We start from the raw sequence: 72,089 nt of genomic DNA, 5'->3' as shown, positions 1-72,089 counted from the left end.
CGCGGAGAAAAGGGACTGGCCTCATGGGATGTCTGGCTGTCTCTCCTCCCTAAAACAGTCCTTCCTGATATGCATATTGAGTATATGTTCGCTCTGTCCCTCTCATGCTATTTTGCCTCACTCTGTCTGACTTTGCGAATGCCTCAATCTGACAAGAGCTGTTCTGGGGCAGCCGGTAGACACTTGTCTGGACTCCCCCTGTCTCTCTTTTTAAGCCTCTCCTCTCTATCCTTATCTATGACACATGGACACCCATACCCTCCCATTGTTATTCTCAAACTATAAAACTCTGCATCATCACAAATCCAGTATTCTTTTTGCGCATATTTTTGCAAAGCTGCAGCAGGCTGAGGGGGTACACTGTGCGAACCGTCTAATCACTGCGCTGCCAGATACTGCAGCACTGCAGCACACGTAGGGGGACGTTTAGAGATAAGGCTAATGGACAGCACATGAGTAGTGCTGCAGCAAAAATAGACTTCCTCAGTTTCTCTCTAATGACTATAAATGCAAAGACGACAGTGTGTAAAGGTTTCTTACTTGATGCCCTCAAGTCAAGGACATGGCAAACCTCTCCAGTGCATCCCGCTTTTTTTCTTTTTCGGTATTATTAAGTTATATCTATCACCTTGGTAACCGGTGCAGCTCAGAGGTGATGTCAAAGAGTAGAGGTGTGTGTTTCTGCTTGTACAGTGTATTACAAAAGGGCAAAGAAGATACATGTCGGGGGAGGGGTGCTTGTGTCTCAATCAATGTGTGTGTGCTGTGTGTGTCTGCGGTTAAGAAACGTGGTGTCTACATGTCCTCACAAGCAGTAGTAGCACTTTGACAATAATCCTGCCTTGTCTAGCACATGAAGCAGCACATCCTTCTGCAAACATCACAAATTCCCACCTTCTCCTTCCTGATGAATCTGGCCAGTTATATTTCATGTGACGGATGCAGCGCTGCACTGTAATAACCAGCCGTACAGAATGCTTTGCAAAGGCTTGTGCTGAAATGAATGCATGGTTGTTTGTGGACGGCTTGCCCTGCCGAGGCACCCCTCTATTTAACTTACAAAGGCGTTATTTAGCACGGTTTAAACAGCAGTTGTGAGTGAAGCCCTTTTAGCATGGTGTTGTGGAGTCGCCTCGAGGGGTGATGTCATCGCGGCGTCCATGTGGCCGGCACATGATCCGTGAGTAGAACACACAACGCTGTCTTCTCATTTAGGAAGACCATCAAACCTTGGAAACTCCCAAGCTCAGAGTCAGTGTTAACTTCCTAATAAGGCAATAATGGATCCAAAGTGGTTAGTAAATAATGTAATTTACTTTTTACAAGAAAAATGCACATGAATCATCTTATCTGTAAATATACCCATGTTGGCCAGCTGGCTAATTTTCAACTGCGGTCCTTTGGCAAGATGTTTTAAAATCAACAGCCCTTTTCACAGGAGGCACAGGAGGCACTAATAACATTTACGATGCCTCTGTTCTATTCAAGTGTCCCTTATTGGATTGACACGAATGAGCAAACATCCCATTGTTTCAGTTTTTACCCAATGAAGATCCTAACCTGCTCCGTGCGTCAACGAACGGGCTAAGTTATGCTGTTTGAAAAAACACTCGCCCTGGTTCTATTTTTGCAAATTTTTGCGTACTTGCTCCACCTCCAACCCCCAACCTCCAAAACCGACTCCGGCAGTGACTGACAGTTGATCAATAACACTCTCTATTACATAGAGAACAACATTGCTCGTTAGGACTATTTTTTTGCGCTCGCTGTATGTTAGGAAGAGATGTGGGCCAGCATGAACAATGCCAGGACCCAAAAACTGAAGCAGCTAAATGGAATTCAGTCATCTTAATTTAATTATTTACCACCTATGTTTTTCTTTCTGATATGCCAAAATGTCCTTAATTAAAAAGGCATATTGAACAGCAAGTGTAGAAATACAAGAATAGCACACAATAGGGCAACAAAACAGTAAATCGTTTGCATTATAGATCATTTACATCATTAAAAAAAAATGATGGTGTTGCTAAGTTGTGTAAAATTGTTTTGTCTGGATCAAAAACTTTTTACCATTTAAAACTCCAGACGGAATGGATTAGAGGAAGAACCCTTTGTGGGAGACAGTTATGATTATCCTGTAATTACAACACAAACAACGTGCAACAGCATACTTTCTTTCTCAATAATGTGAATGTGGATTTAATAAGCCAACAAGTCTGTAGTTACATATTGTAATTCATGTTCTGCACTTGTAAATGTTTTACTGGAGGAGAGTATACACCAGCCTGTAAAGAAAATGTCATCATTATTAATGGGTTATTATTGGTCTATTAAATCTTATTAAATGAATTACTGACATTTCTAAAGCCACTGGTTACAACTGACATATGTTTTTAAGTTTCTCCTCAATAGAAGGTGTTTCACTTTACACCCATCCAACTTTTCATTTTGTTTTATTTTGTCATTTTTGAGCCCACTTTTCCTCTCAACTATTCTCAAATATTCCTCCACCCAACTGGAGACAGCAGGCTATACTTATACAGTGGGGTGTAATTCGTTGTACGTTGTGTCGGCCAGGAATATGCTTGTCACCTTGTTTTTGTTTTGCCATCACAACTTGTGTTATTGGAGTAATAAGACTCATTTTTTATTCCAGTTCAGGACTAATTTGCCTTGGCCTGCTTTGGCCCGTGTGGTGGCCGTTTACACAAGGAGAGCTTTCTAAAGGGAGGTTGCTGTGCAGTCTGAGGTGTCCTGTCTAAACCCTTCCACTGAGGCTACTTTTCCCCAACTGACATACCATGCACTGATTTCAGGTCAGGTAAACAAGCCTGTCCTTGTCTGCTTAAGTGAATCAACTGGGGAAAAACATTATTTAAAGACGCTCTTAACAAGCTCATAACGTAACAAGCATCTACAGTAAGTGTGGCCGATGGCTTTCTCCTGTTTTACGGATTTAGTTTTTGAATCTCACGTTAACGCTTCACTCAGTTGAAATATCAGCAGCCTCCATCCTTTCTCCTCCAACTGCTGTGACACATGTGTTCACACCCATTATGTGGCAAGCTACATCATTATCACTTTCTGTCTGAGGGAGGATGAGTGAGTAAGGATTGGAAAAAATAACACTTTAGATTGTCTTGCTTCTAGTGTTTGCTTTTCAGTGCGGTTATTTGAAACAAGTGATAGTGGGATGGAAGTTTGCCCAGTCTTTACATACTCAAAACCATCATATGGAATAAATATTGGTTTAATATGATATAATGTACAGTAATATAATACAAAATGATAGTGTAACTGATTCCAAAGGGAACCATTCTAAAATAATAAAGATATATGTAGCCATAACAACAACATTCCTCCTTTCGACTCTGCTTGAGTCATTTGTCAACATTTTTCACAGCTTTTAACAAAATGTTCAGCACACATGTTCAATAACAGTGGGAGCCACATGTTAGGGGCCCCTCCTATAACTGCTTCATTAGCATTCTTATCAAAGCTTTTCTTTCAGTGTTGCACTAATTCACGTTGAGGTCTTCACATCTATTTTCATCCTGACAGTAAACATTTCACAATGTTCTCAGCCGTCCAGGCAGCACACAGGGAGGGACCCGATCCTGATGGTACTGGCCAGTGTTCTGAGTGCAGGAGATGTGCAGTTGAGCAGAGGGGAGGAGGGGATTGTGGGTAGTCTAAACACTGTCTTGCTCTGTGGCTGTATCCCAAAATGTTTTTTGTGTTTGTGTGTGTGTGTGTGTGTGTGCGCGGGCGATGCTCCATAGAATTACAGCAGACCACACACACCAGAGGTAGCACCTCGGCTTCTTTGCCTATTTTAGCAACTGAACAAACTTAGCATGAGGTGAAAGGTGGAGTTCAAGAGCAAGGACTGCAAGAGGTCAAGATCTCAGATGCTGGGAAGAAGGCAACTTAAAGGGCAGATATTGTGCTCAGTGAGCAACGAATTTATAGTAAGTTTCATGACTCATAAACCTTTAGAAAAACAATTCACCTTAAAACACTTCTTCATTGATTATGAACAGCTGCATTTTACATGTAAATAGCCAAATGTCGATGATGTTTAGTATAGTTTGCTCTCTTAAAAATATTATATCAACATTTTTATATCAAAGACCAAGAGCATCTCTCTTGATAACAGTTCAAGCTTATTAAATGCTATTTATTTTTGTATTAACCTTGCATAAAATGACTATTTAATGTGAAGGAGGTCTCTCATTGTGGCACGGTCCGAGAATTATCACTGTGCTCCGCAGTCCATCCCATCTCACCGATGCTTTTGAGCGTTTTTCAGCTCATTGTTTCGCTTTTGGTTTTGTTTAGTCACACCGCTCTCATTAACCCCAAAATGAAATGCAGCAGGCAAACAAGCCCTGATAAACTCATGTAAATTACCTGCCCTGCACCAAATGGCACACCTAAAAAGTTAAAGCAACTAGCAGGTGAACACAGATCTTCAGTACAGAGGATAATGAGCCAGCTATTCCCCTTATGAGTTGGAGACCAAAACAGAGCTAAAAGGAGAGTGACTGTATGACTTATATTTGTCAAGCGGAAAATGAAACAGGTGACTGTAAGCTAACACATTGGCCAAAATATCTTTAAAAGGTCAATATTGTGTTCACAGTTTGTCTTACTGCTTTAAACAGTCAAACTGGAAGAAATCATCACCAACAAGGCACAGATGCTGATGTCCTCAAAATACCACAATGCAATGCAGCCACAGTAATGCTGTATTTGGAGTAAAGGGCACGACTCTCTGATTTTGTAAATTGGGAAAACTCACTCATTACTATTATCTCTTGCTATCATTGTCACTGTGCCTCTCTACACAGATGTGATGTCTGCGTAAAAACCACAACTGATTGCAGCAAACCGAGGCATGCTCTCATGGAGATGGAAAAAGGACAGATTTTGAAGATAAAAATGAACAAATATGTGTAACTTAATGTAACACCTCATCACAAAACAACTCCCGGGATGCATTAAACATCTCAGATTGTTGATAGCTTAAAAGTATCTGTGGGGGACTTCTTAACCATATCTGACCACATCCTCGCTAGTGTGTCGATGTCTGGCTCACTTCCTAGGAAAGGGAGTGAGTGTGTTACATCCTTTGGTTAGGAGTGAGTCTTCCCGCTGGAATTCCAGTAGCTCTGCCACAGGCCACCCTCTTTCAATCTGCCTGCTCCATCCACATCCAAAAGAGCTGTTACGTCCATGAGAATTGGCAGGCTGCCCTCGCCCATATCATGATGGGTGAGAGGAGCGGGACACACCGGCTAGTAGAGTCAAGCTGAGGCCAGCTGGTGGCCTGAACCTGAGCTGTTTTCCCATCATTGGCTGGGAGGAGGCTACCAGAGCCAACGCCGGTCGTTGATGTCTCATGTTGTGCTGCTGGAGATTACATTACATTACATTACATTACAGTCATTTAGCAGACGCTTTTATCCAAAGCGACTTACAGGAAGTGTATTCAACATAGGTATTCAAGAGAACTACTAGGCACCAGAAGTCATAAGTGCATCTCCTTTCTTAAACAAGCATCTTAAAGCATAAACCAGAGCAAAAGTATAGTGCAGAGGCAAATTACTACGAAAACAATAATTGCAACAGACTAATACGAATATAATAAGTGCTACAAACTACTACGAATAGGATAAGTGCAGTAAACAAATACGAATTCAATAAGTGCAGCGAACTGATACAAATACAGAGAGTGCAACAACTAATATGAATGCAATAAGTGCTACGAGGAAGGCTCAGGGTAGTACTTCTTGAAGAGGTGAGTTTTCAGCCTGCGCCGAAAGATGGGCAGCGACTCTGCTGTCCTGACGTCAGTGGGGAGTTCATTCCACCACTGAGGGGCCAGGACAGAAAAAAGCTGTGACCGGGTGGATCGGCCGCAGGGACCTCTGAGCGACGGGGCAACCAGTCGCCCCGAGGCAGCAGAGGAGATCTTTAGATAGCTTGAGGGACACTCTGTACTGTACAAATGTACACAGCAGTGGTTATATAATTATTATTCATGTGAGGCGATAATGTGAGTAAACTGATGTTTGAATACAATTAGCTAGCGGCAACCCAGACAGTTTTCTGCTGCGGATTTAATGGCTCACATGAGGAAAAATAATCAGCATTCCTTGTGAGATACAAGTGCGATACTGGGTGAATAGCCGCTCAGTTCTAGTTTTGAGCCTGGAGGACATTACATGGTTGTTGCATGACAACTTTGGGAGGGGAATGACCTCTGAACTGAAACCCATCGTTGTCCGCTTACCTCCAATCTGATCGAATGATTGCTTCCTGTTTTCCTCCATGTCCGCGTCCTCTGGGAATCAATGTGTTGCTCCAGTTTGGTTTATGAAGGTCTTATCTCTTTGGTCAGTAAATAACATTCCGAGGAAAAAGAAGAAAAAAAGATTCTGTTTCTTAGCTGACGCTTTAAATTTGGTTGTATCCTTTTAAAAAGAAAAAATCTGCAGAAGCGAAGACTCCCAAATCACTAACAGAGAGTTATGCCTTTGATTTCAAATTAACTGAGTTGATAATGTCAATAAAAATAATGAGTATTTATGATCTCTGGGAGTGTTTTGCAGCACTGTACATTATCAGAATGAGTGTGTGTTGGCTACTCTCCCCAAGCTTTTGATAGAAGTATGTGTGGTTTCATTTCAAGCACCATGCAACGTGCTTCGTAACATCTGGTGAGATTATCTCCAAAGGCTCAGTTCATTAGAAGCGCTGGAGGTTTCCAGCTGCCGACTTAGAAACACTTTGATTAAATTGATTGCATTCATACTTCTTATAAAATTGCTTAATTGTGTAATTTGAAATAAGAAACACATTCTTGAGGATTTCACAGGCATTATTGCTCATTTTTAGTGGCAGCTCCATGTATATGGCACGCATCCCACAGTAAAGCATATGATTGGTTCCAAAACAGCACTGAGCACGCAATGGCAGAGAGGCACGGGAAGATTTGAGCCAGGACTTTTAAAGATACCCAGACAACATCTGTTCTACTTTTAATTTCAACAGTTTCAATTTGAGAGTTTCATTCTTTTAAACATTGGGTAGAGCTCTGTGTGGACTCCTATATCTCCCAAATGAACCCAATTAATGTCTTTTGCTATTCTTTTTTTACCAGAAGATATTGGATTAAGCCTTGTGTCAGTTGACAATGTACATCACGGCCACTTATTGTAAGCCTTCTGTAGCAAAACGTCATCTAACTTGATTGCCACCAACTTTAAAATGTTGATATGACATAGAGAATTTTTGGAAACTGGAAAATTTTAACTTTTTAACCAAAGCAAAATAGCCTCATGGATCCCTACTGCCTTCAGTTTGAAGTTGTAGAACAATTTGCTTTGCTTGAAGGGGAACTTTATCCATTTTCAAAATTCATTGATGTTCTTCTTATGGTCTAAGAAAGTCCAAATATTTAAGCAAACATAAACAACTCCAATTCATTGTTCATGGAGCAGCTCCATGCTTTATACTTGATGACGTAACAAATTTGAGATTTACCTCTCTGGTTTTGCCTTTGAAAGAGAGCAGCTCATGTCCACAAAAGTTGACTGGACTTTCCTAGGCTATGGAAATAACATATGGGAATTGTTAATGTAATTGGTGTGGACATCTATGGAACGGAAGCAGTTCGGTTAAAAGAAAAGCAGGGTAGCATATAGCAATGATGGTTAAGTTTATACATATTAGCTTTCTTAAATATTTTCAAAACTACATATTAAGTTATATTGTGACTTTTTTTTGTTAAACAGGAAGTGGATATTTTAAATCTGTGTAAATGTTTTTTACCTGATGAAGTTGTACTGGCTATCGTATCAGCAAACAACAGCCTATTTACACATCTAGCAGATAAAGAAGGATATTAGCCTTTATGCTAAGTACAGATAGTATAGCCACACACATATTGAGCTTGAATCGGTTAATCTCATCATGCCTCTTCACACTTAGGGCAGAGATGCTTAAAGAAGAAGCTATTAGAGAGAGAAAAGGCAAAAATTTAGAAAAATCCAAATTCATTCAAAGGATAGCAGGTAAATCAGGTCTAGTGGGGAAAAAACAAGGTGTGATGAGCATATTTCTTAACTGTTTTCATCCAGAGCAACTACTACCTGCCGTGATGGTTAAGTAGAGCTGACACTGTAGCTTAAAAGCTGACACAGTTGGGTCCTGTCCAAACCTGTCTACAGAAGGCAAGAACACGCCAGGTATTTTAACTTGACACCTCCTCAGTCTACTAGTCTAGTCCAACTGAAGTCCACTGACCCTGACATTCCTCTCAGCCTCTGTTCAACTTCACAAACTGACCCCTCCACTTTACGTAACATCAATACACACCACACACACACACACAGAATCACACTCTGCACTTCTCAACTCCAACATGGAAATTAGCTCAGAAAGGATTGTGCGGAGGCCTGTAATAACGGCCTGCTCCTCAGAAAGTCTAGTATGTGTCAGAGGCAGAGGGAGCAACTGCGGGGGCTAGACAAATACCAGGCATGCCTCAGGCTTTATTGTATTCAGAGCCAGCGAGCGTGTACAGAAGAACAGAGACACCGAGCGTGTGCGGTGGTACAGAGTGTGTGCAAAAGGCAGAGGCCACAAAAGAGCTGATCATGTGAAAGGAAGGCCATTTGATAGCTCGGACACAAACGGTGTGTGGCATCAACACAGAAACCATCGAAGAGCACGCTTAATAGAAGGCAAGTTGTTAATTAGCTGACATATGCATCTTTCCAAGATCTTTCCAGTTAACAAATTGGTAGTTTCTGAATCATTGAACTGTGGTTATTATCTAATGTTGCCTGTAAGCATTCAATATCCTGGATTAAAGGCTGAGGTAATGAAAGCCCTGGGAGGTTCTGAGCCCTTAGATTCAAAGGAATACCTTAATATGAGGTCAAAGCTAGTAATGAAATCAAATTTCCTATGTTGCTGTTATTAAAGCATTAAATAGTATTGTATTTCAATCATTATTGTTCATAATGCTAACCAATGCATTCAATTATACCAGTTACAAAGTAGCCTACATTGCACTGAAAAGCTAACATTTTATCTGATTGATTAATGAGCTGTATTTTTCAATTCATAATAATCTACTTTAAACTGTCATATGCGCCAACGTTTTCCTTTTTAGCAACACTAGCAATCTTTCCAACACTTTGGTTTAAAACTAAATACCTGCAAAACTAATGGCATTCCCATCAGCCTCAGCTGTTATTTTGTGTTTAATGCTAATTTCCTAATGTTAGCATGTTAACAAGCTAAACTGACATGGAGAATGCGCTAAACCTTTTACCATTATCATCAGTCTGGTAGCATTGTTAGTGTGTCTCTTCTAAATTTTGACACTGAGTAATTTGCCTTCTTTTTCTGACTTCACCTTTGGCAAGAAGTCGTACTTCTGCTTGATTAATCTTTTTTGGTCCTCTTCCAACCTGTGAGCAACTCGCAGGTTACAACAACACATAAATCACTGAAAACCATAACGGTAGCATACAGCGCTAACTGTAATACATGAACGCTTTAAACATCAGTCAAGGTGAAAGTTATTGGAATGTTTCTGAAATATTATGGGTCTATTAAGATTGAATTGAAAGGAAAGACGGCTAGAGTTTAGCTCAAATGTGGCTCATCTCTGTGATATCTGTACTTTATTGTGTGCGTGAGATGCATAAGCACTTGGGATGTTTTTTGTAAAAGCTTTCGTTTTGTCGTTAATAACCTCCTGTATGTTTCGAGGAGAACTGTTTAGGATCAAATCCTCTGTCTCCCGATCAACAATGACACAGGCTTGTTATCCATTATAGTTTAAGGCAAAATGACGGGTGATTATTATTAAGACTAACCCTCCATTCACCCAGGTCAGACAGAAACACTCAGTCTTACATGATAACATCTGCTACTATTACTGGCCCATCATTCATTTTGTGAACTGTGATAAGCAGCCATTTTTCAACCCGCTCTATTTTCCTGCGAAACAACGGAACGCAACCTCCCAACCTCAGCGGTCAGCAGGGTCACAGAGGGAAGCACGCAACTGTGAAACGATGAGACTGATGTCCGGGATCAACCGGTCGGCTATCCTCTGTGGCGTAACGAGCAGCCATATATTTTATCCGTCACAGTTTACTGCCTATCTCAACCTCACTGGCTGAGGACAGAGACATGCCAGCACCCCACCAGTCCCCAGTCCCCCTAGAGGGGCAGATCAAACGGTGATCTACACCTCTCCCATGTGGTATGTATTTGACATGGGGGCCGGGGGCTGGGGGCATGAGCTTGGGCGCTGGTCCCCTCCACTGTCCCAGACTTGGGGGCTAAATCATGAGGGCAGACACATCAGACCTGCCCCCATCTGGGCCTGCTTATCGCTCACTCTCTGGAGCCAAGGCTAGCCGTCAATCAGAGCATTCGGACGCTGATACGTACAGAAGTGTCTGAGCTGTGAAGAAAAAGACTGGCGTGCATTATGGGGGATGGATAGCGAGAGGTTTTCTTTACTGTGTGTGTCAGGGTTTGACAGCTTATGTAATATAGGCCAGTAAACCATAAAGAATGGGCCTCTAGTATGTCATGGATGTAATGCACGGTAGAGGAATACAGTAGGCTTGGCTGGTAGGTTTCCAAGCCACTAAAGTACACTAAGTGTGAGTGTGGGAGAGGAGTATTTGAGTGTGAGATGCAGCAGCGGTCGTGTTCAGTGGACGCATTCCTCTACAGTGACCGTCTGTGTGTTTGGGCTTCACCAGGTGCATGGAATGCATCTGGACAAACAGGCAATATTTCACTCATATGGTCCTTTGTGTTGCTGAATAGTACACATTTAAGTCAGCAAAGAAAGCCAGAGAATAACAAATGTTAACTTAAGGCCTCCCTGAAACAATACCGGCTCTCAGTACGGCGGAAAAATTCCCCCCGATAGCCCGTCATTACATTGTTTCTGAATTTATACGTCCCAGCGGTGCAGTTCGCTGACACATTCGGATACCAAACAAATGGAATGTTTTTACGTTTCTTTCAGATTAGGCTGCCCTGCCCGGAGGGGAGCTGAACATTCATTAGTCACTGAATTAGGCTCAATCAACTCCACATAATTGTGTGATCAGCGACAGTAACGCCCCAGGAATGTCGGTGTTATCGTTAAAAATGCATTTCATTTTACACTGATGACTGATGCTGTGATTAACAGCTCCACTGGGTGTGTTTATCCTTTATTAAACCGTACTGCTTGCTTTTTTTTCTTTTTTCAATCCAGAAATAGCATCGTGAATTTTACTCATTGCATGTGTCATTTCTTCCTTTTTACATTTAAGCTTTTCCTTTCAACAGAGCAGTTAACAGTAGGGTATAAATAAATAAATATTAGATTTAAAAAAACAAGATGCGCATAGTGAAGAAAGACAGTATGTGGAAAAAATACGTTACATTTGAAAAAGAAAGTTATTTATCTCATAATAAACTATAGAATAGGAATAAAAGGAATGGAAGCATATAATAACATATATATTTACATTTTTGGAGCAGTATCTAATCTAGCTTTTTCCCTCTCAAACTCTATTTCCCTCCTACTTTTCATCATCCCGTATGCTTCCACTGCATTTCCAAACATGTTATAACTCTAAAAAGCAGCTGTATGGTAAAAAAAGAGAGAGAAAGTGGGAGCGAAGGAGGGAAGGGAAAACGAAAACGAGTGAGTGAAGAGGACAGAAATAGTTGAGGGTGTGTAGGCCGGGCTCTGACCACTGGCATGCATGAGGAAGCAGCCTCCATTCCACAGGCCCGCGGATGGTTCAGACACTACAGAGAACGCAGCTCAGCAGCCCACATGCAAGTCCGCTGGCCTTCCCCACCCACGGCTATTCTGGGCCTTCTCTGCCACTGTGGTGGCTTTCACTCAGCGAAAAAACCACACAAGTAAAGCCTGGGAGAGAAAAACATCAGAAGTTAAAGCTTCAGGCGAGGAGAGGAGGAGATGCATTGTTTGCTGTTTGTCTTGTTTTTTCAGCATCTCTCGCCATCATGCGGCGTCTGGGATGATTTATGGGGCCGCAGCATCGCCAAAACAAAGACATCCCGCTGCAGTTTACAATAAGTTGGCCATAGCATCAGCAGCACCAGCGTTTTCAAAGAATGAATCTGGTTAATTATAGCTTGAGTCAGTTATCATGACATTATACTCAACAAAGTAAGTGTTGAGAAATGAGAAGAGGGTGACACTGCTGCAACAAAGCCCAACAGGGCGTGCAACACGAGCGATCACACGACCAGACACAGGTTGTAATCAAATCAGAGGTTTAGCCAGATTATTGAACCCCCCTTAATTTATAAGACATTCAAAAGGGACCCTTCTTGGATATTTTATAGAAACCCTTCATTGCAAGGGAAAATCTGTTTGCACACCAAGGTAGGTACAAAAGGTCAAAAGTCAAATTTATTTTTACTGATGTCACCCCATTCCAATCAACTTGGGAAACAATGTTATTATAACCTTGGGTGAAACACTTCAGGTGAAAACGATAAAATGTTTAACTAATACATGTCACCATAAAACTTCTACAGTTGATAACTTACATTAAGGAAATTATTCTTTGTATTACAAGTTTTCTGAAACATTTTATTTAAATATGCAAACGAGGCCTTATCTCATTATATATGTGGTAATTTGCATATATATCAAAAGAAAATCTGAGCATTGGATAAAACAAGGTTCACAATTCTTGTGTCATTTTGTTTACATATTAGAGTCAAAGGTTTTGACAGAGGGGATTTGGGATATCTCTTTGTATCACACCATAAATCATAAAATATTGTCAACCTTCATAAAAAATGATTCAATTCTCACCATGTCTTAAGGACTATAACGTTGTATGAATCAGGCTATGAATGATGTATGAACAAACCCCTCTGTAAAAACCTTCAGAATATAGATATGAATGAAACTGGAAACTGTGTTGTTTGTAAGTGCTACTGAAGTGGAGTAGCACTCAGAGTCTGATAAAAAGGTAATTTTGAGAAAACAGACTTTAAAGATGTTGTAAAATGTATAACACTACCAGTGAATAGGGTGAAAAAAGAATTCTATAGATATAACCATGAAACGTCCCCAGCTGATGACTTATATTAAGACAATTCATATTGCATTTTTTTTATGTTTAAATATGCAAATGAGGCACTGTAACTCTTGTTGGCCCTAGCTGCACCTTCCCTTTCATCGTTCGTATCCTTTGTTGTAAAGCACAACCCAACAGCTTTACTGATATACCATTACATTATTAAAGTTCATATTTATAATGTCAGGTACAGTAACGTCTGAAATGTTTCACTGAACAAGGAATGGAAGTTTTTTTATATATTCTTATACTCACAACTACAAAACACCCCCACATGTGTTCTTCTACGGACTTTAACTATCTCACATTGTAGAAATAACACAGTCTTCCTCACTTCCCCCTGTAAAGCCCCACTGGCCTCAGACAATACAAGTCTGTGCTGGATGCTGTCCATTGTGTCATGGATAATAAACTATCTTCTCAACCTCCCACTGAACTGTCTGTAACTTTGTGACACAGCCCCTCTGCATTGCGCCTCATGATAATAACTTCACCTTTGTCTGCTCTGGAGAGGCTAATCAGCTCTACTTACAGCCAATTCGGCAATGAATCACCTTCTGAACTGCACCTGCATTTCCCATCAGGATGGAAAAGATATTTAGCAACTGATGGGTGATTGACAGCATTAATAGCGATGAACTCTGTAACATCCTATGGTACCTGTGAAAAAAAGGGATGGCCATACACACTCCTATTGGCATTTCTGCCTTTACTTGGGAATCTACTTTTATCAGCTGTACACTCATCGTTCCCCCCCTTTGAAAAATCATCAAACATTGATCAAAAGAATATGAAGAAAGAAACAGCTAATTCTGTTGCTCTTTGAAGCTGATGGATGTTCTGCAACAGCGTCTCCAGGGGCTACAACAGACGTAGAGTTACTTACTCTCTCGCTGTGTTTTTATTTTTAATGCGTCTTGGTCATGAGGTGTCTAGTAACAGTTTTTGAGAGCTACCAAACAAAGGCTTTTATCAGTCACACACATGGCTCTATGGACGGCTACGTTGGTGTGTCGGGCAGCCGGCCTGACGGTCCACCATTCTGTTCCAGACTGAAATATCACAAGAAATATTGGCCTGCCATAAAACTTTATACAAATATTCATAGTTCACAGACGCTAAATCCTGACGCCTTTGGCATTCTTTGACTTTTCCTATATTATAATGTCAAAATTACAAAACAATTTCAGAATTTAACACTTTCAAAACTAACTAGAAAGGTGCACTCACTAGAGTTCAGATCTCCACCACGTATGTAAGACCACTGCTTTAATGTGTGAATAAATACAACTCACGATTGGCTAACCCCTGCGTCTAGACACCAATGGACTCCAAACTCAAAAACAAGCGGTGATGAGTGAAGGCAATCAGCTTAAAGTCGTCGTATAGCACACTTCATACAATCTTTCAATAACAAATTTAAATTCACCAAGCTAATGCCTGCGTAGCCTCCCATTTGTATACTGGTTATTCCATTAGCTGTTAACTGTTAGCCAAAAACACCATCCACAACACTCCAATCACTGTGTCTCTGGCCGCAGAGTAGCAGCTGGGTTTCGGCAATGCACTCAGTTGTATTATCTCAAGCAGCCCCTACCAGCCCGGGTGTTGGGGGTGGGGTTAAGAGTAGTGAGTAAAGAGTCAGCCAGCAGTCAATGACAATACAAAACATGCAATAAAAAGTTTTTTGATAAAGTGTGAGTGGCGGCAACCATGAGAGGTCCTTGAGCATGCAGCCGTTACTGGCCACCCAAAATATTTTACAGTTTGGTGTAGCAAAATGTGAGATTAGCCGTGGACAGACACATAGATGGACATTCACGGACTCAATCACTCACACACACATACACAGGACCGATCGCATGATCCTCCTGGAGAAGATAATGTCATACCCATCAGCCTCAGATGCACTTTGTGTTAAGTGCTAACTAAGAAATTTAAGCATGCTCACACTCTAACCTAAGATGGCAAACATGGTCAATATTATACCTGTTACACATTAGCTTTGAAACAATGTCATTGTGAGGATGTTAGCATGATGGTGTTAGCATTTAGCACAATGCTGCTGTGCCGAGGTACAGCCTCGTAGAGCTGCTGGCACAGCTTTTGACTCTGGCTTTATCAACACCTGAGACAGTTTAATTTAAATTGTTGAAGCTCTACACAGGTCTCCACCTTCTGATTTAAGGTTCTACTTGTTTCAAAATTGATGAAAAGCCTTTTTAAAAAGTGTTACATGAATACGGAGTCTTTGGTATTTGGTAATATCTAATTACCATTAGCAGCTCAGACATAATGTAACTACCCAGAGAGACGTGACTCAGGCTTCTCATACACAGATGCAGGCTGGGTAATGTGTTTGGAGCTGTCAAAGTTAAGCCCAGACTGTGTTTAAGAGCAGATTATCTCGATTCTTGGCCTATTCCACCCTGAACCACTAAGAGATGTTGTGTCTCGGTCAATGCAGACTGGTGATGAAACTCGCACAGGGATGACGATGAGCAACATCTCTGTTTGTCATGTATCCTATATCCTGCTCATCACCCACAGTTCATCCTCTCAGGAGGATCTTAATACGTATTATTTAGGCGCCACCTGCTGGCCATAAGCTGCTTGCAACTGGAAAATGGATTTTTCCTCAGACACTCCAATCAGACTTTTATTTCATTCAAACTGACGGATTTAAAGGGTCATTAAACTCACATTTATCCACTTCAATTTATTGTTCAAACTAAATGTTAAGGGCAAAGTTCATGCATCCATTACAAGAGATAAGTGCAATAAACTTGTTTGTTTACTTAGTAGAGGGAGAGGATAGGGAGGGCTGATCAAAGTTCAGGGCCTGGAATGTGTTGGTTCTATGATGAACATTTTTTTTAGGGAACTATGTGTTCTTACCAGCTTTTCAGACTTTTGGAAAAACAAAAGCAAAATGGTTTATTCGTGGAGGGCAGCATATCTCTAGAAATCTGCCATATTTGTTGTGTAAGCGATGTGTATCTGCTCTCGGAAAGAAATGCACGATGTCTGATGGAATGACATGATTGTGTCCCCGAGTCACTGCAGAGAGGAAGGAAGAAATCATTAGTCCACAAAGTCAAAAGTCACAGAGAGGTCTCTGATGCAATCTGCTTGCCTTACATTTTCCCAGCATTCATCAGTCATGGAGTAATAATATTTGGTCATAACCGCGATCGCTTTAAGACATTGTAGGTTGCAGTTGACATAAAACCTATATAACTAAAATGTCAAACAAATACTAATAGCATGTGCTCTATAGCATGCCTTAATGTTCAATGTAACATTGTAAAGCTAAGGTCAATACACTACAAACTGTTGCACCATTCTTTTGCTTTTATTTTTTGGAGTTTGAGCAAATTGTATGTAAAAACTTCACATACATGACATAAGTTGTATAGTTAAGGCTGATAATTTATTTCGGAAATCGTTACTCTCATTCAAATCATTTTATTACTACCAAATTTGCTGTAATGTGAAAATTCTATGTCAGGAAATCTCAACAATATAAGAACATATCTGTACAGTGTGGGTTTTGAGGTGTGAGTGCTGTCAAAGACAAAATCAATGAAACAACAACCTGACAAGCATAATGAGTTGGACACATGGGTGTGGCGCCCAAATGACTGCTACTGTAAGTGATGTAACCAGCTAAAGACACCTAGTGTTTTATGGTACTGATACTGCAGGCATTTTATTAATGTTTTTACCCCCCAAAAAATCATTGCATTATTGTTAACTAACTCCACCTTTTCATAAAGCCTGAGCTGCAAACATTAGCATCATTGTCACCATTCTTGTTTCCAGATATTCAGTATCTATGTTTTTGTCCTCCACAGCAGGGTGCAGTGACTGTCAGACAGGGGAAACAGGATTTTAATAAGGTAGGCGAGGTAAATGCGTGTCCTTGTGTTTTACATAGAGACAGAGCACATTGTCTGCATGCGAATCAGCTGTATTCTCAAGTTTCCAGTTCTTGCTCAGCCTCTTTCTCTGTGAAGACGCTCTTTTGAAGAAGAAAAGGTACAGCAAGCAGTGGAAACTCGACTGGTCTCAATACTTATTACTTGAATTAACAATGATTTAAAAATAGGAACACACTACCTCTGTTGATACCTGAGCTGCTGCAGAGGTGCATTGAGAGAGCAAATGTGAATGTTAATGATTGAAAGGCCAGGTTCTCAATGCTAGGGCTATTTATTACAAGCCAACTTGGAGATAACAAGATCAGGCTCATTCAAACCTGGTTTAAATGATATAGATAACTGAAAGTCTAAAATATGGTCTTCTGTAATTCATGCAAAAATGTAATTTGAAATAATATGCAGCACTTGTTTTGTGAAAGTATATATATATATATATATATATATATATATATATATATATATATATATATATATATATATATATAGTACTGGTTTAAGTCAGAGGTATAACACTTGTCAAGTGAGTTCTGGTCACGTGAACAAAAGAACTGTCTGAGAACTGCTCTTCTGCCTGGAACACTTCACACTGATTGATCCATTGGTTCCGGTTTAGTCACGTGCTGAGCGCCACGGTTGAGAGTTGAACACTGAAACACTAGCTTAGGATCAGGTGTAGTATTGGTTGCCATTCCAGCAACGGATCCAGACTTTCAGAAAAACAAGTTTCTAGAAGAATTTTGAGAGCCTCATCTTTAAAAACCAGCATTTCCTGAATTTCAGTTCAATGGATGCATTTAACTCTCTCTCCTCTGGTTTACCCTCAGGAGAATGAGCATCCATCACCTTGACCAGACCTGTGTCTATAACCGAACCATCCTCAGTTATTAGTTAAAGGGACAAAGCAGTCAATCATCAATGAATTGCCAGAAAACCAGCTGCAATGTACTGTGTCTAAGGTGAATGCATGGATCAGAGTTCTGATGGAAGTTGCTTAAAGGCAGCGCTAAAATGCCTCAACCTCACTGGTTAAGACCTTTTGATAATAACTGTTGCTGACAAGGGCTTTCTCAATTTTATGTTGATTTTCCGTTTCGTTGGCAACACACCCTGAATACAGTAGCTAGCCGAGAGTCTCTTGCAAGGCCTGAGGAAAATAACTCCAAGTGCTCGCAGCTGAGATACACATCAGGAAAGCAAGTGCAGGCATATGAGTTGGATTTCTCCGATTCCTCATCAGTGCTATAGCAGAGCGCTATCTTCACGTCTGAATGAGCCTTTAAAGTATCTGTTAACGCGGCACGCAACTGTTGCAGGAGTTAGTCCCCCCCCCCCCCCCCGCCCCTACTGAGATAAATGCCTCATGCATATGAGAAGAAAACTGAACTGACAGGAAGCAATGGGGCTTTACACTCTGCGGTCTGTCAGCAGGGTTCTGATAGTGATGCCTTATTTCACCCTGATTCTTCTCCCACGTATTGTTTGACAACTGCAATGGGCTTATTTCTGTGCACAAAGGCAAATCTGAGGCCACTTTGATTTCTTCCCCCCGTGGTGTGAGAGCTCGGGCAGATGTGTGGTGGGTGGATAAAACGAACAGTGTTGACAATATCCGCTTATCTTATGGCTTTGACCCGATGGGAGCAAGGCCATGGCTGGATGCGCCTGCCTTATCGGCACATCTACGTCTGCAGGGCCAACCCAGAACCGCTGTTTTTTTTTTTCTATTGCACTGTCATGCCTCCAGGTTTCAGCTGGGCTTTTTGTTCCCTGTGCAGGCAGAATGCAGGCTGTGGGCTGAGGAACAATGGCGTGTTCAGAGAGCAGGGAAGAAACTGCACGTAGCAATCCTTACATCATATTATGCAAGGGAACTCCCTGTCACCTCTGTCTCCGAGCACGACTGGCTGTCTACCCCTCTGCTGGCTGAAAGAAACAATCGTTTAGAGAGCGCACGTACCTCCGCCAAATCGAATAAACATGATCGTCCCATTTATGGAGCTTAATGGACAAACTCTAAAGGTCATTGAGGTCATTGTTGATGTTTATTTTCAGAGGGAAAGTTTCACAAACCGTTAATCATGAACTTGTTCAGATGAACAAGATAAAATGAGAAAACAAAAAAAACGCAAGCGTCTGACAAGAAATGTAGTAATAAATACAAAATATCTATTAGAAAAGTATTAACATGCACTCACTAGTTCACTAGTTAATCATTCTAACTGTCCTCCAAAAGACATGCCATTTGTAACACTTGAGTAGAAACCCAGGAAGGGACAGCTCTATATCCACTGACTGCAGGTCAGATGTGATAACACGTGTACTCAGTAACTTTTTAAATCCCGGCGCACACTCTGACCAGTTCACTGCAAGGACTCACTGGTGAGGGGAGTGAATCATAGAGGTAGGTCTTTGTTTTTAAATAGAATAATGATTTAGAGCAGCATGACATTCATTTATATTTAAAAACATTTAAAATCATGATATATTGATATTAAGTAAAGACAGAAGTACACACACACACTGTATGAAACAGTGTGTCTGAAATTAAAGTCATAAAGTTACTTATAATGATCAATAAGTGCTTTTAAATGCAGTTATTACCTGTTCTTACAGCTTGTATTATGCAACATGCTCCTTAACACTATTGCAGCTCACGTATTGAACTGCTCGCTGATTATTCACTCATGTGTTGTGATGATATGTTTGATGAGAACTCTTCTATAGGAATACAATTCTGACCAGATCTGTATCTCTGCTGGTCAAATGTAAAAATAGCAACATAACAAGTTGTTACAACCAGTAAAATATAAAACCTAGATGTGTGCAATAATCAAATGCTTCATCACAGCTTATTATATTGTGCATGCATGTCATAGCAAAGGGTGCTTTAACGACCTGAGGAACATGCCTGTCATTTCAGTTTAGAGCCAATGATGTTTTCTGAGACGTGATGGACTGTGGTCAAGAAAAACAAGACGTTTAATTAAGTAATAAGACAGGATTTCTCTGTAGTTCTTGAAAAGGATTGGACTACATATGCTGCCAGTATACGTAGGGAAGTATACAGTATGTGCGGGCTAAACATCCTGTGGGACATATACAAGTAAAAGTTGTACTGTGAATGCAGAATCAATGACAAAAAAGTTCAACCAGTACAGGTAGCACAAGCTCAAAATTAGCTTTCATATTTCAAGATAAGTAAGATTACAATGTTCGGGGCGGCTGTGGCGTAGTGGAGAGCAAGGTAGTTCTCCATTGATCTCCAATCAGAGGGTCGGTGGTTCGATACCCGGCTTTGGCAGTCGATGTGTCCTTGGGCAAGACACTTAACCCCAAGTTGCTCCTGAAGGCTTGCCATCGGTGTGGACTGGATGTTGCATGAATGTTAGTTAGAGTCTGATGGTGGCACCTTGCATGGTAGCCTGTCATCAGTGTGTGAATGGGTGAATGATATGTAATATACTACTGATTGTAAGTCGCTTTGGATAAAAGCGTCTGCTAAATGACTGTAATGTAATGTAATGTAATGTAATGTTCATGAGGGAGAAGCCATGCCCCCAATTCACCCAAGATAGACAAAAGAAGATGGCATTAAAAACAATATAAGTTCCTTGTGCAATAGAATCCACGAAATGCTCTAGAACATATATATAGAGGGGGGCCCAACAGAATTCATGTTAATTCGTCCCATAAGGCCGACTTCCTGTTGCCAGTAGGTGGCCCTATACGAGTCAGTATGGGCATGGAGATGTCTGCAGGTCTAGACTGTTTTGAAAGCATGACAAATTTGGGGCAGATTGGACAATGAATACTCAAATAAAAACAACTTTAATGGCAAAAATGCGCTTTTCGTCGCCATGCCAATACAAGGGCTTTCCACAACAACTCAGTATTTTAGGTACATTTCAAAAAGAACATAAATAAGGGGCTTAATTTCAGCAATGCTATGGAGCCATTTTGCCCCAGCTGAACCGATATAACATGTACATTTTGCTACTTTTGGTCCTCCGGTCCTAAATACTGATGGACCATTGGGAAATTGTCTGTCATTAATAGTTGGCAAGAATCAGTTTGGATTGTGGGAGGGGGCCCCTGGTAGAATCCACACAGAAAGCAAGAACCTGTGAGGCAGGAATTACGACATGAGATTGACATTTAACATTGACATGACATTTATAGGACTGGAGGTCATAACAGATTGAACTTATGTGAAAGAATTTGATTTAAAAGATAAATTGAGTCTTGTTTTTAGTTTTTTTTGACAACTTATTTTTGCCATATTTACTAAAAAGCAAAGGTAAGTCACTTTCATTGTGAGGTTGATACCCATGGAGCCCGGAACGCTTCATTGCGGCACCTGAACACACACGGAATGTTTTGACGGTTACACAAGTAAGCTGCCGACAGAGGTGCCTCCACTCTTACCTGTGCAGTAAGGTCTTTAAAATGGATAACTGTGTTGTTATTTAGAAAGAACATGTTCATGTAGCGTGTTGTTGTGATACTGTATTTACGAAAGTTAGCATATAATGCGTTCTAACCGTTTAACCCGAGTCACTTTGTCTCGGGTGATTGCCCAACGTTAGGCTTAGCTAGCAGCAAGACTTTGGTCATTGACAGCTAATGAACATGTTTGCTTTTAGTAATGACAATTTGAAGTAAATAAGGTTGACACATGAGACCCCGACAGTCAGAACTTCTCAATGAACTTAGTCTTCATAGAGCTGGTGTCACTATCTGACTTCTGGCTAAAATGATTAGTAGGTTGACCCGATTATCTAAGATAACTTTAGTTGTTTTTGTTGCTCTCTTATCTGTCGTTTATTAACTTACATTACCCCCCCTTCACCATAGCGTTTGGGTGAAGTTAGCCTTCGTGGCTTCCTGATATAAACCTTCCAAGGCTGAAGCAACAACACTACTTGGTTCGGTTTAGTAAAATGTAAAAGTTTATGTTAAATTTGTCCCTTTCTGGCAGAAAACCCTGAATGCATCTTTCACGTTCCTGCACCCTTACAGTAAACATATGCTGCCCTATGCCCCTGCTGTAAACCTGTGTTTTTATGATGAAGGTTCTTTAAAAGAGAGGGAGACACATGTCGAGGACACAGGGGGAGATTGATGTCCCAGCATGCATGAGGACACTGATGTTTCCCTTTTTATAGCAGCCACACGTTGCTGTGTCCTTGTGCCTGACCCTGAGTTGCCAGGCTCTTTACTGTCAGTGTTTTCTACATGTCACAACTTAAGTGTTTGAAAACAGTAAAGAAACTCCAAGGTCACCAATGTACACTGTCGCACGTACAGCGTGCTCCTGCCAGCCAGTGAGAGTTCATTTTGTTATTGTGTTAAAATTGGACGGTCACTATCTGACAAAGATCAAGTTCGGTCTCTACAAATATCCTTGACATAAACACCTAATAAAATAAACTATTTACCTCTTAACTATTTACTTGTTATTAGGACTCTCAAAAAGTAATATTAATTTTAGGTTTGTCTTAGTAAATATGCCCAAAGCACTATAATAACTAACGCAAAATGTTAACAATGGTTAAACTGAACACACACACACTCAGACTGACTAACTTGTAAACCACACATTATCTTCATAAAACTGATTATCAGTTGATAAAGAGTTAAGTATTAACATCAGATTGTGAAAAACAAAAAACATCAGAAACCAGTAGACACTTTTTGTTTTTTACGTAACAAAGAAATTAAATTTTTTAACACCTACAAAATCAATCGCTAAGTAGATGGACAGATTAACTAAACAACCATTATGTTAATAAATGAATTGTTACAGTCGATTGTCAAGCTAAATTGCCAGATATTTGCTTATTCTGACTTGTCAAATATGAGGACTTGCAGCTTTTCATGGTTTTGTCATTGTCAATTGATATATCTTTGGGTTCTTTAAAGGCGTCATCCTGGACCTGGAAAATTGTGACATTTTATAGACTGAATAATTTTTTTGTTCAATTGCCAAATTAATCTTTATATCAATTAATTGTATGTGTCCCACATTTTCCTTCGTTGCTATTTCTGTCTGTTCTCCGCAGGCCTGCACGATGGCCCAGGCAGACAGCAAGGTTCTGGTTCTGGGAGCGTTGGCTGGAGTGGCTGGCATTGGTTTGGCCGTGGTGTTTTACCAGGGCTTTAGGTCTAGGCGAAGAGCATCCTGGCCGCAGAGCTACCTCAACCGCACTAATGCACACGGCGCCGGCGTCATGTTGGTGGACGGCCCAGGTCTGCCCAGGGGTCAGGCTGAGGTGCTGGAGCGCCTTGAGGCCCTGATCCAGTGTGTCTCCGAGCTGAAGGATGAGATGAAGTCGTTGAAGAACGCTCTGCCGACGCTGCAGGACCAAGTCAGGGAGGAACTGAGGGGACGCGAGGAGTCGCGCCGAGCCAGCCCTCTCCACAGGACCACGCCGACGCGAAGGAAAAGGGCTGCAGGAACAATCGCTGGAGCCAGAGCTGGAGGCCGGAGCTCGGAGGAAGCAGAGAGTGAGGGAGGGTGAGTACTTTAAACACTGGGAGATTCATTATTCCAGGATTATAATCTATGATATTAAATTTCTCAAAAATGTGTCCTCTCTCACCATGCTCACATCAGATTCTTTCAAATCGCCCAACTCGGTTTTGCTGCAACATATTCTACGTCATGGATGTGTTTTATTAAATTTCCTCCCTCTGAGCAAGCCCCAAAAGTCATAACTGCAACCCCTCACTATGACACAGACATAAGATTTTAAAGTCTTCCCTTAAGTTTACAGGATTCAGACAGGCTCACTCAAAGTAATAACACAAAATATTAACAACCGTTAAACCGAAGAAACACTCATACTCTGTCCCTGGCTAACTTGTAAACCAAATATTAATATCACATGGCAGACTTGGACCTTTGATCACAGCCAGTACTTTGGATCGTTGTCCCCATGACAATCATTAATTTGCCAGAACACCCAGTGCACAAAATCTGGTATCCTCATCTAACCTTCTATCTATTTGTGGCCAAATCACATGAGTTTGTGAATGGAAACTCATTGAGTGATGCGCATTTGATTGCATCACCCAGATGTGCTGATCACTGAGGCTAGCAAAAAAACAAGCATGTTTATTTCAATACCACGTTTCGTACGTGGGGGCAATTCAGTGTGCTTTACATAGATTAAAAAAAAAAAAAATAAATATATATATATATATATATAAACACTCACCGGCCACTTTATTAGGCACACCTGTTCAATTGCTTGTTAACGCAAATAGCTAATCAGCCAATCACATGGCAGCAACTCAATGCATTTAGGCATCTAGACGTGGTGAAGACGACTTGCTGAAGTTCAAACCGAGCATCAGAATGGGAAAGAAAGGGGATTTAAGTGACTTTGAACGTGGCATGGTTGTTGGTGCCAGACGGGCTGGTCTGAGTATTTAAAAAACTGCTGATCTACTGGGATTTTCACGCACAACCATCTCTAGGGTTTACTGAGAATGGTCCGAAAGAGAGAAAATATCCAGTGAGCGGCAGTTGTGTGGACGAAAATGCCTTGTTGATGTCAGAGGTCAGAGGAGAATGGGCAGAGTGGTTCGAGATGATAGAAGGGCAACAGTAACTGAGATAACCACTCGTTACAAAATTAGCGTAAACAACATGAAAGCATGGATCCATCCTGCCTTGTATCAACGGTTCAGGCTGCTGGTGTTGGTGTAATGGTGTGGGGGATATTTTCTTGGCACACTTTGGGCCCCTTAGTACCAATTGAGCATCGTTTAAACGCCACGGCCTACCTGAGTATTGTTGCTGACTATGTCCATCCCTTTATGACCACAGTGTACCCATCTTCTGATGGCTACTTCCAGCAGGATAATGCACCATGTCACAAAGCTCACATCATCTCAAACTGGTTTCTTGAACATGACAATGAGTTCACTGTACTCCGATGGCCTCCACAGTCACCAGATCTCAATCCAATAGAGCACCTTTGGGATGTGGTGGAATGGGAGATTCGCATCATGGATGTGCAGCCGACAAATCTGCAGCAACTGCGTTATGCTATCATGTCAATATGGACCAAAATCTCTGAGGAATGTTTCCATCACCTTGTTGAATCTATGCTACGAAGAATTAAGGTAGTTCTGAAGGCAAAAGGGGGTCCAACCGGGTACTAGCAAGGTGTACCTAATAAAGTGGCCGGTGAGTGTGTGTGTGTATATATATATATATATATATATATATATATATATATATATATATATAAATACACATACAGTACCTTTGACACAAAATACCTCATCTCACTTTCAAGTTGTAGCTACAGGTTGTGAACATAATTCTGTCCTGTCAACGTGACAATTTCAGCTGAATCATTAGAGTCATAGTTATTTATAACTCTAGTTTGTTCCAAGTGCTTAGTCTGAGGCAGTGACCTCATTTTGATTAGTTCGTACCCAGCTGAGATGAGGGGAAATGAGGAAGTCATTGAGGGTGATTGAGATTTTTGTGATGACTCAATTCAATCTATATGTATATGGATTTTAATATTATATGAGGACACCTTTTCAAGTCATCCTGAAGAAACTAGGCATGCACCAATATCTAATATTGTGCCGATACTGACTCAAATAGTTGGATCAGGTATCGGTGACAATGGGGCCGATCTATTCACTTCAAGTGACATATAACATGTTTATATACTTAAATACATTATATACTGGAATTTTATTTCCTGTTTAAGTTTTGACCAATTTGTTGCTGCGTTTAAAATGTTTGCACAATTTAAATTCCTGTTTAAGTGGCTGGTGTTCAATTCATTACTTTAAATAATAGATAGCAATATAATAATTTATATCTATGTATTTATTTGTTGCATTTAGTTTGATGAAGTTAGGAAAGCAATGTTTAGGTCAATCGTGATGTCGCCTTACACATTAAAGAATAATCCTAGTCCCTTCTGCCCAGTGAGGTTTACAGTTTATTAATTAAACACTGGTATCCGATCGATATTCGGTATCAGCAGATTCCAAAGCCCAGGTATCGGTATCGTGGTGGTATCGGGACTGAAAGAGCCAGATCGGTGCATCCCTAGAAGAAACTGTGCGTGTAATAATTCAGTATCAGTGTCATCAATACATAGTTTGTCCAGCAGACTCCACTGTTGACAATACTAAGCTGCTGCTCATGAGTTGGCACCATATAGCAGATGATGACATGTTGACGTAAAGGATTTCCGAAAAGGCTGTAAATAACCTCTTTCTGTTATGATCACAAAAACTCGATGCATCACTATTAATAACCTGCAAATGATCAACATCAACTTCAGCCTTCTTGTCATTTATTAATGTAAATGATCCCAGTAGATAAACACATGATAGATAAGCAACAGATAACTATCTCAACAGGTGGCAAAGTATAAACTGATTTCAGGTAATATTTCCCCGTCAACAGTCTCATCCGTTGATCAGTATGTGAATTTGAAAATCTCGTGGCCCTCCGAGTTCACCAGGCTAACGCCACTCATTTTATGTGCTAAATTATAGTTCTGACAGTATGTACATTTGCCTCGGGTGCTTGCAGAGAACGGCAGACTAATCAAGCACCACATGCCCAGTCATCCACCTCCATCCACACCCAGATGCCTTGAACTTGTGCCATCCACAGATAACATAAACACCAGATGTGTTTCTTTTGAATGGACTATCATTTTGAACTTCAGGAGCTCATAAAAACAAACACCAACAGTTAAAATGATGATGATTACGCTGACGCTTTAATGTTTTCAGCAGTCAGGCAGACTTCGGTTTTTTATGGACATGCCAATTGATGTTGTAGGACAAGGACTCTGATGGACATTGCTGGTGTCACTTGAGTACTCAACTTGATTTGGCCTTTGCTTCATCTGTGTAGGAAGTAGAACATGTGAAGTGCCAAGAAGACATTATGACACTCAGCTGCTTTTACATCCTGACAACACAGTTTTTTTAGGAATGCACAGTGAGCCTTAGATCAGAGCTGTACGGCTCCTCCCCAACTCCGTTACTGTCCTCGCAATAATTAATCAAATTGCCCTGGAGCGCATTTTGTTTTTACAACTATAAAAACATAAAGTAGGCCAACTGAACATCCAGCGCACCCTGGATAATTAATGAGTGTTGTGTCATCTAACTGTGTCTCTTCAGAGATTTAAAAAAAAGTTTTTGTACCTAGAAAGAAGCGGGGTACTTTAGATTCAAATGCAACCAGATACACATGGCCATAAACTTCTATCGTTTGAAAAAGATGAATCGCAAACTTCTTTCAGCACAATTTACGCACTACAAAATGTGTGACATAGGAACAAAGAACAGGCATGAAAAGGACTAATAATGCCCTAAAATTATTGCTGGTCATGTACTTTTGTTGACATTATAATAATAAGACAGCTCATAGATAGGTATTAACACCGTATCGTATGAGTCTCCTTTCATGATGGATAAACATTTCAGGTCAGCCTACCTCGACGTGTGTTACCATCGGCCCTCCTCATTGGCTGGAGGAGCAGGTGGGAGTGTAAGACTGCCCTCCAGCAGATGTGGTTCACGGGTTTTGAGTGACAGTCGTCGGCCGCATCAAATGCTCTTAATTATGGCCGGGGTAATGACGCTTTAAAAAAACATCACATCACGCACACTGCTCCCATAATTAAAGAGCCTGTCCTGCCGCTCTGTTATTTGTAAGAGCAGAGTGTGTGTGTGTGTGTGTGTGTGGTGGTGGGGGGGGGGGGGTTACTGGGAATGGTGTGGTGAAGAAATTCCAGCCCCTTAGGGAATGTGTAGCGTCCACCCCCTCCCCTAGAGGAGCCATGTTTAAAGGGCTCTTCATGTCTGCTCGGCCCCGCTTGGAAGTCTTTGGAGAACAATATCTCCCCATATTATCCTTCATAAGAGTGCTAAAGCTTGTGTAATAGTTATTGCATGTTTGTTGAAATCTAAAGCCTTAAGAATTTATTTAAGATCAGCGAGATTAGTGCATTATCGCTTGCTGCAAACATCTCAGTTGGACATGTCGCTGCTTCAAAAACGTGAACTGTATGCCGTCAGTTCTAATAATAATAATTATTATTATCTCTTATAATAATTGGAGTAAAACAAATCTTATATGGTACAGTAACTAAACTTTCTCACCTGTAAATAACAGCTTTAGTGGGGCAGAAGATTTCCAACAGGGGGCATTGTGCAAGTATGAACAGGGCTTTCATCAAATCTATAGCAAGCTCTGCTGCAGACCATGATAGATGCACGTCATGAATAGCCAAAGGCTTGCGTTTATACTATCCTGGTATGATTGCTTTTGTAAGCTTAATGGTTTTCTGACTGATTTGTGTTGAAATGTTGTTGTTTTTTTTAGTTGAAATACAATTTTTATAAACCAACTGTCCTGTGTGTTTTGCAGGGATATTTAAAGTGTGACCAATGTTACCAAATAGTTTGCTTAGGCAGTGTAGCTGCAGCCTTTGTCTGCGTTATGATGCATGGTCCTTCTGCAGAAATGCTCGGAACAATTAGCGGGACATGATTTCAAAATTATAGAGCAGGGCAGTGTCGAGCAAAACGGGGAAAAAAGCACACCGAGGGGTTAAAAGTTCCAGCTGTTTATTCCGTTCACTCCTCGTGTGTGTCACAACGGCTTCCTCAGAGCTGCCTCTCTGAAGGTAAGGAGACCCATCAATCACCCCGTCCGTGTGCCAAGCTGTCAGAGGCCTCGTCTCAAAGTGTCTTGTAGGAACTTGTAATTTCTTGAACAGTTCCCACTGTTTATTCACATCATGTCGCTGTAGCTCAAGGACAATACTACTTCTTTTTTTCCTCCCCCCCCCCAAAAATGAATTTATGGCATTGGATAGTTGTTGATTTAAGCAGATCCAAGCAGGAGTTTTGTTTAGTGACGGGCAAGCCTGATCAACCCGCGCCGAAATGTTTAGAAAGAGAAAAGGGAGCTCATTGTCTGCTTTGTGATTAAAAGCTTTAGTCTAACTTCCCTGTAGACGCGATGGTACGTTCACATTCACATCTATATCCTCAGGTTCATGCTTCGATAAAAGGCTTTTAGCCAAAGAAACACTTGTTTTGAATCACATACAATGTATATGGCGTGCACACGGAGCGGAGCAGACACGTTAAGCTGTCTGACGTGTCACCAGTCACCCTGGCCTGTGTCTGACCTCTATCTGTCGAGGTTGACTATGACCACCCACAGCTCCCATTCACGTTCCCGTTTCTGTGATACCACAACCTGCAAAAGGCTCATTTTTGTAAATTTTTTGGGATCGATAAAATGTTGCTACCTGGAAAACCCAAAGAGAATTGTTATCCAACTCTGCAGTTCCTTTCAGAGGGTTTTGGCATCTGTTAGCTCATTATCACCGCCAGGTTTGAGTCTGGGTGGAGATTGTGTGTTTGATTGCGCGTGTGTGCGTGCGTATGTCTTTGTGCATCTGTCTGTCCACGGCTTATCACGCATAATACTGGACCCATAAGCCTAATCATTTGTTGGGGCTCATTTATGGCTGAATGCTCAAGGACCTCTTGTGGTTGCGGTGATTCACACTTTTTGAAAAGCATATTTAATTTACTGTTCAATAGCATCATTGACTGCTGACTCTGCACTCCTCTTAACCAGCCAGTAGAAACCTTGAGACGCGAGCCTGCAGAGAGCCGATGCAGACAGCTGGATAGATTTGAATTAGAGCGTATCTATTGCGTGAGCAAGAGATACATGAAAAACACAGCTGACATTTGTAGTATGTATTAATTGAATCAAACATTACAGCAGTGGTCGTTGCAGACACTCCTGGAAGAGATCAGCAGTGTGTGAACCTTTCTAGTCGTTTTCCTGCCCGCAACATTATTATTTATTATTGTTAAATCTAAAATTGCCATTATTAGAGGAGCAAACTTTTCTTTAGGTCACCCTCCTCCTCTTATAATCCTTTTATTTTCTTACTCATTTCCTGATAATCATTCTCTGTAGGAGTAGGTGTCATATCTCCTCCTGTTCAGATCTATTTCTTATCCGTTTGTCTTTTGGCAAAGTTACAAGCCAATTGTCATTTGTATAAGGTTGTGAACCTTAAAAAAAAAATTTTTCTTCCTCTTGCTATTTTTGGAACCAAATGTTGCAACATCCAAACAGAAGCGCTATTTAAGGTCGCCAAGTAGAATTGAATGAGCGTTATGCATGAACACCCAAGATGAATTACTGCATTCATTATTGCCTTGCAGTGTCATCGTCATCTGTGACAAATGAATGGCATTTTTTCCCCCACACGTTTTACTTTCCACAACAGAGGCATAGTCAGTAACGTAGTGATGTTCTCAGCTAGGTGGCTCAGTGATCATTTTATTTCCAGTCAGTCAGCCATTGTTGTAGAGCGGGAATTCATTGGTCAGCCATTGTTGTAGAGCAGGCTTTCATTGGTCCTGTCACCAGTGCTTCACAGGCTGAATAAACTGGGCTACGTGTTCTGAGGCCCGGTGATGTTGGGATGGTAACTCAAAGTTTGTTTTGAACTGTGTAACCGCGGAAACAGCCTTTGCTAAGCCCCATTGAGAGATCCCTTCATTGCCCCTTGGGGTCCGTATGCTGAACTCCTCAATTGAGAACACAGCCTGTTGAAAATGAAGGTTAAAGCTTTACAGGCTTTGACATTACCAAGTGCATAGAGTCTTAAACAGCATAGGTAGCTGTATTATACTGCTCCTCCTCGCTGAATAAAAAGTGGAAGATAAAACCACATGTTGAAGTTCTTTCTATTATCAATATTATAATATCTCTAGTTTAGTGGAAGAGCAATATTACTGGAATGCCTTTATTTAGGATATGTGTCCATAAGGTAAATGCCTTTTCTATTATGATCATCATGAATTAAACTAGCATTTCTTTAATTATTCATTCGATTTTAAGTCAATGAAATGAAATGAAAAAACTGGCAAATGCTCACATTTGCGATATCGTAATTGGCAAATGTGTGGTATTTTTATTTGCATATGATAAATGGATTTTCAAAATTGTGAAATTCTTTGTAGATTAACTAACAAAGGCTTCGACCACTCCTTCAATAGTCCTTAAATGTCTGAATGGGCCAGAGGTGTCCATTAGAGGTCTTTATTGGTCCACTTGACCACCTGGACCCGATACCAGACCTGGGACCTGTACTGGATTGTATCCACCGTTTTATACAGTCAGTTGGTCCCATTTTGTTACCACGGTTCTCAGCAGAGACGGTTCCTGTACGCAATGACCACGCCCACTAAGGAGACAGGAAGTGTTTACCATTTGAAACCATTGGCAGGGCTTGTAGTGCATCATCTATGCTATAGAGCATCTTTTGAATTGACTTTTATGTGGTTCTAATTCTGTTTTTCATTTTCTGTCTTGTCTTGTAAATGTTTTGTGTCTTTTGTTGTTTTTTTGCACATTGTGAACATTTTATTTCTGCCTTTCCAAACTTCATTTGCCAGTAAAAAAATGATATTTATTTTCATGTGTGAGTCATAGAATGGGCCTGCTGGTATATTATGTACTCAGTCCGTGTTGAAATGCTAATGACAATATTTTGACTGGTAGTGACATTGCAGGGGAAATAATGTTTCCTGCACAAACATATACACTACATAAGCGCACACACAGTAATGCAAATAGAGCCTTAGCTTCTTTGTCTTTCAACTCAAGTGATTCATGATCCGTGGAATGGCGTGACAGGAATGCGCTGAACACTCAGTACTCTGCTGCCTGTCTCTCCAGCTCCACTGAGTAAATAACTGCAGGGAGGCATTGAAACCGAACTGCTGAATGAATACAAGGACAAAAGGATGAATTAATTAGGGAATGAATGAATGAATGACACAGGTCCAGTAATGTGACTTATCTTGCTGCAGATAAACACCAGGCCTGTCTGTTGCAAGGCGATGCTGTACGATTTGGTGCGGAAGACCGCAACAGTCAGAGCAAACACAAAAGCATACACATTGAGATTTTTTATTTAAGCTTGGGTGTGTTGGCCAATTATTGGTATGAGCCTTGCCTGCAGGTTTTCAGGGTTTACTCAGGGGTTAGTATTTCAAAATGACGGTATAAACACAGATAGAGATTAAAGTGAAGACACTGTAAAGTCTAGTTTCTGGATGTGAGGTACAATCGTTATACAATCACCACGTTATTTACCATAACTCAAGAAGTCATGTGCTAATTATGACAATTTTACACAATTGTCTAGTAGGATAAAATGAGGACAGACGTGGATGTGAACTGCAACTTGACTGGATTGGCGGAGGTATACAATCGTGAGGTGGTAATTCTAGTTTAATCTGTATTCCCTAACGATTCAGAGGGCCATGATGCGATCATAAAATGATTATCGATTCATCTTGATATCTAAACATACAGTGATAAAGTGCGCGGTTACAGTGAAACAAGGTACAAACACGTGAAAGCTCTGATTCAGAGTGGGGGGTGCGCAAATCCTGGGCAAAACAAAGTTACAATCTACTTTGTGATTCACATTGCCATTTCTGGGTTGGGCAGAAGAAGAAGCTTCCATACGTTAGCTTTTATGTCAGGGAGTGCCGGTTGGATTGTTTCCATATTCGGCTGCTCAAACTCAGCCGCCCTCACCTAAACTCTGCTAGTATTTAGACTAGTTTAGAATGTAAACACGACGCATGTGTACTGCATATGTTGCATTCAGGGGCAGCGGTAAGGAACGGACAGCCTGGTGTCACAGAATTGTTACATAATGTTTAGAAGTGAGTTTAAAATTTTCGATTAAGTTTTCTGCATCGCGTCATAATTGTTCAAGAGATAATGGCTATGCATCTAAGGATCGATTTTTCCCCCACCCCTAGCATTAACTAACGTGTTGGCCTCTTGGGCGCAGAGAAAACACGTAATTCAATCCTTTGTTTATATAAGACTATTTAATATACAAGCTTTGAAACTGATTTATTTCTATTAAAACAACACAACCCTGACATATTATCACTGTAAAATAGGACAGGATTCTTTCCTCAACGTACCGTCGCGGCCTCGTTCGGGTTGTTGACTTTGTCAGACATGGTGCGTTGTTCTTGGCAGCTCTTTTTTTGACTGAGAAGAAAATCTCTCCAGATCAAATGTCCTCATGTTACTTCTGTAATCACGGCACTCAGGTTTTGAAGGTGTGAGCTTTGGGGCGGAGTCAGGAAGCAGCCTCCGGCACGGGGCACCTGTTGGTTCTGTCTGTGGCCCCGCTCCGACACATCCCTTTTCAGAACCTTGGCTCGCAGCGAAGAAAAAAAACTTACTCCCCCTAACCACAAATGACGCACATGATGCCGCTGCCAACACTTAATAGAGGCTTTTCATATTTTCACCCTTGTCTAAGTCTTTCATTTTTACCTGTACCCTTTTTAATATGGCTCTTTATAATGCTGCTTCTTAAGTGTTAGCTTAGGGTGTTTGTACGTGCTTACAGGAGTTGAAAGGACACCGTAAAAAACATTTAATGCAAGTGTTACGTGCCTCAAACAAGTCTCCCTGTGTATCTCGTGTGGAAAAGCCTTTAGGTATCCACGTTAAGACGTCAATAGTTTCTTAACAGCTGGAATTTATAAATTAACTGACCCACTTATGTAAACAAACCCGCCCGCTGTGTAAACTGGCAGCAAAGATTGATCCTATATAAATCAGAGCCTGGCAAAAAAAACTGCTTGTAAAAATGCTCGTTAAGATTTTGATTGATATGAAGCTCCTAAACTGAGGTGTTTTCATTTCACCTCACAGGTTGATGTTGGCTTAAGATTGAGCTACCGGGAGAAGGGCCATCTTATACATTTAGACTTTTTATTGATGCTTTCTGAGGCACATCTTGCTGATCTTGTAGGATTGAGACAGTCTGGCCTGGTGTAACCACTGTTCAGTTCCACATCTGTAAAGTTTAATTGCACATGCTGACAGCAAACTGAAGATACACGTTGTTCTCTGTGATTGTCTGTGCTTTTCAGGTATATGACCGCGCTGACGGACTCTGAGGAAGACGAGCAAAGCGATGTGGAACAGAGGGACGAAGAGCAACCTGCAGACAAGTTATGTGTTCTCCTCGAGAGGATTGACAGTTTGCGTCAGGGCCCCGAATCGGACAAAAGGGAAAGCCTCGGCCTCCTTTTGGAGCAGAGGGAGGAGGTATATTGACTCCTGCATGCATTCAATTGAAACATGTTATCCTGTATCTCAATCAATACAAAACAGTTTGTCCTAACACTTCGATATATGTCTGTAGTTTGGACACAACTCCCCATTTCTTTGGCGGCTAATTCGGGCTTACTGCGATGTTCACGACGTCAGCTTCACTCTCGAGGAAAAGAAGACCGCTGCAGAAACTGGTAATATACTTAACCTTCATTGTGTTGTACCTCATTTGCCACGCATCCCACTCTGGATGTGAGATTCTATAACGTCATGACCACAGCTGATATTCTGGCCAAACCCTAAATGCCAGTATCATGCAAATCTGTATTCCTGCAATGGCCTCAGTCACTTTAGTTTGAGTTGTTGACCCACAATGAATCATCAGAAACCATGTTTGGCAACTTAGAATTAACATAGACCAGATAGGATTAATATCCATTTTAGGAGAAAAGCACTCATTTGCAAACTTTGTTGCTAAAATGTCCCTACTGTAATAACATAGCTGTTGCTAAATGAACACCTGTGTTAACCGTCACATTCTGCCAACTGATTATTGGTTCTCAACACTATCATTTATAGTCAAGTTAAGGGTAAAATCCTTCATTGGGGTACTGTACAGCACCCTTTCAGCCACAAAAGCTATATCATGGTTTTTTTATCCAATTTATGTACTTTTAATTAAGTGAAATTTCTGGCTGTTGTGGTGGAAAGAGCACTGTGCATCAATTGAAGATTGAGCATTTACAGGCTTCTTTACACTGTGTGATTTTGGGCTGGTCCAGATGAAAAGAGAAAAATAGTGAAATCGTTGTCAATCAAAAACAATGTTCCACGATTGCACCGAGAGACAAGTCCACTGATGCCAACACTACTGTAGAGCTTCAGCAGGCCGCATCAAAAACCAGAAAGTGTCCTAAATTTAGGACAAAAATCACAATGTCACTTTTTATTTTGTGAGACATATACAAAAATGATGTGTACATATACAAATATAGTTTTAAATTATCCAACTTAAATTGATTACATAACATTACCTGGTGGGTTAATACTATGGAAACACGTAAAACCATTTACAATACAAACCTGACAAACTGGTACAAACTGCCATTTTGAAGCCCTAAGTTCTGCAATTTGGCCGTCGCCATCTTCACTTTTTGCAACCGATGAACAGAAGTTACCGTGTTTGGAATGCGGAGGAGTGACTTAAAGACGCTGCATACGGCTCTGGGAGTGAAATCAAACTGTCAATCACAGTAAGCCCTCCCCTGCTTTATGGTCGATTTTACTAATAATGGGACCATTATGTAATAAATGAACATCATGCTGTATTAAAGATGACTTCAAACTAGAGATTGAGACCGTAAACTGATGTTTACAATGTTTACTGAGGTAATCAAGTGAGAAGTAGAGTCATTTTAGCATAGACTTCTACAACGAGGGGAGTCTCCCCCTGCTGGTCAGTAAAGAGAATGCAATATTTAAGACACTTCTGCATTGGCTTAACTCGTCAGAACCGGAGGTAGCCACCTGATACAGTCGTACACCTGCACCAAACAAACACACACACACACCAAATATCAACAAAGACTTGATACATCATACATTCCCTCAAACCAACTTTGCAAAATAGACATTTCATGATCCATCTCCTTCTACTCTTTTTCATAATGTTAAAGGTCCAGAGCTCTGACCAAAGTTTTTTAATTTTGTTAATTTCTTTATTAAGTTATTACCACTACAATTTACCAAACATTAATCTTACATGACTCAAAATTGATATCGTAAAGTCCTACACAAAAGTCCCAAACAACGTGTCATCCAATGCACCCTGACCCATCAGCGTGAAATACAAAAAACAGTTTTGTCACTGATCTCCCACAGGCTATTTTAAAGCAGGGTACCAGTACTTTCCGTGCTTTTCTTGTGTTACACTAAGACTCCGTACCGTAGTCCATAATGCTTTTTTTCCCTATTATCTCAAACAGAGGCTGTTTTGTGATTCTACTGAACCTCAGACTGGACTGACCTGTTTCTCTGTAATCCTTACTCGTTAATGTGCCTCTAATCAGAGCTGGCCAGGTGCTTCCTGCAAAGACAATGTGTCAATGCATTTGTCATTGTTTTTTGACAGGGCTATTTAAAGCAACAGGGCATCATATTTAACATTCACTATGATATTATTAGTGCCGCTGGAATGAGACGCTTTCCACTGGGTGATGAAGGATTTAAAACTTGGATTGCATTTCATGTCACTTGTGTTTGTATTGTTTATTGCGGTGTCATGTGATGTTTTGTTATTTATGACTATGCAGTTGTATTTTCCCATTCAACACACTCCTTCGTCTCCACTAATCCACGCTCTCTTGTTTTGTTGTGTGAGAACGTCCTGGGTGAATGGAGTGTGTTGAGTTTGCGTTCCAGTGAAGCATCATTATTTATTATCTATCTTTCCTTTGCTCTTAGGGAAGAAGGTTGGCGAGGAGGCAGTGAGCTTGAACCCTACGTGTGCTGAAAGCCATCAGTGGTAGGTTTGGCTTGTTTTCCTTCTTTCCACATTCAAAAGCTGTAGCTGAAAAATTTCAAAAGCAAATCAATCATGGATATTTGCCATCAATGAGCCCCATTTTGTGAATCGCCCATGGTTGCGTTCTAAACCAGTTAAACTGTTTCAGTAAAATGCTATGAGACAGAATAAAAGACGCAGGTACTTTCCCCCTGATGAGAGGCGTTCTGCTTTTGAGTGACGTGTCGGGCCTCGAGCAGCCGTTCCTCAGTATTTGAGTGGATGTTTACTCAGGCATGTCCTTGAGCAGTTTAGCAAATTTGACATGAATGAAACCAAAGGAACATCTCAGAAAACCCACAGGGGTAAGAGACAGTGAATTAAATGTGAATTGTGTCAGTTTACCTTTGTGGACCAAACCAACACGGACCTGAATGGCAAAGTAAAGTGCGTATTTTAGTCAAATGAAAGAATGAAATAGTGGCAGAGCATCGCAGCACGCTTTGCAATCATGCATGTTTGTGAGATAAAAGCAGTTTTTGCCCCGAAACATCTCCTCCCTGCAGATCACCCCCTCATCCTTATCCAGTTTGATTAATGTAAACACGACCTAGGTTTACTTCGCTCCCATAGACTGACGGTTACACCATAACAATGCGATAAATGGTCTACTGTCATTGCCGTCGCTGTTCCTGTGTGTTGATGGCTGCTTCACAGGACCAGCTGTCCATATTTACATGCATTACATTACATTACAGTCATTTAGCAGACGCTTTTATCCAAAGCGACTTACAGTCAGTAGTATATTACATATCATTCACCCATTCACACACTGATGACAGGCTACCATCAAGGTGCCACCATCAGACTCTAACTAACATTCATCATCCAGTCCACACCGATGGCAAGCCTTCAGGAGCAACTTGGGGTTAAGTGTCTTGCCCAAGGACACATCGACTGCCGAAGCTGGGTATCGAACCACCGACCCTCTGATTGGAGAACTACCTTGCTCTCCACTACGCCACAGCCGCCCTCATGCATACATACAGTGCATATTTAGTGCCAAGGCTCTTGCTGTTGATCGTTTGGCGCCCGGGCATTGTGGATTTGTGTCCAGCTCATCACAATTGTCAGCATTTTGTTTTCTATCTTCTTGTTTTTGTGGTTTATAAAAAAAATAACTCTCTTTGAGTGGATATGAAGTAAAGGGGAATTTCGCCGCCGTAGGTGATTCTCAGACAGAAGAAATCAGGAGAAAGTCTTCCAGCCTTGTAAACCTCCCTAGTAGCTCTGTGACGCAGTGGAAAAAAAATCCCCTGCTTTTTAATTAGTTGTGAAGAGTGGGCCTGATGGCATAAATCCCGTCTGTATTTGTGCAAGCCCCGATGGTGCATTCCTCATCTGAAACACGGCTCATGTCAAAACTTGACTGCTGATCATATATGGAGTCCACGGGCCGGAGTAGAGAGATGAAGATTCCACCAGATGCAGCTCTGAGATCAGCTTGCAACCGCTGAGGTTTCAAAACAACTGCAAAGTATACTTCCAATGCAGCTGCAGCAAAAAGATACAGAGGTTTTTTTAACTTTGTTTTGCTTAAGTCTTGTTTAACATGTTTACAACAGAGTAATAGTTTCCCCAGTGTGTGTATTTGTTACCATTAATTACATTCCTTGAATTGGTGTCCTGTGTAATTGAGATCATGTGCATACTTTCTGTAGATATGTGTGTATGGTTCTCCCATGGAAAACCGAGCCAGTCCGCCTGCACCAGCCAGCAGCCCTGTTTGCTCTGTTCGTTAGGAAATAATTAGCATTAGCTCATGCACATACCGCAGCACTCGAGACGTCAAGTGAAATAGAAGGCTGTGTTTGGTTAGTTAATTAAGAGCAACAGCTTTGAAAAAGCTTAATGCTTAATCCTATATCCACTAATGGAATTTGTAAGGTTCTTAAACCGAGCAGAAACGCAGCCTAAATTGAACGGACAGGGCAAAGTAGGTAAAGCCGCCTTTTGGGAAGGGGAGGAGGCAGGGACTGGGGACGGTGCCAGGTAGTGTTGCAAGGAAGTTTATGTCTGAGGTAACTGTTTACTTAGTGCGCCGATGCCGTGAGAAAACTTGTCACCTGTTTTCCTGAATGCTGCCCAGCTTGTCACAATTTTGGCAGGTGATGTTTAGATGCGCTGCCAGTCAGTTGCCGCTCTGAAACTACTTCCACAGACTTCTTCACAAAGACGAAGTGAATGGTTGGCTTTTGGAACCTTTCCATTGCCCCCATTTAACTCTCTTAAAGTGTTGCAACGGGTCCAAATGAATGCTGAATGTTTTGTGGATGTAAAAAATCTTCTAATGATTTTTAAGGTTCCTTTTTTGTAATAGCCTTCTCTAAATCTTTGAACATACATGCACAAATAGAAGAAATGCATGCACAACTGAAATATACAGGCAACAGAAATATATAGTACTAACAAATAATAGGTGCAACTTATATAATATATATAATTATCATAATGCTGAAATGAATGTACATGGTTAGATTTTAGATGAAGTAGTAGAACAGCATGCTGTAGACTTCCTGGTGCCTCATCACAAATCCTAGCAAGGCTGGACGCTCACCAAACCTTTTATTCTGAAACTTCAGGTTTGATGACACACAAACTCTGTGGTGTTAAACCAGTTTTACACATCTCCAATTAGTGCTTAATTACTGTTTATGATCTATGACCATGTGCAAGTTCTGAAAAAAGATTCCTACTAAATTACTTGTTTTGCCGCAAAGGTTTTAGGTTTGTGATTCAACTTCGGCAAGGAGCAAAGATTTCAGACTTGTGTTGGGCATTGTTTAGAGAGTTAAATAGCAATGATTGGGAAGCCCAACCGTATGTGAGTCATACACCGGCTAAATACTGGCTAACTGTACCTTAGTTTGCTAGCATTGTCTTCTCAAACCCATTGTTAATGGGACAGTGTGTGAGGTTGGAATCTAGTGGTGGTAATAATCTTCACTACACCTGGTTCACTTCACCACCAAGGCCTCTCCGCTCACGCTTCGAGCGAGTGTGTGTTTTTGTCTATGTGTGTGTGTAGTTGGAGGAGCCCATCTCGATAGAAAAAGCACAGTAGATGGGGGCCGCAGCGTGATAAGAAATTATATCAAAACATTAAAAAGTACTTATAAAAAGCACCAGTAACGTCGGGGCTTATCGATATCACAATATTTAATCATTTTGCTCCAGGGCCTGTTTAATACTGAGTTTCAGTACGCATACCTACCGCTAAAGCCAATCTTCAGTTTGTCCCTTCTGGGCTGCTGTAGAAACATGGCGGACTGTAAAAAAGGACCCGCTCTCTATGTAGATATAAATGGCTTTTTCTATGCTAATAAAAACCTAATGATTATTGGTTTCAGGTCACTATACACCAATGAAAACATTATTCATATTGTTTTAAATTTCTGCCAATTGATTCCCCTTAATGTTTCACACTGTTCCATTGATGTCAAACAGACCCTAACATGAAATAGGTTACTATTTTACACTTTGTAGCAGCAGCTCACAGTGGGTGTAATTAGCCTCTTTAAAAACTCCTCTTAGGCTAATAATACTAGTAAAGGGGCTAAAGTGTACTTTGAATCCTTTTTTCAAGTGTTTCATGGTGTGCTGCAATGTAAAAAAAACACCAAACCAACTTAAATATTCTCAGAATTTTGAAAAAAATGATCCAGTGCCCTGTCCGCATTCACAAAAGTTTGTAAATTGAACTACAAAAAAACTGCGAGCTCATACTGTTTGTTTTTATTGTACAGCACCAAGTTGCTGGCCATGGTGAAAGATATAAGACTGTTATCATTGAACCAGGGATTACACTAAATAACCCAAAGCTCTGACAGATAAAAAAAAATCTTGATGTGCAGCCACAAGCACGACACATTTGCAAACCTCACGGCGTTGTAATAAACGCAGCATCCTCACTGAGCCTGTGCGCTGGACGTTTGAAGAGCCGAAGTGACGAATGAGTGTGATGTCCGCATGACAGTCATCACTTCGCAAGAGATAACTTTCCCACTCTATCATCTCTGCACTATTTCCCAGGAGAGGTGGACGAGGAATCTTTTGAATTTGACGTGGATCTAGGCAGTCAAAGAACGGCATACTATCAGCATCTTCACAGCTCTCCACACCATCACCTCATTTACCACAAAATGTAGCCGTCGTGTCTGCCATAGAGCTTCCTAACAAGCCACTTTATCAAAGAGAGCTGATGTGCGGACCACAAGTGGGATACAACATAAGAATGTTTTTTGTCCGGAGGTGTTTGAATACGCACAGTTTGCTTGCTTAGGGTTACATGGGCTGCTTTCGTGACAGTGAGTGTGAATCCTATTTGTATAATCTCAGCGGGCTGATGATGTCATTGCATTCTTGTATCGCACCGGCTTTGTTTATAGGTGCGTTTTCCAATGATCCCACCGAGTGAATTCAGCCCATGTAAATCCCTGGCTATAGGGCCTCTCTGAAGGTACAAAAGCCCGCGGATTAAGCGGGGAGCCTGTGGCAGTGCCAGTCGGGGCAGGGGGGTGGGAGGTGTTGACTGGGGGAGTACAGGGGGTCACTTTGACCTCCACAAAGACAACTTTCATTTCAAACACTTGCCTTTGATTGCCACGGCCATCGTAAGCATCACCATGGCCTCGCTCCCAGTCGCCGTGGAAACCCCTTTGTCCCTCCTAAAACTTCAGACCTCGCTGTGCTCCATTTCAATCGCCATGAGAACACTTGACGCTACAGCTGCAAATCCCACCTCCCATGCAAAGACAACGCTGTCAGCTCATTCTGACATGGGCCCGGTTGCATCTTCACACAGGCTGTCCCTCGAAATTCCTTGAGTTCCTGCTCCCGTTTCTGTACGTGGGTTTTAGCTTGGAGTCCTGCCTGGCCCTCTCTGTCTTGAATGAGGTCTCTATGTTTGGATTTGAAAACTGAAATCAATCTGCTGTTTCCGCCCCAAGCAGCTGACACTTAGGCCCTTTTGTTTTTGCCCCGGTAGAGTGGAGGATTTCACTCAGCCGCGGTACAAACGTGGACTAACCTTGTGCAATTAAGTGTTCTGTCCTCCCTCTCATCCCCCCCATGTCATGTTTTGCTGCCGCCCACCTTTCCTCCTCTTCTTGATATTTCCCTTTTCTGGACAGTAAGAGGTAGTATTTCAACTTAGTGAAGACAGGAAAGGATAAACAACAGCGGGTTGGCCCCTGTGGCCAGACACACCTCTCTACACTTCCACACTTTTTATACGCTCACTCCCCTCACCTCTCTCCGCCTCTCCCCTGAAGGCCTGGTGCTGTTTCACACAATGACAATAGGTGTTGCGTAAGAACAAAAAACGACCTCCCGCATGGTGCAAAAAAATCTTCTATTTGATTTTAAGATATACATTCATGAAAATGATTCATATAGAGGCAAAGGCCTAGGATGAACTTTGTAACAATCAGAAAATGCCAGCTCCCCACAGTCCAGGTGCCGAGATGAGCAAACACTACTACAGCGGGTAAAATAAGTATTGAACACGTCACCAATTTTCTCAGTAAATATATTTTTAAAGGTGCTATTGATGTCGGTAACAACCCAAGTAATCCATACATACAAAGAAACCCAAACAAATAAGTTCAGAAATTAAGTTATGTGTAATAAAATGGAATGACATGAACTTATTTGTTTGGTTTTCTTTGTATGTATGGATTACTTGGGTTGTTACCGACATCTGGTGAACATTTCATGTCAATAGCACCTTTAGAAATATATTTACTGAGAAAAATGGTGACGTGTTCAATACTTATTTTACCCGCTGTATATACTGGTCCAATAATGAGCAGATCTGCCATTTGAACGCTGTTGTACGCATACTTCTAAGTGAACACTGGCAGAATTGCTACATGCTTAATAATGTTAGAGCTAGCCAATCAGAGGGAAGCAAAAATATGTCTTGTGGTAGCCCCGAGGTTGAGCAATCTCTCCCACAGCCCTCACCTGGGCGATGCTGGATCTCAGTTCTGATTACCATCCCCCTCTGGAATGCTGCTCTAGTCGCACTCCTCATCTCATCACTAGAAAGAAGCAAGATTTATTGCATTTAATCACATCAGCATAGCGCATTGTTATTGACTTGTATTATTGGCTAGTTGGATTCACAGAGCATTGTGGGTGATGTCAAGTATTTACAGTAAGAGAAGGAAGGACTGCTTTTTTTTTTTTTTTTACTAATCAGGAATGATATGTTAGGATTTGTATTGTTCATCTAGGTATAAATAAAGCAGCATATTGCATACGGCTGTAAGTAATGATTCTTTTTCATTAGCTATTTTATTTGCAGCTTAATCCCCCCAAAAATTTCACAATTTCCTACATTCCTAAGTGACGTGTGGAGATTGCTTGTTTCGGTCAGTCAACCGTTCAAAATGATGAAATTTATTTTCAGTTGATTGACAAATCATTTATTTGACAATTTATTTCATCCATATTACTGGAGTACTACAAGTATTAACAAGACAAAGAGTTTACAGTGTTTGTGAGCAGTACACTGTTGGCTAATGTTTTGCAGGCTATGTTTACCATGTTCAGCATCTTATGACTGTAATGACTGTAATCTTAGTTTAGCATGTTAGCATGCTAACCTTTATGACGTAAGTAATCATTAATCAAACACTAGAAGCTCTAAACATTGCCAGTATTTGGCCATAAACCAAAGTGTTGGTCAAAGTAATAGGCTCTAGATGGAAAGTAAAAGTCTCTAGTGGATCATGAATATCTTTCATGGCAATCCATCCAATAGTTGTTAACAGATAGGCTGGCTAAAAAGTGTTAAATCAAGCAAATGGTCCCATATGGTCCCCTATCTGTTAAGTTTATTTTTGATAAATGTTCATCAAATACTCCAGCTCCAAATGAAAATAGTTTTTAACAACTTAAACAATTTTTGAGCCAAAATTTTAATTTTCTTACTTTTTGTAGTTATATCCATTCGGCTCGTGGAGCCGCTGGATACTGTGAGCAACTCTCTGTCTCTCAAAATCGTATTAAAATGTGGAGGCCAGGCACAAACCAGCTGCAGATATTTAGTCACCGGTGATGGAGCCTTCACATCCGGCAGCACAACTGCAGACAGATAGCATCTCTGCTCCTGTGCTGTTGTGGCGCTCTCCACTCATCGAGCACCAACCGGTGGCAGCCTGGCCATGCCCCGCGCTGCCATAAGAAAATGAAACCGGATCTTTTTTTGGTTACAGTTGCCAGTGATTCATATGCCTGTGTTTTCTTTTGCAAATAGTATTCTGGGCACTTACACGTGATGTGGTTAGTACTTGTCTTATCACTGTAAATTTTCCACACCGCCCACATTAAGGAGTAATGATGGTAAGCACAGAGGTTAATGTCTGCATGATTTATCCCACAATTACAACCACCTGAGTTATGTATCTTGTTTTTTTTTCTTTTTGTACCTTTTTTTAAGTCAGTGGTTGGAACTTTAAGTCAATTTAAGTCACATCTTTTTCTTACTTGCCAATGAGAAAAATCCTTGTGCCTTCATTATCTTAATTTATTATTTGACAACTAATCATGTAAAACAATTTTCAAAGCAAACTACATCTCAACTATGAAAAATAAAATTAAAATAACTTTGTTGCAATCTGTGTCAGCAGGCTGTGCCTGATCACAGTCCAGAGACTGAGACAGAAAGAGGTAGGTCTACAACAGAGAACAGTAGCCAGCCGCCAAATCATGCCCTGTTACAAAAAAAAAATCCATTCACACATGTCAGACACCTCTGTGCACGCATGCACAGTTGCAGATTCAAACTACCATCAGCACCGCCATGTCAGACGACACTGTCAGCTGACCTTTGTACACGGCAATCCTTCATATAAAAAGGTATTTATGTCGCTCGGTGGTGTTTGACAGAGTACCAGCAGGATTAAAGCAGCCTCGCGGCGAAAAAGACTTTGATCAGCTCTCTCCTCTCCTCTCCAAACCCACAGCGTCATGCTGACTTACAGATCCCGAAGCTGAGACCGCTCTTTGTTTCCCCTCCACCTGCCCACTGGTCCGAGTATTAATTAGTGTGTAAAGGAGTAAGGTGAAGCAGCTTATCTCTGCTGATGTTGCCCTAATGAGGAGTCTCGCTAAAGAGGGTTGAATGTTGGTGGGTTTTTTCCAGTCCTTTTGGTTGCTCATTGTCAGTGACCCAGAGAAAAGGTGGCATGACTGAGAAGTGAAGTTCTCTCCAGCTCTCCCAACTAAATGCAAGACTTCACTACTTGACTTCTGTACTGTAGTCGGTTCGGATTGGGATACCAAAAACCGTGCCTGTTGCTTACATTGTAATTCTTTCAATTCAAGTTATAGTCCTCCAGTCGGATTTAAAGTTTTCAATTAACAGTATCGACAAGTAATAATGGTCTTTGACCTAATGTGTCCACCAAAGCATTTTTCCCCAGCTGTAAACGCCAGACTCTTTAATGAAAACACAAAGCTGGAACGCTTGAGTTTTTTATCTTGCTATGTCGGCCATACTGCCAAGATAATTGATTTGTTGCCGCTCATTTCATTCCTTCTGATGCAAATTACAAAATTGCACAGGAGTGCACGACTGTTTTTTGTTTTGTCATGTTTTTCTTGTGTAGTAAATGGGCTACAAGTGTGTTTTGTTTGTGCAACCCGGTGTTGCATAATGATAATAAATGGTCCTTGAATCCCTGGAGGGGCAGCGTTTTTCTCAGCTGAGGTGCTTTGGTTGCGTCTAGTTGCTATGATATTGAATTTAGGCGGAAGTGAAAATGTCGGCACGACGTAGAGTTCTAGCTCTGGATGAAGCCCGTATGGAGCGTTCCTGCTGGTCGGTCTGGCAAATGAGAATTTGTGGGCGAGGAAACATTTCAGAGAGTACCATTGTTTTGTTCAGATTTAGATCAACTTTTATCCCACACTAGAAAATTTGTTTGGTCCAGAAGTCCAGAAATAAGTCCACTATTAAGTCAAACAAGACAAACAATAACACTAATAGGATGACAACATTCTCATAATATACCCAATTTGATCACGTCGTCGTGGCAAGCTATTTGTCCCGCCCCTTCTCCACTATGATTGGGCAGCTGGGTAAAAATATATAGATATTGACGAGTGCAGCGTTTTAGCCAAAGTTTAACAACCACCGGTTGTACCACAGCGTAGATAAGTGACTGCAAATAATTAAGAAAATACACTGGCTTCAGAAAAAAAAAGGTTTGGTTTACACAGCCTGTTATTCTGCCTTCGTTCCAGTTAAAGTGAGGTGATCTTTCAGAGAAGTGGGGGGGTTTTAGACACTGGTCGACCATCCAACAAGCACTTTGGTTGAAGAACTCTGTCACCTTCTTGTCTTTGTGTCTCACACTTGTGAATGCATCAATTCTGTGCTTTCAAGCCAAGATTATTCATCCAATAGGACATAATCAGGGCTCATTATTTTCTGTAAAATACATTCAAGAGATTATTTGTGTTCATTTTAAATATAAAAAAAAAAGAAAATGTAGAAAAGAGATTTTGTAACTGATATTTGTAATGCATGGTTTGCTTTTGGATTTTCACCCTTTTTTTTTTCTTTCAGAAATTTATCAAATGTGCCCTTTAAAACAGGATTTTGTTAAATGCCAATTATGGTGGTCATTGCCATCTTGCAGCAGGAAAAACTGTTTTTCTCTATTAATAAATCTGTACAACCAGGAAATGATGAGCAGTCTAAACCTGTAGAAACCTGATACACAGCTGATCAACATAATACTGTCCCTCCTCAGGTATGCCATCATGTGTGGAATTATGGCCGAGTACGACACAGTGCAGAACAAGATAAAGAACGGATACATCTTTAAGGTACGTTGTTGTCAACACACAGCTTGTACTCCGGTCATATGTTGTGTCTGCGACTGTGCACAATCCGCAGCGTGTTGTGACTACTTAGTCATGCTCATGCACTGTTCTTTGCATACATTTTTCATTTCTGTGTTGAACATGTACATGTACCCAGAGGAGAGGGGGAGATACGGCCACTCATATCACTTAAGCCAGTAAGCCACTCCTACAGCCACTCGGTTGCATAAGACAAGACCGAGTGTGGAACAACAGCACGTAGCATTTTATCTTCTGTCAGCGCCTGCCCCCCCAAACACTGTGTACCTGCAAAACACTTGACAGGTGAAAGAGAGAGCCGGAGAGGGAAGAGGAAAGAAAAATGAATCATAGAATGGAAAACGAACGAGAGAGGGCGTGTGACAGCCAGGAGTGTGTGGTCGCTCTGCGAGATCGCGTGTGTGAGAGGTGTTTGTGAAATACTTGTGGGTTGGTGAAGCAGGACAGATCAGGTCAGAACAGAAGGCAGAGAGGATAGCAGCCGTGTCATGAATCAACAGTGCAAATCTCCACTTCTGTCTATGTGTCTGTGTGTCACAGGATCATCTGGATAAAGCCATCGAGCTGAAGCCCCAAGACCCCATGTCCTACTACCTGCTGGGCCGCTGGTGCTACGCTGTATGTGACACACATATATCTCTCCCATCTCTCTGCACACACACACACAAACTGTGAATTTATGGAGGACATGTCTGCCTGGCTTCCCCCCCCCTCCTCTTTTGCTAACCCACCCACGGTTTCCCCTCATTCATTCCCTTCTGTTTAGGTTTCCCAGAGGTTTGTTTTTCCCTCTGCAATATTCGCAGAAAGCGCGACGGGAGGTTAACACCAGCCATTGTTAGCTTTAAATCAGATTGCACCAGCGAGACATTTTCATCCTGTTTCTGTTGGGCTCATGTTTTTTTCAGCTCGGGTAATTGTTTCTATGACGATCACGTCTCGTCTGTCAATCACTGCGGGTCATTTGGAAATTGATAATGGAAATGAATAGATAATGTGCTGCTGTTGTTTCAATAACTATTTATCACGCAACTAACTGCCTGGAAGGAAGGAAAGGTGTTGCAGTGATTGCTCTGACTTAAATTATATAATACTCACCTACACTATTGGCACCAGACAAGGAGCGAGGGACTGTGCCAATTTAAGCGGAGTGGCAACACCTGATATTTTTGCTGGGATTGAGTTTTACGGGCCGTCTGTGGTGAGTTCATGTTCAACAATGATCTACTGTTTGTATTCAGCCAGCGGTTCCGTTTGAAGGGTCCCGCGATGACGCCAAAGCAACGCTACACCTGCAATTAGACGTCCCTCTGATGAATGGCGCTAGGCAGGAACATTACATGTTGGACCCAGGCCTCTCCTGGCCATTATCATCTTGTGTAAAAAATAAAGTGTCAGTAGGAAAGTATCAGTGTACAGAGTACCTGTGGTCATGGGAACACTGGAAAAGTCTTAGACGGGGAAAGTGTGGGTTTCCGGCCTGGAATAGTTAAGAAAAATGATACGTAACCAAACCGGCTTGGAGAGTTGTGTAACCGAATACCCACAAAGTTCATTAACTTTGTTTCCATTTAACTGTCAAAGCACTTAATTTCACTGTTGGTTGCTCGCAGATGTAATTACGTACGATCGGCAAAAAGGAAAAATCTCCTCAATATATTTATATCCCAATAGATAACAGTAATACGGCTAAAAATGATGTGATGATAAACTCTCATTAAGTTTTAAAAAGCTCAAAAAATCAGGAATTGCATCAGTAAAAAAAAGTGTTTTAAGTTGATCGCAACACATATTGACAACAGCTCATTAGTGATGTCTTAAAGAGTAATCTAAGATCCCCTGAATATCTTGTTTTTCCTGATCTCCAGACGTTTCACTTGCCACCTTGCTTTAGTGATGTAACAGTGTCCTCCAGGATCACTGTGACATCCACATTGGGTGTGGTTACAAATGCAATGCAAAGCACATTACTTACCACACCCAGCCGCATTGGGACCAGAGAGGGTCGTTAAGTTTACGTTTAGCTAATGTGCAGGATTGTCTTTTAACTTTGAGGTGTTTTAACTATTTTGCAGGTGGCTCAGTTGTCATGGATCGAGAGGAAAGTTGCTGCAACGTTATTTGGAGAGCCTCCGAGTGCAACAGTTGAAGATGCACTGAAGAATTTTCTAAAGGTACATTAGAAAATTTATATTGCAATCATTCCCCTCTGCTAAAAACGAACTGCCTTGCAAGGCGCCATTCACGTTGTGAAAAGTGTTTATTGCGGTTTCCCCTCCGTTAAAAACATGATGTGGAAAGCCTGCCATCGTAGAGAGGGAGAAACGAGTACACGGTGTCGCTGTCTTTAATGCAGATACTTGGAGCGAACTTAAAACCCTACCTTTTTTCTCACTTCCACACACCTGAACACCGTTGGTGACTTTTGGTTTCTAAAAAGTTACAAAAATTGCCATACGTAGCTGCTCCATTACGATTTTTTCCTAAAGTTTTGGGATCGGGGCTTTCAGATGCTTTTTGACGATCCGATAAGCACTTTTTTTTTTAGCTAACTTGCGCCTTTAGGAATGCTTCCTCTCAGTGTGCCTGGTGTATTAACAAAGTTAACAAGACAAAAAATACATAAAAATGGAGACTGAGTCTAACCTATTACAGTTCAATTGATTGCATGTTCTCCCCTGAGCTGCCCTCAAATATTCAATATTTAGAAAGGATTAATCTGTGTTCCCACATTTCAAGTGTTTATATAGTAGAGAAAATGGATTTTGCTCCTGGCCAATATTCCTGTTCGTGCCTCTTCCTCATGTCTTGCGTATCTCCCCCATCAAATTGATTTAAGTGGTCCCTGTTACAACATGTCGCCGTGACCTGGAGGAGAGCCTCCAGTGAGGCTGTTGAGCTTTAACAAATACATCCTGCAAGGTTATGCAGATCCCCAGCCTCTAACCTGTGGCTATCTGTACTTGACTAACTAGGAGAGCTGTTTGGGTTGTAGGAGCTGCGGGGGAGAGAGAGGCAAGTGAATGAGTCAAGCGGAATGTTGTTCTTCTGTAGGCCTTTGAAATGATACAACAAGGACTGTTAACCATGAGGGTCTTCATTTAAATCCAGACAATTTAAATATTCATCTACTCTTGCCCAGATATAGAGGTGCATTATAAATAAAAAAATGTTTTTATTTTTTTTAATTCAGGTTGAGGAGATCCAGCCAGGATATTCCAAATTCAACTATGTGTTTCTAGCTAAGGTCAGTACCAGAAACTCAAAGTTGAAGCTTTATTGCCATTATTTGTTTGGGACTATTTTGTGCACTGTTCTGTGGGATCCTGCTGAGACTAAACAATGCATTGACAGTTTTTGTTTCTTTTCTCTGGCAGTGCTACAAAGACCTGGGGCAGAGGGAGAAGGCGAGGAAGATGTGTGAAGCTGCTTCTTCAATGAACACTGTGACCAAAGAGGTGAACCTCATCACTGTACTGTTGCAATACTGTATTTATAGCCTTCTCACACGGTTATTCTATTTGCAAGAAAATACACGATTGAATACGAGTTTAGTATGCTCTCTGCCAGTAGATAATGAGATCGGTCATGTGTGTGAGTGAGTGAGGGAGGGAGTGAGTTAGTGTGTGCGTGCATCTATGTATCTGTCCACGGCTAATCCCGCAAACTGCTGGGCCAATCGACATTATATTATCTTGGGCTGCATGCTCAGTCAAGGACCTCGTTTGTTGTTCCCTAATTTCATTGTCTTCTGTCTCGATATTCAGGTGATGTGGTGGTTCACTTTTACACTGTGATCTGTAGCATTAGCTGCTATCTTTATCTTTTTAACCTGTTTTTTACTGCTCAATCAGTTTGACATCCTGGATATATCCTTCAAATGCACATTGTGGACCCTTCTGTTTGCTTCTCTCTGAAAGCGCTTTTTGGGAACTCCAAAAAAATGTAATTTTATTTATGCAGTCCATTGTAGCTCTGACAGCATGACAGAGTAGCAGCGTGGGGCGGGGCTTAGTAAAGGGTCAGTTGTGTGTTGTTTTTAATTAATTACAGCAATGGAGGTTGCAAACACACCTGAAAGACATTTTACACTCTACAGAGTTAACCTTTCTAGTTTTATATTAATTTGAATCATGTTTTTTCCTCAGGATCAAGATGCACAGAAGGAGCTGGACTTACTCTGCCCAGCGCTTGGAGTGTGACGACAGTATGCACATTACATTTCCCGTGTGTGTGTGTGTGTGTGTGTGTGTGTGTGTGTGTGTGTGTGTGTGTGTGTGTGTGTGTGTGTGTGTGTGTGTGTGTGTGTGTGTGTGTGTGTGTGTGTGTGTGTGTGTGTGTGTGTGTGGAAATAGTGTATATTGAGAGGCCGTCATATTTCACTCTGTGAGTGGAGGGAGGTGTCCTGTGACATTATATCATCAATCAGAACCGTCCCAGGTAGTTTTAAATCTGATTTGTATTCTAATTATGTTTTGTTTTTTTAATAGTGTAAAACAAATTATTAACACCTGGTTGTACCAAATCGGTGAGACAATTTGTTTTCACTCCCTAGACCAATCAAGTCTATGAGGTGGATTTTGTTGATTTTTTTTTCTTTACAGAAATGGGATTAATCATAATTTAAATTCAGTGTGATTGTTATTGTTTGTTTTTATATTCCCAGTCGATCTATGTTATATTTTATTTTACTGATAGTGAGAGTCACTGCAGTGTGTCTCAATGATACTAAATTTCCTTGACAAAAAAGACCTGGTGCTTTCTTGTGAATTGACCCACAGGACTCCATCCTGTTTGTTGTTGTGTCTCCCACCACACATTGGAGTGCCAATAACAAAAGCACATCAGACAATGGCGCACCAAAACAACGATGTTGGAATGCGGTGACCACTGGAGGACCTCTCGCCCTCTTCACTCTGCCTTCATTCAGACCGGCGTTAGTGCTCACTGACCACATCTACATGCAGACTTTGCACATTTATTTAATCGTGCAGTTAACACACTCACTGGTGATTATGTTCCCTCATGGTGTCTTTTCTTTTGTTGACTTTGGCATCCATCCATTGAGGACATTCATTATTCAGGTACCGCCTGCTACAGTTCAGCTCCTGTGACAGTAGTGTCACTCTAGTATGACTGCAGTTAATGATCCAGACCTGGTACATTCTTAGATCGCCCTGAGTGCTGTCGGTTTTAAATATTTTTCCAAGACTCATCTGATACAGATCTGTCAACAACCCTCACTGACATGTTTTTCTTGGAACTCTCCGTGGGACTTTTCATACAAGAATATATCAGAGTTTAAATGACTTTCATTGGCCCATGGGTGTTTGATTTTTAGACTTTAATTGATACTTTAATGACTATACATTACAGAACCTTACTTGTAAAGCATATTAAGGGGTTATATGAATAATCCGTACAGGTGTTTTGGAGAAAACTCCCTCTTTTTAATCCAGAGTTCCTGTTGGAACTTTTCAGGGAGGTTTCTCTTACTTGGGGATCCTTTTGATTTCCCACATGTTCCTTTTAGAACATTGGTCTTATATTGTTTTTAAATTGGTGTAACCTCAAATCATTTTTATCAAGCCATCTGGTTTATTGGGAACGTTTCAGATGCTAGAGAAAGTAGAGAGGCCATCCAAAGTGCTAATGCACAAACATTAGAAAAAAATGTTTTAATGTTTATAGAAGGCTGCGATTACGCTGCATATGAAGTATACAACAGCTTATTATCCTGATTAAGGTTCCTTTTAGGTTTTTGTTTAGGTTTCAATTATTGTTAAAAAAAAAAAAAAAAAAAAAAGCACCCTGGTTAAGTCCACACAGGCCATGATTTGTCATCCATAAAGCGACAAAAGATATTCATCAGGCTTCATCAGTGCACTGAAGAACAAATACCATATATTAGATTAAGGTGTTTGATAAATGCATGTTAATGCATTCTGACTGAGAAAATGGAGGGTACGTTTTGGGTTTTGTCATCTGTGTTTCTCTCTGTGACATAAATGTTGGCTCTCTAACAGAGGATTTGGGCATGATGTGATGATTCATACTTTACGATTACATTCCAGGTTGGGTAATGCTACTAAAATATGACCTGATCTGACTGATGCAATGTTTAAATGTTTCACTTTATGACTGTGTCATGCATTCGTAATTATGTTTCACCTTAAAATGTGATACGTGTGATGCATTTTGGATGTGCAATGAGGCATTGGGCTTTGTTTACTCCTGAGATTTGTTAAGACAGAACCTATGGAGTTAGCGTCTGATTGATTTTTAACATATGTTGTTAAGGCTACGGGAATTTAAATGAAAATTACAAAAAATACTTTTTTATTTGTGAGTTAACAGATTTTTTTACCGGCACTACGAATGTATTTGATTTTCTTGAAAATGCCAGAACATGTACAATATTTCTCAAATCTCATACACTACATGGAGAATATACAGAAAAAATATCATAGACTGAATGATTAATGGTACCAGAGTGTATATTAAATCTGTGCAATCCTAAGAGAAGGTGTCAGTTTGTTACTTGTCTTGCATGCTTAAGAGCTTGTTTGTGTGCTTGTTAGTTTTATTGCAGTTCATGAAGAGTGCTCTTCTCACTACACTCTTTGTAATCTCTAACTTATAATTAAAATGTGCTGTGATATTTATTGGGGGGGGTCATAAACTACGTTGATTTTAATCAGAAAAACAAGTAAAAATGTAAGAAGCAGGCTCCTGCATGACTTTGTGACTGGCGTTCTCTGGCATCCCTTCCCTTTTCCCCAGACTGTTCATTTTGTGCCAGGGCAATTGGGAATTTGTTACTGGATCAGATTCAGTCCACCAGTCTAATCATGTTGCAGCCTTTTTTTTGTAATGGCTTTAAATGATCACAAGTGTTTGTTTATACAGCCATGAAAACTTCACCCTCTCCTTGACTGATTTCTTTTTACCTACTGTGCACTTCATTGAAAAGCTGCAGTTGAAAACAGCTGCAGGACTCACTCACGGCTGTTTTTTCCCCCTTAAATAGGAAGGAAACTTTTGATGTTTTATACTTATTCACAGGCATCATGAAGTATGTCTCTGTAAGTGATTTCATCTGATCTTGATGTCTGTACATGCTGGCCTAAAAGACGAGGACCCGATGTTGCACGAGAGTTACGTGGCTGCAGCTTTCAGATTTGTCTTGCTGGAGATGTCCAAAGAGCAGGTCACTTTCCCCAGTGCTTTTCATGGAGTACTGTCTTTTTAATGCCACTTTCGTTTGTTTTTGTGGTCTTCAGCACTGCAAACAAATGAAGGATTAGTTTGATATTTCGGGAAATTTAGCTTATTCGCTTTCTGGCAGAATTAGACAAGAAGCCAGATACCACTCTAATAGCTTTCCTTCAAATTTAAGTCCCTGGCCAGTTAGCTTAGCTTAGCACAAAGACTGGAAATGGGGAAACAATTAGCCTGGCTTTGTCCAAGTGTAAACTATATCCAGCACCTTTTAAAGCTCACTTATTTAAACGGTATATCTTTCTAAAATAGGGAGAAGTTTAAATAAACATTTTATGAGGCATTCTGGTTTCATTGGGGGTTTATGTTCCGCACTAGTTCGGGGAAATCTGGCTAATTGTTATTCTCTCACTATTTGTGCGGATTAAATCAGACAACATATGATGTAAATGAGTAATCTTTGGAGGTGCTTCTTAGCTAATTTTAAATTCAAAACTAAACTATGCTAAGCTAGCTGTTTCCCACCTTTATGCTAACGTAAGCTATCTAGATGCTGGCTGTAGCCTTACAAATCAACATAAAGATCTTTTATTAGTCTTCTCCACCCAAAAGTAAATAATTATATTTCCCTAAACCTTAAATTTCAGTTTGTACAGTGATTTAGCATTGCATGCATGTAGTATTACCACAAAAAGAAAAAATACCATTAATCAAATTACAAACTAATGCGATTACTAATCACCACACAGTGAACCTGGAGCAATTGGGGACCCTGAGGCTGTGGGGCCACAGGACAATACATTGATTACTTCTGTTCATGTCTTGATCTCCAGTACCCCTGTAGTGCTCGGGTCCTCTTGTCAATAACCACTCTTTTTAGGATTAAGCTAAAATAGTCTTGACTTGAGCCCTGCACTGAAATCTAAGCTCCTCTAAGTTACCCAACTCACGGTCGGATCTTCCTGTGTGCATGTTTTATCCTCGACCGATGCAGGATACAAGCTTAAATAGAAGGATTCACGTTAATCTTGCTCTAATGCAGACTTGACAGGTGTAAGCTGTTATGACATAGGATGCGACTTATCACCACTTTGTGCGATATTTCTCAGAAGGCTTTTTTCCCTGCAGCACCTGCTTTACCATACAAGACTGTGACTTTTCTCCCGTCGTCTTTATAATCAGCGCATACCTCAGATATGTTTTCTTTTTTTTTTTGTTTCATGCACCAAGTTTTTGCAGAATATCACAGATCTGTGGCTGTGCTGTATATTAGGAACATTTGCTTCCTCCTGCAGCTTCCTGTAATGCAAGGAGGGAAACACAACAAAAGTAATAGCCCCTGGAGGCTGATATTGTCTGCTATCATAACTCAAGTCATTATCCCGCTGATACAGACATATTAGCCGTGACATTGTCAGTGTATCTGAGGCTCATTTGTCTTTGATGATCTGTCAGCTCCGGTCGACTCTTTATTTCAGCAGAGAGGTGCAGAGGCAGAACTTTGTGTTTTGCTTCCGACTCAAAGAAAGATTGTTTTTGGAGAGTTGCCACACGTGACTTCACTGGCTCTGCTTTGTCTTCAGGTTCAATTTTGTTGTTGTAAAAGGGGAGAAAAGGAGCGTGGAGAGAGAGAGAGAGACGTATCAGTAATCATCTACTGTAGTTTTATCTGAATTTGTCATGCACGAAAAACTTGTCTGGCCAGCTGAGTGCATGCTGATCAAGTACAGGATGTTCTGGCAGGGTGAGATAAAAACGCTCCCAAAAACTTCCTTTTGGTTCCCACCTGACCTGGCCACATACCATTTTTTAAAGATTTTATTTTTAGAAGAGAAAAATGAAATGCTATTTTTATCAGCATCAGGTACAGAGTCACATTTGTGTCAAATCTTTTAAACGCAGGTGAAACAAACAAATTGTAAATGTGTCCATCGTATCACCTTTAACCTGTTAAAAGAAAACTACATCGTCGAAAAACAAAAGAATAGATAACATGTCAGTTTATTATGTAACTGTACAATATCATTCAAAACAATGTGCTGGAGTGGTTTGAAGATGCAACATCACAGCTGCATTTACAGTATGTGTAGTCAGAATCTTAAAGTACTGTGTTGCTACAGTCCTGAATGTTTTCTCAAAAAAACCAAATCTTTTTAAAATTACTTTCAATTTTGTGTCATTTCCCTTCAGTCACTCAAATGAACAAAGCAATAGTTCAATTACTGGTGAAATATCGCCATCTATGTTCACCCTAACATTGTCTTGATGGGCTATTATATTCTATGCTACGAATAGTACTACTATTTTATGATTTTCTGAAATGATTTTTAGGCATTCTATTGTAAAACGACTTTTAAAAAATAGTGCATATAGCTGTCGTAAATGGCACAAATAAAAAAAAAAATCATCAGGCAGGTTTTAGGTTTGGGCTGAGCCCCTAATGTCTGGCTCTGCCCCTGGTGTGCAACACACGACATTGAGTATTTCATTACGTGACTTTGACCCACGCCAACCTTCAGCATGATGTCATTTCATCAGTGGCCTCACTCTGTTATACTACAGTAAAACGTTTACAAACCAGTATGTGGAAGTTATCATTGTATCATTTGGTTTATTGAGGAAAAGGAAACACGGCTGATGCAAAACATTTATGATCTTACCAACTGAACCATCATCAGTGGAGCAATTTCACTAAGATTATGTTTTCACTTGATCAGCCTATCAGATATAGCCATCAATGAATATATACCTGTACATATGCCTGGTCTGTCACTTAATTTAAGTCACCAGTTATTTCAAAAATTCATCTGAATAACATTTTTCCGAGATGTTTCAGCAGGAAGCCAACAAATCCAAGACTTCACTGTAAGTGCATTAGTTTATCGTGCTGAAGCAGCGATTAAATGAGAATATAATGATTACCCCCAGTGTCCCAACCTGACAGCATGAATGTGTCTGTAAATAAAAAGAACACGAAGAAGAAAGAACGCGGTTACTGGCATCTTGAGTGTGGAAATTAAATTACGGGGTCAAAATGTTATCCATAGAGCAACATTCTACAACATTTAAACTTAAACAAAAACCTCAATCGGTAACAAAAATAAAGAGAAATAAATGACTAAATAACACTGATGCAATATTAGTCTTTTCCAACTTGCATTGGACAGCAGTTCACACAAAAGCAGATGGCCTACTTGCAGCAGGTCATGTTCGGAGTACCCTGACGCTCCTTTGCCTTGTCCTTTAAAACAGCATCTACAGCAGATTCAGAATATATTCTATGAAAAGCCTTCCAGTTTAAATAGTGTCCGACATTAATAGGTCTTATTCCTGAGTAACTAAGCTTTTACACTTTATATGAAAAACTGTTTATGTAAGTAGACATTAGGCTAAAGGGCTAAAGATGCACTCCATGAGCTTATTCGCCTGTTCACATAGAATCACTGACCTTAGGTGGCACATTACTTTTATCACATGAACATCTCCAGTTTTGGACATTTGACATTGCAACCCTTTTAAAGAAGAAAATTATCAAAATGGGGGCCAAATTAAAAAGGATTCCTCAAAAGCTGACATTTTTGGTATTACGTTTATTTTAATTTCACAGCTAAAATGTTAATAGAAAGCTATTCTAACACTGTGACGTCAATGTATGCTTGATGGTTTCTGCTTTTCAATCGATTCTTACAGCAACGGCATTGACAGCTGTGGCAGCTGACTGCAGTTGTCCACCTCGATGGATCAAAAGAAGATGCTAATTGCTTAATGGTAAAGGTGAACTGCTGGTTGTGGGGGACATGGCTTGTGCGCACTACGCCATGTTTTTCTCATATGAAACAGATGCCACATCTGTTCCTTCCTGGCGCTATAATACTTAAAAAATAGTCAGTAATCAGTGATAAGAATTTAGTCCGAGATTTCAGCTTATAAATATAGTTTTCAGCCCACAAACATGAGCTATAGTTCATAAGTCTTTTGTGTTTCAGCCTTCATTTGTTTTCTTTATTACAGTATTTTTTTGTTGTTGATGAGTCTTATGAGGGCTCGGCCTTGACCTCCCCGGGGACGGTCTGCCTGGTGGCCGCATCCAGCAGCCTCATATCTTCACGCAAAGTCACTGCTATGTTGTAGGCTTTCGGTTTCAGAGTCAAGCCGTAGTTGTAGTCCATCGTGACGGGCCTGTCCGGGTCCACGGTGATGTGGCACTGGTGGGCGAGCAGGGAGGTGAAGAGGAACAGCTTCAGCTTGGACAGCTCCTCGCCGATGCACCGCCGCTTGCCCTGGGAGAAGATGAGCACGCTGCTGGCCAGGTCCTTGTTCAGCGTTCCGTCCTGGCTCAGGAAACGCTGGGGGTCGAAGGCCTCCGGGCGGTCCCACAGGGCCGGGTCGTGGTTGATGGACCACTGGTTGATGAAGACCACCGTGTTCTTGGGGATGGTGTAGCCCATGATGGAGGTGTCTGTCGTGGTGGAGTGGGGGATGGTGAGCGGCATGAAGCTGGTGTAGCGCATCACCTCGTAGATGAAGGCCATGACGTAGGGCAGCTGTGGCTGGTCCTCGATGGAAGGCAGCCGGCTGCGGTCCACCACCTTGCCCACCTCCTGCTGGAGACGAACCTGCATCTCCGGGAACCTGCATTCACAGGTGAGAACCACGTTTTAGGCCACACACTCGACGATGGAGGTGACACTCATTTCTATTTCACTCTATATCACGACATAACAAGTTAAAAGCTGCCGGACACTACTGACACATTACAAGGTGAGGATGTGATGCACTGGCACATTTATTGAGCATTTACCACACACAAAAAAAAAAAGAATAGCTCAAGGCATCAGGCACTATTGTGATCAAACAATCACGCGAGATTAGAAAGCGATCTCGCTACTTGCAGGTACATTGCTGACTGCGCACTTTCACTGGTGATACCTGCCCCCCACCAGGCTGTTACATAACACACACACACACACACACACACACACACACACACACACACACACACACACACACACACACATGCTACTGTACATCCCTTGGTCTGTGGAGCTTCAGCATCTATCATCTAATGTTGCTGGAATGATTTCAGCAACATTAGATTTTAGATGCACATAAAACAGAGATCTCTGCTTCATGTGCATCTAAAAGCATCTCTAAAAGGAGACAGTGTTGCTTACTTGACCAGTAAGAGGATGATCCACTGCAGTGCGGTGGACAGGGTGTCCTGACTCGCTCCAAAGACGTCCCCCACCGTGGGGGTCACGTAGTCCTTCCCCGACGAGAGGCCCGACTTGTCTCTCAGCTTGTCCATCGCCACTATGAAGGCGTCTGTCATGTCCCTGACCACGCTGGACTGGAAGTTCTTCCTATGCTCCATAACTTTGTCCCGGATGAACGAGGTGAACTCCAGGTTGAGCGACTTGAAGTCATCAAAGATAGTTTTGATGGGGTTGGGGAAGTACTGGAGCCAGGGCATCACGTCCACTATGCTCCCTGCTCCCACCGTTTTGGTGAACTGCTCGTTCCTGCCCACCACCTGCAGGAACTCCTGGTCCTCGTTGGAGTACCTCTTCCCGAAGCACACCGCGCTCATGATGTTGGCCGTGGACACCACCAGGTCCGTCATGGGCTGGAAGTACCGGTGCTGCTGGGTTTTCCTCACGAACCTCTGCAGCAGCTCTCTGGTCTCACACAGGACGTGGTTCTCGAACGCCTTCTTGGTCCGCGGGTTCCCTGTGGAGAACATACGGACTGTGGACTGGGCCACTCGGCGGTGCATCTTCCACCAGTCCGTGTTGGTGCCGAAAGCGAGGCTATCCCCACCGCCGATGTACTGGAAGGAGGTGAAGTCCGGTCTGCCGGAGAACTCGGACCCCTGTTTGATCAGAGCCTGTTTGATGGAGTCCCCGTTCAGCACCACCACGGTCCGGGAGCCCAGTTTGATCTGGAAGACGTTGCCGTATTTCTCGGCCATGCGGGTGAAGTACAGGTGAGGTGAGTTCCCGAGTTGAGCAGCGTTCCCCACGACCGGCCAGGCGATCGGACCCGGTGGGCCCGGGACGGACCGGTACCGGAGCCAGCGCCACAGGTGGATGGAGACCAGCAGAGTCACACAGGCCAGCAGCAGAGCCCGTGAGTTCTCCAGATTAAACCCCTCCAATGTGTCATCCATGATGGGGATCCTGCATGAAAACAGGAATATTAAACGCACTTAATGTTTAAAGTTTAGATATGTATATATATAGGATGTAGGCTTAAGTTCTGATGAAACAGAATGTGATTCAATACCTGCGGTGCATTTAAAAAAAATCCAAAAAAAAAAGATCCCACTTCAACTGTGTTTATCCATGAACTGTATTGAAGGACTACATTTTTAACCATAACAATAGTAGGTTATTAAAAAATAAATAATCGCACTTAATGTTTAAAGTTTAGATATGTATATATGTAGGATGTATAGGCTTAAGTTCTGATGAAACAGAATGTGATTCAATACCTGCGTGTGTCCTTGGTCCAAAAAAAAAAAAAAAAAAAGGTTTCTTTCAGATCCCACTTCAACTGTGTTTATCCATGAGCTGTATTGAAGGACTACATTTTTAACCATAACAATAGTAGGTTATTAGTCTTTAAAAATAAATAATCTTCCATATACTCAACGGATCTAAACCAGCTTGATACAAACAGTCAAGCTTGCAGGCTGGTGTTTGCTCCCCTCTGCTCCCAGTCCGCAGCCTGTACCAGTGCTTTGAAGCCTCACTACAACAAAGTGGAGTTATTTATCCCCCCCACCCACCCCCATCACCCCCCCACCCCCACCCAAAAACACAGAGCAGCATCACGGCCCGTCAGAGTCCATGTGAGTCCTGGCTTTGTTACAGTGGGCAGGTTTGTTGCAAAGGGTGTCAACCTATCCTCCCACCATCACCTCCTCCTCCCACCATCACCTCCTCCTCCCACCATCACCTCCTCCTCCCATCACCTCCTCCCCTCCCACCATCCACCTCCTCCCCCACCATCACCTCCTCCTCCCACCATCACCTCCTCCCACCATCACCTCCTCCTCCCACCATCACCTCCTCCCACCATCACCTCCTCCACCACCACCCACCTCTCCCTCCCTCCCTCAGTGTGTCACTTACAGGCAACACATGTTATTGTGCGACTTAAAAACTTAAGTTGAAGTCAAGAAAAATAGATTATCTGAAGGGGTTGAATTTTTCGTTTTATTAGAAAAAAAACTGACTGTTATACTGGTGGGATTAGACTTTTTTTTTTTACAATGTTTTTAAATGTCAATCAACGCTTTGATTTGATTTTGATTTGATATTGTTCTATCTTTCTATCTTTATTTTGTTGTATAGTATGTGTATTTATTGTCTGTGTAGTTGTATAGTATGTGTATTTATTGTCTGTGTAGTGTATGTGTAGTTGTATAGTATAGTATGTATTTATTGTCTGTGTAGTTGTATAGTATGTGTATTTATTGTCTGTGTAGTTGTATAGTATGTGTATTTATTGTCTGTGTAGTTGTATAGTATGTGTATTTATTGTCTGTGTAGTTGTATAGTATGTGTATTTATTGTCTGTGTAGTTGTATAGTATGTGTATTTATTGTCTGTAGTTGTATAGTATGTCTGTTTATTGTCTGTGTAGTTGTATAGTATGTGTATTTATTGTCTGTGTAGTTGTATAGTATGTGTATTTATTGTCTGTGTAGTTGTATAGTATGTGTATTTATTGTCTGTGTAGTTGTATAGTATGTGTATTTATTGTCTGTGTAGTGTGTATTGTCTGTGTGTGTATTTATTGTCTGTGTCTGTGTAGTTGAGCTGCTGCAACACTTGAATTTCCCCCATGGGGATCAATAAAGGAATATAATAATAATAATATTGTTGTTATTGTTATTGTTGATGTTGTTGTTGTTGTTGTTGTTATTATTTATTATGATGAATTCTTATTACTAATGGAGAGGGCTATTATTGATGGTGGGGATATGTTATGCTATATGTGCTTTTTGTGCTCTTGTTTGTTTTAACGATTTTATTACAAACATAATGATAAATGTAGTTTTAAGGCTATTATATTTTTTTTATTAATATTCATCTCATTCTTATATGCCATATCAACATGCAGATTTCAGCCCTTCTAAAAAGCAAGGCTTGGAGTCAAAGCTTCACAACGAGCGTCGCTGCCTGAGGGAAGGTTACAGCTGAGGAGTCAACAGAGTTCAACTGTCTAAGAATAATCAGAACCTCCAATCCGATATCAACACTCAGTATGACGTAGGTATGACGTAGGTATGACGACGGAATGTTGTTTAGGAGATGCCCAATCAAGAATTATAATAAAGTTTTCTTTCTTTTTTGTGAAGGCTTTTTTGGTTTCAGTGATAAGATAAGATAAGATAAGATAAGATAAGATAAGATAATCCTTTTTTTTGCAGGCTTACAGCAGCAGAGAGTAAAGTGCACACAAGAGACATAGTAGAAGAAAGACAAGATAAAAATAAAAAATGAAATAAAAAAACAATTCAGTCTTACATGTGTGTTACTCTGATAGCCGTTAGTCTACATTTTATATATATATATATATATATATATATATATATATACACACACAAACACACATAAATATGTAAATAGTTACAAAATACAGAAAAGTCTCTCCACGTTTTCTCCTCATTTCTTTGCTGTAATAAAAAGAAAAACAAACCTAATTACACATTTGCAATGGGTGCTGTATTTCCTCTGAGGACAGTCTGAAGTGACTTTAATGAGGTTATAATTGAGGTGCGCTTTCCTATCAATCCACCAGGAGGAGGCGAGCCCGCGTTGTAGCTCATTAATCCCCCCTAATTAACAAGCACACTGAACCACAGACCTGCTCCTGCAGAATGCATCCCTTATTACGTCACATGCATTACATAAAGTATGACATTATTGTTATTAGGCTCGTCTTTCTAATTATTAATATGTTTTTATTGTTGAATCCATAGTATTAATAGTTATCCAGTGTAGATGCCCCCGTTGAAGTCTGGATGATAATTATAATAATAATTGATACTCTCTCTCTCTCTCTCTCTCTCTCTGTGTATCTGGGGTTCAGACCTGCCTCATCTATTTGCTTTTCTGTCCGTTTGTCTGGATGAGTTTTCCTCTCATTCTGCACATATACATATATTTATATACACACACATACACACGATATGTGGGTCTCTGTCCTCTGCTCGGGCCTCCATGCTCAGGTCTGCTGTGGTTGTGATGATGAGATTCGGGGCTCCTGCTTCAGCACCACGGACAGCGGCTCAACATAACCCGGTGATGTCCTGCTCATCTTTAAGTCTGAACACAAACTACCGACACATTTGATGCAAATATGTGTGTATTTTGGTAAAACAAACAAACAAAAAAAAAAGTTAAAAAAAAAAATAAAATCTCTCTGAGTACCAGCATGCAGGGGCGCCGCTAGGGATTTTGGGCCCCATGAAAAGAATCTTTACAGGGCCCCCAACACAGCGGCAAAAATTTTTGATGCTATTTTACATACAATTATGCATTTTAATGGTATTTTTGACTATCATTACCATATTTGTGAAAGAAGAACAGCATGACAGTTGACATGTACAGTAGGGGAAGAACTGAGCACTCTGAATACAATGGAATTCATTTTGAGTCATTTATTTGCTGCACCACTGATTCTTAAATTGGAAATAAACTCTTCCATGAAAAAATAGCAATCATAATCAGTGGAGAGAAAAAAATTTCATCATCATTAGGGGCCTCTCTGGGCCCCCCTCCATCATGGGCCCCTAGAATCCGTCTCCTTTACCCCCCCTTTTCGGCGCCCCTGCCAGCATGAACCTGAACATGATGATCTTATTGTACATGATATAATATTTTGTCTTCTACAATATCATAATAAATGCGCGCTATGTTTTGGCATGGTGATAAATTCAGACAATGTATTATTTTCCGTGGTAACTAAACTACTACACTGTATGCAATTTTATATATACAAAATGAAATGATAATAATGTGCGTTAATGCTTCTACAAAACGCCAACCGTAGCAACTGGCACTTTGAAGAACATTGATAGTAGCAGATTATTACTAATTTGCATTTTAATTCAAATAAAACCATATTATCGTATATGATTAGAACCAGAATTAAAGATAAAGTTCTACCCTGTTTTTAATTGTTAATCAGATTGTAACTATATATTAGGTAAAAATGAATGTAAAGACACTTACTGACTCTTGCCACTCCAGTTGTCCTCCCCTCAGTGAACCTGTGTTCTTGCTTATTTCCAGTAATGAATGGATCCATGAGGGTGGAGGAAAACTAGATAATGAAAACTTCTTCCAGCCTCCTTTACAGGCTGGCTCCAGTTATTAGACCCAACCCCAGCAGGTCCCTCTGCCTTTTTAATCAACATGGTCTTTGTTTGTTTTTTTATAAATCTGTAATTACTGAAACAATCATCTAAAACATAAAAATCATTAACTGTGAATGAAATTATATTTATTTGCATTAATCTTATCCAAACACACTGCCTCTCTTTCTCGTGTGTGTGTTTGTCTGTGTGTGTGTGTGTGTGTGTGTGTGTGTGTGTGTGTGTGTGTGTGTGTGTGTGTGTGTGTGTGTGTGTGTGTGTGTGTGTGTTTGGTCAGTAGATCAGTGGTCAGACTAGGAACCTGAACATCCCATGGTCATAAGACCTTCGTTAGCCTTTCAGTAAGTCTATGGTTTAACTCTGTTTTGTTAAAGACCACATACTCTGTGCTTGAATGGCGATAATCACTCCACAGTTTAATCTATAACAGCTCAAAATCTCCTTTTTTAAATTCCTCCAGGAGGACAATTCATTTCCCAATACCCTACATTTTTTATTATTGCCCAGAAAGATACGTCCCATTGGTAGAAGACAATACGGGGAAATGCTGCTTTGTCTCATAAAAGTAAACCCACATAATAATATAGCTTCCTCCATTTGTAGTTTTTATTACATTTCCATTTTAAACTTGATACTGTAAAAAGAGTGCTGCTGGGATGATGTCATTTTGAGGCAAAATACAGAAGTTATTATTGCACTGGTTCCTTTGACAAAGAGCTAATGGGATTTTTCCATCGCATTTTGGATTTTAGCAGAAAATAAACTCTGTGGCAAGCACAAGTTTATGATACTTACACATTTTGTTCAGCAAGATAATCTTCACAATATGAACCCCACTTTTATGAATTTCTAAGTGTGAGTGCAATCGGCAGAAGTGAAAAGCTAGTGTTAGGCTATAAACAAATATACACAACCGGTGGCAACCTCCGGGTCTGACAAGTGAAGCCAATGTGAAAGTGCCTAAACTTTGAACTTTTTGTTATGGCCATTAGGGTGGGACTTCTCTGTTTGCAAAAAAAAAGTCAGATTGTATGGCAGTCTATGAGAAAATTACGTTACTTCTTACTTTATTTATTCCCTCAGTAAACATTGTAAACATGAGTTTATGGTCCCAATCTCTGGTTTCAAGTCTTCTTCTACACAGCTTGATGATCATTTACTAAATTATGGTCCATTTAGAGTAAAATAGAACATAAAGCAGGGTATGCTTTAGGGAGTGGTTACCTTGTGATTGACAGGTCGCTGTGTTGTCCATCTGTGAGTTGTCCTCCTTTTTTTCTTACAATGTTTTCCCTTTCAGAGCGTGTTTTCAGTTCATTAGTTAATTGGAACATTTCTGGTGTCACTTCTGGTTTCAAAAACCAAGATGGCGATGGCCAAAAACCAAGATGGCGATGCCAAAATCCAAACTCAAGGCTTCAAAATGGCATTCCACAGACCAAGGGTCCTATCACCGTGACTAAACCACTACCTATGTATCGTGTATGTACGCAGCGAGACTGTAATGCGGACTAGTCGGCATTATTACATTTTTAGGTCTCATTTAGCCACTTATTAGCAACTTGCTCTTTTAATACACGTAAAAGCTTCAAAATTCTCGAAACATATTTTACATCGAAGAACAAAATGTTAAAATCTCTTAAGCTTGTGTTGACCACAGGCGTTATTACAGACATCGAACCCAAAACCCATCCAGATAAGTGGTTACGGATAATGGTTGGATGACTCATTTCTGTTACGCTCCATTGTTCTCATCATTCAGACTTCTGTCCAATGAAATTCAGCTATTCTTTTTCTTCACTTTTGTGTCTTTTTTCCGCTGTCTGTCAGTTGTATCGATATAGAAGGAGAGGAAGAAACATCTGTAGTAGACCAGGATATTGTTTGAAAATTCATTTTTGTTAGAATGCAAAACATTGATGTTAGAGAGAAATCGACTATAGAAATCGACTATATCACCAGTAAGCTCAGTTTCTGTGCAAGACTTCTAAATATAGCCCATAAACACATATTTGTTTTGGTTTGGATGCTGAGTCTTGTAGGTAATCCCCTCAGAGGTGCAGTGATGTGACTTAAGCTGCAAAACAACCGGGCCCCAAGAGCTCCTCACTGCTAGTAGGTTCAGTTTCGACACCAGTTTCCGTTTTCTGCGTGACTGACAGCTCAATTGCTCATCGCGTGTGAGTGAGCATGGAGGTCAGGGAGGAGCTCAGGAAGGTGTGTACAGGTGATGATTTGCTCAGACAGTAAAGGTACAGTTACATTGTGAAGTTCCAGCCTGGCAGGGCAGTGATTACATCTGATTCCAACAACATTTCATACATTCAGGGCATAGTTTGGCAAAGGGGAAAACAGAGTAAACCATATCAGGAAGTTGGGTCATCTGCAAACAGGAATGATAAATGAAAGGGGCCATTACTTTGATTTATGCCTGTAATGAGTGGAAGCATGCACAGGAACTCGGAAGAGCTGTGCACCTTTTACAGTACTTACGGAGCTTATCTTATTCTCTGAATCAATGCTGTGAACTTCTGGGGAAAACAGAGCAACAGAGGGGACTGCCCAAGGCTATTCTAAAGGTGCCAAGCAGTCCTGCACATGTGCTTCATCATAGGGGTGACAACTGAAGGAAACGCCACTGACAACTTTACTAAATATAGTTCTACAACCGTGCGCTTGTCAGGGTTAGGCACAGAATAGAGTTGCTAACCCACTATGATTTGGTTAAGCTTTTCTAGGCAGATAATGACGTGACAGAGAGGTTCTTTCAAATATGCATGCATCTAAACAACATGGTCCCATTTATAGACTATCTTAATTTAGGAGACGGCATCAGGAGAAGTTTGTTATTTGAAAAATAATACTGACAAAAATGTAATTTGAAGACAAAAATTGAAAAAATACAAATATGTAACTTTTATTCAAATACACCCTCTAAATTAACACAAAAAAATTGAGATTTCGGATGAAATTTTCATGTATTAATGCAATTAAGTCCAATGCAAGACAAAAATGAATACAGGGTGTGCATAATTACATAGTGGAACAATGATCCTTTTCTAATCATGTATCAGGTTTCTAAAATAAAAAAATGACTTGTATTGCATTGCAAAGTTTATAAATAATATGTATATTCTAAACATGCTATGGATTTTGAGTAGATATAGCAAAAATACAATACACAAGACAATACTACCTAACTAACTAACCCATGGTTAGATATGCAAGGCGCGTTATCACCTACTAACAACGTCTAGCAGTTGACGCTTTGCTATGAGTTTTTAGAGCAATAAGAGTGACAAACCATTTGCCTAAAATAACAGGTGCATTGGTTAAGTAAAAATCTTAATTATTTAAAAGCTTTAGCAAATATTTATCACATACACGTTGTTTTAGCATCTTTTAGCTGTGTTTGTTTTTGTTTTACTACCCACTACGTCTTTTATTTACACTCAATGCTGATATCAACTCCGTATCCAGACAGTTTTCTTTAGCAAAAAAAAAGGATAATTTTACCATCTAATGGCTATCTTAATTCTCTTACTTCTCTATGGAATCTTAGTTTCCCTAGAGGCTGAATAGTTGTCACACTGATGGCTCCAAGATTGTATGCTACCTAGCAAAAACCAACAGGAAGTCATCGTTAGCAAGTAGCCTGTGAACATAATGGAACATTATTTTAAGTTGGTGAAAACCAAACCAGAGCTCAAGGGAGAATGAATATTGGATTAACATTTGTTGGATGACCAAAAATCGACTCAGAAAGTATGCTAATGTTGCTCTGTAATGGCTGGATGTGTAAGAATTTCTTTAAAAATATAATACTTTATACGTTGACAATATGTCAATGTTGTTATTCCGCTCCCCCCAAGTTGCTAAAAAACAATAATACTGCTTTGAAGTACACAAAAGTTGCTTGAAATAGCACTTGTTAGCATACCTTGCTAGCATTCCACTGACAGCTAACAGCACAAGTGCTGTCCCCAAGTAGCAAAAAAACAGGCAAAAAAAAGCCAAAAACAGATGTACTGTATATAATGAGTTGACAAATGGTGCTGCTTAGCATTCACTGTAGCAGTCTGTGTTTACATTCATTTTTGTCTACCGTTTGTCTGGTTCTACCATCTGTTACATTTAAAAGACAGGAAATGTACAAATCGACAAGTGCACGCACACACATACACACACAGAAACACAGAGAGACACGCACAGACACACACATCAGGATTGTCCGTGTTGCCCCGTCTTGTTAATTGCTTTCCATTAGAGATGAATCAACCTGCCGCCATGTGATTGGTCTGACTACCACCAAAACGAACTGTCATCTGGCTTGGCGGTGAATCAGGGTTGAGTGCTGGGGCAAACTCTTTTACTTTGGTCCGACCGCGGGCGCCTCATTACGACTGAATGACCCTACTGACTCCGAATGTCAAACTGTCCAACAACAACCCCCCCGACCCTCGCCCAAATATTTCCCCGAAGTCCATAAATCCTGTATTTTTCTTTTCTACACCGATGCTGAAAAAAAACAGCCCTCCATTTAAGTTCATGAGAATGATGCTAATGAGTGTTTCGAGTATCCTAATGGCCTTGCACATTAACTGAGTGCTCATTGAGGTACCTCTATCTGTATGGTCTTTTTTTTGTGTCCGGCCAAGTGCTGCGGAGGCCCTTGCCAAAGCGTAGTCAGCAGCCCGTGAAGGCGTCTCCCCTCCATTCTCACACTAAAAGGGGCATTTTTCCCCTGAATTCTGAGTCAGCGTGCATGTCGAATTATTTTTTTTTGTCTTTCTGGAGGAAAACCTTTTCAGGGGTCCAGTTGAACTGTTTGCACTTCTTTGGAAAGAATGGGAGGCTTATTACATGTTCAGCCGCATGACTGCGCTTTTCAAATCCACGCCAACTCAAAAAAGCCTTGCCTGCTTCTTTCCTTGTAACTGTTGTCATCAGTCTTTGTTTTTATTGGCCTAATTGAAGAGACTGACAGGAAGCCAATGGGAAATAACCAGTGAATAGAATGTGAATAGCTTTTGATGAAGGCGGAGGTTTTTGGTTTTTACGGATTGCTGTGTTAAAGGAATGAACCGAGGATTATGTGGAAATGAATGTTGATGACAGTTGTGTGATCAGGACCTCACTTTAAAAAAAAGACACATTTTTGCCCTTTGTGAGTTTAGTCCCAAAGTGCATCTAGCAAACGCTGCAGGGGTGGGCGTATAAATGGAAAACCGTGAACCAAGCTGCATTCACATCTGATGTTAGTGCTCACTGTGCATATGTAAATGAAAATTCCACCTCACGTACGGACAAATGCAGCAGAATACAGAGCACCAGAGCCAGTTGCTTCTCCTTCCCTTACCTGATGAGCCCTAATCTTATCTGGTGATGCATGATGACAGTGTTGCTATTCTAACCCAAACCAGGTCTGTCATTAAAAGTCACTGAAGCTTAGTTGTCTCCCCCCTTGTGTTTATCTCTCTCCCCCTGTGTGAGGCCAAAGGTGAAGCAGCGCTCAAAGGGAGGCGAGGCCTCTCCTCTGCGACCCCCTCCCCGGGCCTGTCTTAGGTGTTTTTACAAGAAAGTAATGATGACGGACAGTCATGCACGATGGACTGCGGCCTGCAGAGGGGGAAGTCACGCGAGGTGCTGCGTCATGTCCCATGTTGAGCTCCCATCCACGGCATGAACCGAAGCAGCAACGTTGGGAAAATAGAAAGTAGGGAGGCGTGATGGGAAGTAATTAGCCCAGCAGAGCGCTCAGGGGCAACATGATCTCAGGATAGAGAACTCCTCAGATTATACAACCCGTTCATCTTGCAACAGGCAGTAAAAACAAATGCCTGCTTTGAGGTTAAAATCTTTTGCATAAGCACCAACTTTTAACATTTTTTTAAAAAAGCTTTAAAAAGGTACTTCAGCGATATTTTATGTACTTCCATAAAATTGGGCAGCTCAATAGGGACAAAATATTGACATATTTAAGCAGCAGAGGCATAAGATATGGGTGTTTTAGTATGAGTAAAGCTCCAAAAACACTGGATCCTACATTTCACATAATGCAACAAAAAAGCATCTCTTTGTTAATTAATTAATGCCTTTCTTTCCACCCAAACGCCACACTAGCGTGTTTGTAGTAAAAGCTTTCTGGCCAAATCAAAGAACCCTGATGACATCATTAGGGTTATTTCCTCAGACTTTGGAAAGCTTTGGAAAGACATCATACAGCTGTTTTCACAGGCTAATAATTCCTTGTTTGAGGTAAACATTGTTAGACTCTGTAGTTACAATGACAAGAGCTATAATAAGTAGTTTTAGTAGAATCTCTTCATATGAAAGAGACGGTTGTGAAACAAAAGGACTGGGATGTCCCACTGGTGCAAACGCTCTCAGTCTTTGTATCACATTACAAATTGTTGTCTTATGTTTGTGTCTTCATGGCTGGAAAACTCCAAACAAATCCAGCATCAGTTCTCTGAAGCATTAAACTGTGACTTATTTTGCCAGTCATGTGAAAACAAAGGGTGTATAAAATGGCCAGCCACAAATGTGGGATGATCTGATTCTAGAGCTCAAGAAAGGGAATGTCGCAGGCTGTGCATTAGTTTACATGGATTGTACTTTTTAAAAATGATTATTTAATGTTTTATGGAATAAGAGGGTTGAATCGCAGATTTTCTGCCATACTGTATTCTGAGCTGTTTCTTCAGATATCAGTCTTGCCTCCAGAGGTTGTTAGGTCAGCTTTGTTCAGCTGTCATTCTGACTGCATGTTTATACTTACCTGAGGTTTCTTTCTGACGGTTCTTCTTCTACCAGACGTTCTGGATACAAACATTGGGGGAAAAAACAGGCACAGTGAATCGTCTTCATCCTGGGTGTTTTGGAATAACACACTTCCAAAGAGTCATGGTGGAGATACAGGAAACCATTGGAGTCGATGTTGCTCTATTGAAACACTTGGGAATGAATAAACCTATTGATCGGTTATACTGGAACACTGGACAAATGTATGTTGGAAGTAAGACTGAATTTAACAAATACTATGTTTAAAAATGTGTACTTGATTGCATTGGTATAAACTTTACGGATGTTTATTATTGAATGAGCTACTTGCTGTCGTCATAAAATAGATCATATTCCTCTTTGGAAGGGTGTTGCATGAGCACGTGTTTTGCCTGCAAAATGGTTCAGGAAGTTGATCAAAAATTCATTAATTTGCTTTTTTAAAGGACATTTCCCATGTTTTTTGCAAGTTTTAGCTCTTTAACTACAAATTATACACTTTTCCTTTATTAGCATTACGGAGTACAGATAATGTAAGATTTAGAAAGTCAATGCAGACTTTTATGTCCATTAATTCAGTTAACTAAAGCACGTTTAAAGGGATTTCTTTTGTTTAGAAATTAATTTAATTCAATGGTAGATAATGTTCATTCAAAATTCTAATACTCAAATGCAAAATGGGGAGCTGCCATTTAAAGCAAATGTGATTTATATTCAATGGGGTTAAACATGCAAAACATTGGTACGGCCCTTTAACAGTCATTATCCAGGTTTTATCAAGGACAATTCTGTCATTTCTCAGCTCTATAAAATGAGCTTGTGTGCAGTTCATCGAGGGCATCGTATAGTAATGTGTCGTGCAGCAGGAAGCCACATGAGATCCCTCCCTTGTAGTCCCATAAGAGCGTCTACTCATCTGAACTGTACGTCCTTAGCTTATTGT

At 40.8% G+C, this 72,089-nt stretch overlaps 2 protein-coding genes across 4 annotated transcripts; one reads left to right on the top strand and one right to left on the bottom strand.

Annotated features, from left to right (window-relative positions):
- The first annotated feature begins 19,427 nt into the window (after positions 1-19,427).
- On the top strand, positions 19,428-53,580 carry LOC129092331 (regulator of microtubule dynamics protein 2). 3 transcript variants are annotated; one of them, XM_054600247.1, is made up of 12 exons: positions 19,428-19,508; positions 23,170-23,624; positions 34,127-34,304; positions 34,402-34,504; positions 36,774-36,834; positions 46,641-46,716; positions 47,293-47,370; positions 48,828-48,926; positions 49,946-49,999; positions 50,130-50,210; positions 50,901-50,959; positions 51,534-53,580. In XM_054600247.1, exons 2-11 carry the CDS (start codon positions 23,179-23,181, stop codon positions 50,952-50,954), a joined length of 1,230 nt encoding a protein of 409 aa, XP_054456222.1. In that variant the 5' UTR covers positions 19,428-19,508; positions 23,170-23,178; the 3' UTR covers positions 50,955-50,959; positions 51,534-53,580. The 3 variants fall into 3 exon arrangements, with proteins under 3 accessions (XP_054456222.1, XP_054456221.1, XP_054456223.1); XM_054600246.1 differs by lacking the exon at positions 19,428-19,508 and adding an exon at positions 21,489-21,539; XM_054600248.1 differs by lacking the exon at positions 19,428-19,508 and adding an exon at positions 21,490-21,544.
- A 4,427-nt stretch (positions 53,581-58,007) lies between these two features.
- Positions 58,008-60,148, bottom strand: LOC129092225 (cytochrome P450 1B1). Its single transcript, XM_054600078.1, has 2 exons — positions 59,148-60,148; positions 58,008-58,605 (listed from the first exon to the last, which is right to left on the bottom strand). Exons 1-2 carry the CDS (start codon positions 60,140-60,142, stop codon positions 58,008-58,010), a joined length of 1,593 nt encoding a protein of 530 aa, XP_054456053.1. The 5' UTR covers positions 60,143-60,148.
- Positions 60,149-72,089: the final 11,941 nt, after the last annotated feature.

This window comes from Anoplopoma fimbria, chromosome 6 (assembly GCF_027596085.1).
Source record: "Anoplopoma fimbria isolate UVic2021 breed Golden Eagle Sablefish chromosome 6, Afim_UVic_2022, whole genome shotgun sequence".
Taxonomy (NCBI): Eukaryota; Metazoa; Chordata; class Actinopteri; order Perciformes; family Anoplopomatidae; genus Anoplopoma; species Anoplopoma fimbria.
This window is presented reverse-complemented; position numbering and strand designations above follow the sequence as displayed.

Excerpts from the sequence above, each read along its gene's own strand:
- LOC129092331 (XM_054600247.1), top strand. The coding sequence starts at position 23,179 with ATGGCCCAGGCAGACAGCAAGGTTCTGGTTCTGGGAGCGTTGGCTGGA. Across the intron at positions 36,835-46,640 it reads TGTGCTGAAAGCCATCAGTG|GTATGCCATCATGTGTGGAA; the intron begins GTAGGTTTGGCT and ends GTCCCTCCTCAG. Across the intron at positions 47,371-48,827 it reads TGGGCCGCTGGTGCTACGCT|GTGGCTCAGTTGTCATGGAT; the intron begins GTATGTGACACA and ends ACTATTTTGCAG.
- LOC129092225 (XM_054600078.1), bottom strand. The coding sequence starts at position 60,142 with ATGGATGACACATTGGAGGGGTTTAATCTGGAGAACTCACGGGCTCTG. Across the intron at positions 58,606-59,147 it reads ATCATCCTCTTACTGGTCAA|GTTCCCGGAGATGCAGGTTC; the intron begins GTAAGCAACACT and ends CTGTGAATGCAG.